This window comes from Pelodiscus sinensis, chromosome 24, assembly GCF_049634645.1.
Source record: "Pelodiscus sinensis isolate JC-2024 chromosome 24, ASM4963464v1, whole genome shotgun sequence".
Lineage (NCBI taxonomy): Eukaryota > Metazoa > Chordata > Testudines > Trionychidae > Pelodiscus > Pelodiscus sinensis.
Window position 1 is genome coordinate 3,657,777 of NC_134734.1, and position 69,384 is coordinate 3,727,160.

The 69,384-nt window shown below is 53.4% G+C and overlaps 1 protein-coding gene and 3 long non-coding RNA genes across 28 annotated transcripts in view; 1 reads left to right on the top strand and 3 right to left on the bottom strand.

Moving 5' to 3' along the window:
- Positions 1-305: 305 nt before the first annotated feature.
- Positions 306-32,391, bottom strand: DMKN (dermokine). Of its 25 annotated transcripts, XM_075907595.1 has the most exons (33): positions 30,844-31,473; positions 30,066-30,086; positions 28,197-28,253; positions 27,242-27,265; positions 26,888-26,944; positions 26,145-26,168; positions 24,708-24,764; positions 24,321-24,344; positions 23,812-23,868; positions 22,797-22,820; positions 22,076-22,132; positions 21,663-21,686; positions 21,155-21,211; positions 20,115-20,138; positions 19,490-19,546; positions 17,474-17,497; positions 16,526-16,582; positions 16,181-16,204; positions 15,694-15,750; positions 14,734-14,757; positions 14,189-14,245; positions 13,230-13,253; positions 12,748-12,804; positions 11,250-11,273; positions 10,752-10,808; positions 9,342-9,365; positions 8,835-8,891; positions 7,419-7,442; positions 5,796-5,852; positions 4,380-4,403; positions 3,436-3,492; positions 2,809-2,832; positions 306-506 (listed from the first exon to the last, which is right to left on the bottom strand). In XM_075907595.1, the coding sequence occupies exons 1-32, from the start codon at positions 30,913-30,915 to the stop codon at positions 2,815-2,817; spliced, it is 1,302 nt and encodes a 433-aa protein (XP_075763710.1). In that variant the 5' UTR covers positions 30,916-31,473; the 3' UTR covers positions 306-506; positions 2,809-2,814. The 25 variants fall into 25 exon arrangements, with proteins under 25 accessions (XP_075763710.1, XP_075763719.1, XP_075763718.1 ...); XM_075907604.1 differs by lacking the exons at positions 5,796-5,852; positions 7,419-7,442 and having other exon boundaries at positions 30,844-32,389; XM_075907603.1 differs by lacking the exons at positions 7,419-7,442; positions 8,835-8,891 and having other exon boundaries at positions 30,844-31,482.
- A 15,425-nt stretch (positions 32,392-47,816) lies between these two features.
- LOC112547084 (uncharacterized) lies at positions 47,817-49,122 on the bottom strand. Its single transcript, XR_003090833.2, has 3 exons — positions 48,801-49,122; positions 48,650-48,700; positions 47,817-48,226 (listed from the first exon to the last, which is right to left on the bottom strand). It is a non-coding gene; the product is annotated as an uncharacterized LOC112547084 (long non-coding RNA).
- A 9,714-nt stretch (positions 49,123-58,836) lies between these two features.
- LOC142819487 (uncharacterized) lies at positions 58,837-60,794 on the top strand. Its single transcript, XR_012897406.1, has 4 exons — positions 58,837-58,851; positions 59,270-59,454; positions 59,883-59,942; positions 60,494-60,794. It is a non-coding gene; the product is annotated as an uncharacterized LOC142819487 (long non-coding RNA).
- Positions 60,795-67,426: 6,632 nt separating this feature from the next.
- Positions 67,427-69,384, bottom strand: part of LOC142819492 (uncharacterized) — a 4,472-nt gene continuing 2,514 nt past the window's right edge. Inside the window, exons 3-4 of the long non-coding RNA XR_012897413.1 lie at positions 69,011-69,076; positions 67,427-67,615 (exon numbers count right to left, since the gene is read on the bottom strand). This is a non-coding gene — a long non-coding RNA (uncharacterized LOC142819492). The remainder of the gene's footprint in view (positions 67,616-69,010; positions 69,077-69,384) is intronic.

Genomic DNA, 69,384 nt, shown 5'->3' on the forward strand with positions numbered 1-69,384 from the left:
CGAGGCTGTGGTCGCAGGTCGGGGACATTTCATTGTGCTGCCATGCGGGTGGGGGGCAGTGTTCCCCGTAAACACAGCACTGGGTTAGCCCCCCGGGAAAGATGCAAATGCTGCCCAGCTGACTAGCAGAGAGCCCACCGCCAGCAGCACTTGTTTCTAGCGGTGGTGCACATGGCGGGTGCACATCACAATGTTTATTCTGCACAATGATGGAAAAATTAGGGGGAACTTTGGTGGAGAGGAGTCCATTTTCCAAAGTTTGGGAAAATTCCACTGAAAAGCACTTACGACACCAGATGGGGGGGTCGAGTGGAAATAGATTTATTTGCCTTATTGCAAAGACATGAGGAGGAGGGAAGGGTCAGAGCTGCACCCGACAGTCAAATCACTGAGCTGGCAAAAGTCAATTTCACAGGAGAGTGCTGTGTTACTCATCTTCAGGCTGACCCGCAGGAGAGCACAGGGCAGAAAGCATCAGGGCAGCTGTGGTGGCGCGTTTCTGGGGGCTTAATAAAAGAAAGAAAAGGAGCAGCCATTAGGATCAAAATACAGCGTGACACCCATCAATCATCCTAAAGCCAAAAGAGACCAAGATGAACATCTGGTCTGACCTTCTGCAACACAGGCCAGAGAACCTGACCCAAGAATTTCTGTATTAAGCCTTTCTCTTCTGTGTGAGCTAGAGCATGGATTGGGGAAAGATATCCAGCCTTGGTTTAAGGGCTTCAATCTGCCCTTTATCTACAGAAGTTGTTCCAATAACTAATTTCCCTCACTATTAAAAATGCTCCTTATTTCTACTCTGAATGTATCTTGCTTCAGCTTGCAGCTATTTAGAACATGAGAATGGCTAGACTGGGTCAGACCAAAGGTCCATCTCGCCCAAAATCCTCTCCTCCGAAAGTGGCCAATGTCGGTACTCCAGATGGAATGAACAGAAGAAGTAATCATCAAGCAATCTCCTGTCGCCGAGTCCCAGGTACTGACAAACAGAGACTAGGGGCATCCTCCCTGCTCGTCCTGGCTAATAGGACCTATCCTCCATGAATTTATCTAGCTCTTTTTTAACCCTGTTTATAGTCTCGGACTTCACCACATCCTCTGGCAAGGAGTTCCACAGGTTGACTGTGCACTGCATGAAGAAAAACAACCTATTGTTTGTTTTAAAACTGCTGCCTATTAATTTCTTATTTGACTTCTATTTCTTATTTAATGGGAAGGAGTAAGTAACTCTTCTTTTTTTACTTTCTCCACCCCAGTCATGATTTTATAGACCTCTATCGTATTCCCCCTTTAGTCATCTCTTTGCCAAGCTGAAAAGTCCTAGGACTTGTTATTCCTCTGCTAGATTAAAGAGCTATCTACTCTCACAAATCTCTTTCCCAGTATAAGTGATGATACACCAGGATCAAGTAATCTCGTAACCATCTCTTGGATAAGATAAATCAAGAACCTTGAGATCCTTTTCTCCAGGCCTTGAATCCAACCTAGTGCTCTTTTCCAAATCTTCTGCAATTACCCTAACATCCTTTGTAAGTATGAACATCAAGATTGGTCATATTGGCGCCAGTTCTTTTCTGACATAACTTCAGGTAACTTTAATGGATAGTGTGGTCCAGTATTCCATCGCTGGCCTCATCAGCCTTAGCTCCCTGATACTATAACATTGCAATTGCTAGGCTCTGGTGAGAGAACCTCAGAGCAAAGGTAGTTACTGATTTAAAAAAGTACATATGTTATTCCCACTCGGATGACTTGCCGCATATTTAATATAACAACGAAGGAGTTAGCTGAAGCACGCTTCATAGGAAACCATTTACCCCGACTTCCTCGGACAGTGAGTGATTTTAGAAGAGATTTCATGGGGGCCCAAAATTATGGGCCACTTTCAATGCCTATCCAGTGAGCGTGCGGAGAAGAGGACATTCTCCAGTAAGGCTGAAGGAAATTGTCAGTGGATTAAGTATTCGTAGAATTCCTGGGGCATCTCCCTGCTGCAATCAATTTCAGGTGATTTCAGAGGAACTTTTTGTGAGATGTTCCATAGGAGAGAAGGAAGCTCTAACAATATCCACCTCCCATTGGCCCCAGCAATCTCCCATAACCTCCCTGGAGCTACTGTGTGTTTACTAGGAGACTGTTCACAGTAGCTTTCAGCAGCAATGCCTTCTGGGTGGTACAGAAAGCTTCTTGTGCTGTGTATCAGGGACACACAACGGAGTTCTGGGAGAGGAGTCCCACCTGCTATAAGTTCTATGGCTCATCTGGTGCCTTTGCAACATCGGAAAACACAGCCAATGCTCCTTACTTGGCAAACGTTAGTAGACAACAAACCGGAGAAAACATGGCCAAGTCCCCTGATCTGTGTGAAGATAAATGATCACCTTTGCTACTAACACTATTTTCATGAAAGCTTTGATGTCACCTCCAGCATCACTGTTCAAACTGCCAGAGTTCAGCAAATTGCAGAATATTTCTTTTCTGTATGTTCTGTATTATGGTGAAACCGCAGGGTCTCCCGCTGAGATTCTAATGATCTAGTGAAGCTATGGAATATTTAAACCAGCTGGCCCCCACAAATATTTAAATATTTGGCCCCCACATCATTCTCATGCACTACTGGAGAAAGTGTATACATCCAAAGTCTGCATGAATTGTTTCACAATGTCCAGTTGATGAGATACAGGGGGACAAATGTTGACTACAGAGTTGGCCACCAAAAGGCTGGGCTGCTGGTGAGCAGGGATGCTGGATGCTTTTGAGGCAAAATACGATAGTCTGAAAGCAAAGAGGGCTGCAGATACTCACCGATAACTAGAACTGGTTGTTTTGCTGCAACAGAAAGAGAAGTTAGGAATGCATTACGTTCAATGCCTCGCCAGTGTAGCAGAGATTGGAGAATTTACTAACTACAAATTACCCCCAGGACCTGGGGGACACTTCATGGCTGTCCAATGGATTTGTAGGAGAAGCCCTCCCCCCGTGAGGATATGGGAAATTTTCATGAGGCCCCCAATGGGAATATCTGCCAGGTGAAATGCATTGTGGGTGATTGTCCAAGTCCCTCTGAAAAGCTATTTCAAGGGTGCAACAAAGGAATCGTGATGACACTGCCCCACCAGTCCTGCCAATCTCATATAAGCCTCCCAAACGTGTACATCGGGGGACCCGCTCAGGGAGCTCCCAGCAGAAATGCCTTCAGTGTGACATTGACCAGCCTTGTCTGGCAGGCCTCATGGCTGCCTTGCAGGCTGTGGGAGAGGAGGTTGACCTGCCATAGGACTCTGGGGATTTTCATTATCTCTGTAGAGTTGAAGGAATTTCCATGCTGCCTTCGCAGGGAAACGTGACCAGACATAAAACTAGCTAAACAGGGCCCATTCCCCTGATCTGTGTGCAGCTACACGGCACCGAGAGGAAATCTTTGGGACTCACATTGTTGTCGTCAAAGCTGCCGTCACCCACGTTGCCGGTCTTTACACTACCGGAGTCCTGCAAGAGGGGAAATATTTATCACATGCAGTGTGGAAACAGCTGGAGGGTTCCAGCAGATCTTCTGTTGACCAAATGGCACCATAAACCAAGCGGTACCATAGGGATGTCGCATATTGATTCTGGTGGATCTCTGGACAATTTACACCAGTGGGAGCCTGGCCCTTTTGATTCCAATTAATCTAGAGCAAATTTACATTATTTGCGTATCTGGCCCAACACCATTCTCATCCACTGCTGGAAACCAAGGCTGTGTCCAGACTCCATGCCTCCGTCGACGGAGGCATGTAGATTAGCCAGCTCGGAAGAGGGAAATGAAGCCGCGATTAAAATAATCGCGGCTTCATTTAAATTTAAATGGCTGCCCCGATCTGCCGATCAGCTGTTTGTCGGCAGATCGGGAGAGTCTGGACGCGATGCCCCGACAAAGAAGCCTTTCTTCATCGACACAGGTAAGCCTCGTGAAACCAGGTTTACCTGTGTCGATGAAGAAAGGCTTCTTTGTCGGGGCATCGCGTCCAGACTCTCCCGATCTGCCGACAAACAGCTGATCGGCAGATCGGGGCAGCCATTTAAATTTAAATGAAGCCGCGATTATTTTAATCGCGGCTTCATTTCCCTCTTCCGAGCTGGCTAATCTACATGCCTCCGTCGACGGAGGCATGGAGTCTGGACACAGCCCAAGAGATAATCCTCAGTGAAGCACCAGCATCCCAATTCTGCACATTTATTATACTGAACCCGACTGACAGGTTAAAAAGTTTCAGCGTAGCAGGGGTGTAGAGGACTTTGCCAGCAAAGGGTTGGGTCCTTAGTGAGCAGCGAGACAGAACGGCAGTGAGGCAAACCGTGAGAGTCCGACAGCAAAGGGAACGGCGGATACTCACCACTGACCAGAACTGGTTGTTTTGCTGGAACAGAAAGAGAAGTTAGGAACGCATCCCGCTCAGCTCCCCAGCAGAGAAGCAGAGACCTCAACTCCAGAATAGCCACATCTGAACTGACCAACAGACCCGTCTAGTCTAATGTCCCTCCCTAGGCTGGAACAAAAGAATGGCTCCCCAATCACGTATCCTAAAAGGGCCATTTTAATGACCCCTCAGGCTCATGACTAAGCCACAAAATCTCATGACTCACATTTTCATGGCTCAGAATTTTCATGACAGAGCAAAAAAAATCATGACTCAGCTGGCCTCATCGCTGCCATAGACCAGAGATTCTCAAACCGGGGGTCATGAGACTGCTGGGGGTTGCAAGCTTATTATGTGAGGGAGTCCAAGAGGCAACAGCTTCCACTCACATGTTCTACTTCGCCTCCAGATTTATAGTAACGTTAAATAGATAAAAATGTGCTTTTCTAAGGGGTGTCACTCCTGGATTTTCTACATGAGCGGGGTGACCAACACAAAATTTTGAAAACTACGGGTCAAATGAACCACTGAGAACGATAGGTAGTAAGTCCTCAGTGCGACTCTCCCACATTAGAACGGATGCTCTGCTGAGATCCTCCCCTAGCTAAACACTTTCCTTATTTATAGGTATCCAGGTCACTTCTCATAGTCTCTAGGCCACGTGTTGTTCCCCGTCAGATGCCATGATACGGGATTAATCTAATAGGAGAGGAGTCAGCCTAGGGGTTAGCTAAGCTCCTCGCACTGGTCCCAAGAGCACTGCATTCCCTGTGCTTTTGGAAGGGTCCCTGGTGAGGATTTTAGGTGGTGTCCGAAGGACCTGTGGGACACTTCATGCCTCTCCAGTGCACTTGCAGGAGAAGGGATTATCCTCCCATGAGCCAATGGGGGAGCTCATGAGGCCCCAGTGGGGATGGGGATGTATCCCCGAGCCCTTGGGATATCTCCCACGTGCAATGCATTGTGGGTGATTGTCTGCGTCCCTCTTGCAAGATGTTTCCTGGCTTCCCAAAGGAATTGTGGAGGTAACACCAATCCATCAGTCCTGGCAATCCCATATCAGCCTCCCAAACACGTGTTTGTCTGGGGGCCCACCGAGGGGATGCCCAGCAAAGGTGCCTCCTGTAGGACATTTAGCAGCATTTTCTGGGCCTTTTCTCATTGCTACCCCAGGGACTGGGAGAGGGGAGCTTGACCTGCTCTAAGGCTCTGGAGCTTTTCAGAAGCCGTGTAGAGCGAGAGGATTTCAATCAGCGCTGTCGCAACATGGGAATGTGCAGCCAACGCTCCTCACAGGCAAACTGTGACCAGACATCAAACAAGCTGAAACAGGCCCATTCCCCTGGTGCGTGTGCAGCTACACGGCACGGAGAGGAAATCTCTGGGACTTACATTGTTGTCGTCAAAGCTGCCGGCACCCACGTTGCCGGTGTCTACGCTACCGGAGCCCTGCAAGAAGAAGCATTTCTTATGGGTATTGCAGTGACATACAGAGCTCCAATGAATATTCTATTGACCAAGCAGAGGCGTGGACAATGTACAGCATCTGGGGAGGTGGGGTGTTGATTCCAGTGCTTCTCTGGACAATTTACACCAGTGGCAACCTGGCCCCATTGCCTGTAATGAAGCTACAGCAAATTGACATGAACTCAGGATATGGCTCCAACAGCTTTCTCTGTTGGAAACCAGGAGATGTTTCCTGGTAAAGCTGCAATATCTAAATCCTATAAATATGTTAAAGCCAGCGTGAGTGACGGGATAAAAGGGTGCCAGGTGCTAGTTTGCCTAGAGCCATGTTTCTTAAACTGTGTTCTGCGGACAACTCTCAGGTGCGCCGTGGCTGTTTGAAGAAAAAAAAACAGCTGCTAGAGCTGATGAGATGCAGTGGGTGGTGCAAACAGGTGAGCGAGTGGTGACGTGGCAGGAACCGGTCTGCGCCCGGCATGCAACCGCCTGGGAAAGCTCCGTGCCTTGGTTATGCCCCTTGTTAGAGGGGAGGAGCATTGCAGGGCCAGCAATAGGGCCGGCTCTGATTGGCTGTCTCTGCTGCTAGTCTGAGGATCCTGCCTGCCAGGGGAGAGAACTGACCTAAAGCTGCCACCCCAACCGGGTATTTGCACCGCTGCCTTTAGCCCTCGCTTGTAACCCAGGACAGCTGAGGGGGGCCAGCACCTTCCACCCTCTTGCACAGACAAGGCCCTTCCCTTCAGTATTCTGTGTCAAAAATAACGGAGCCAGGGGCTAGAACTATCGAAGGACAAACATTAAGCAGGAAGGGACCCACTATGAATTGGGGGACAGGGGTAAGGCCCTCAGTGCCCCTAATGTTCCTTCTTTGTTTGACAACTTTTTTTTATTGACAGGATAGCGATTGACAGGTCACGTGTGAGATTAGAAAAGATGCTCCACTTTTCAGAAGATAACTAAAAGACACAAATTATCATCGGCAGTGAGCAAATATTGTCGCTGGCAGTAAAAGTGTAAAAGTGTCATGTTGGGGGTTTTTTTTGTTTAAGAAACACTGGCCTAGGGGGTTTTACCACCAAAGGATTGGGCTGTAAGCAGGGCTGGATGAAGGCATGGGCAATTCAGGCAGCTGCCCAGGGCACCAACCGATGGGGGGCGCCTGATGGCAGCTGTAAGGAGCGCACAGTGTCCCTTACAGCTGCCATCAGGAGCCGCGCGCCCGGCTCCCGCAGCACTGGGCCTGCAGCGCCGGTCAGCAGCACCCTTCCTGCCACAGCTGCGGGGCCCTGCACAGCCCGGCGTCTGCGCCAGCAGTGCTCGGCAGACCAGGCCGGACAGCGCATGCGCCGTGCACCCCAGGGGTGGGCTGTGCACCAGTGGCCATGAACAGCCCGCGCATGTGCTCTGCGCCCGTAGTCGGCACCGCACGCCCGGGCCCAGGGTGCCGAAAGGGCTCGGGCCGGCCCTGGCTGTACGTGAGCAGCGAGAGGGAATAGCAGTGAGGCAAAGTGTGACAGTCTGACAGCAAAGAGAACTGCAGATACTCACCACTCTCCAGAACTGGTTGTTTTGCTGGAAGAGAAAGAGAAGTTAGGAACGTCTTCTTTGCTTGTTCCCATAATATAAGAACTAGGGGCCACCAAATGAAACTAATGGGCAGCAGGTTTAAAACAAATAAAAGGAAGTTTTTCTTCACACAGCGCATAGTCAACCTGTGGAACTCCTTGCCTCAGGAGGTTGTGAAGGCTAGGATTATAACACAGTTTAAAAGAGAACTAGATAAATTTATGGAGGTTAAGTCCATCAATGGCTATTAGCCAGTCTGGGTGAGGAATGGTGTCCCCAGCCTCTGTTTGTCAGAGGGTGGAGATGAACGGCAGGAAAGAGATCGCGTGATCATTATCTGATCAATCCACTCCCTCTGGGACACCTGCATTGGCCACTGTCGGCAGACAGGATACTGGGCTGGATGGACCTTGGGTCGGATTCAATATGGCCGTTCTTATGTTCTTATGAAGGCATCCTGCTCAGATCCCCGCCAGGGGAGCAAAGGTCTGAACTTCAGAACAGCCACCTCCGAACTCACCAAGAGGCCGACCTCTCCCAGTGTTCCTCCCCCAGCTAGACCAGAGGAATCCTGTCTCCTAGAAAGCCCATCATTCCAGTGCTGGCTTCATTGATAGATGCAGGTATTGTCACCCCAGCACCATGCAAGCGCTTCAGCTCTTAGGCCAGGCTAAGATCCCCTCCCAGCTGTGTTCATCATTCATAGAATTATGACTCTGCTTGTATAGTCTGTGAGGCCGTGTGCACCCCCACTCAGGTGACAGGGTGGAAATTTAACCTAACGGCCGAGGATTCAGCCAAGGGATCCCTGAGAGGACCCAGTTGAGCCGGAGTTCCTAGCACTGGTGCCGGGAGCGGCGCATTCCCTGTGATTTTGGAAGGATCCCTCAGGAGTCATTCGGCAGGTGCCCGAAGGACCTGTGGGATGCCTGGCCACTCAGCTTGTAAGAGAAATCATCCCCCGCGAGGCCCTGGCAAATCCTCATGAGGCCCCATCGTGGGGATGGGGATATTTCCCACAACTCTGCAGAGATCTCCCATGTGCAGGGCACGGTGGGTGACTGTCAAAGTCCCTCTTTCAAGATAGAGGATGTGTGCCCAAAGGAAGTGTGGAGATGAGACCCTCCTGGGCCCTCTGCGTGGTATCACGCAGCCTCATCCACCACGTCTCAGGTGTGCCCCAGAGACGGGGCGAGCAGGTCAACCTGCCAGCAGCCTCAGCAGATTTTCATTAGTCATGTGGGGTGGGAGAATTTCCATGCTGCCTGAACACCACGGGAAAGGCAACATTGCTTCCAGCAGGCAAATGTTACCAGACTCCAGACTAGCTGAATTGGGGCCAGTCGCCGGGTGTGTGCACCGCTACACGTCACAGAGGGGAAAATCGCTGGTACTCACATTGTTGTCATCAAAGCTGCCATCGCCCACGTTGCCGGTCTTTACACTACCGGACTCCTGCAAGATGAGAAATATTCATTAGGTTTATTGTGGAAACATCTGTAAGGCTCCAGAGGCTAGTTCATTATCCCATTCGTGCCGTGGAGAATACATAGCATCTGGGGATGTGGCGTGTTGCTTCCAGCATTTCTCTGGACAATTTATGACAGTCAGATCATGGCCCCATTTACTTATATGAAGCTACAGTAAATTTTCATCAACTGGGGATCTGTCACCAACACCATCCTTATACACTGTCAGAAACCAAGAGATAATCCTTGGGAAAGCTCTGACATCAGAGATCTGCAGATTTTCCCCGCTGAACCTGACTGACGGAATAAAAAGATTCAGAAGGGCAGGTGCTAGGAGGGTTTTCCAACAAGGGTTGGTCTGTGAGTGAGCAGCGAGACAGAACAGCAGTGAGGCAAAGGAGACAGTCCGATAGCAAAGGGAACGGCTGATACTCACCACTGACCAGAACTGGTTGTTTTGCTGGAAGAGAAAGAGAAATTAGGAACGCATCCTGCTCAGGGCCCCACCAGGTAGCACAGGCTGTACCTCCAGAATAGACACGTTAGATCTGAACAATAGCGCAGTCTAGTCTGATCTCTCTCCCTGGGCTGGAACAGGGGAATGGGCCCCCCAAGCTTGTCTCCATTTTCATGACTAAGCCACAAAATCTCATGACTCACATTTTATTGGCTCAGAGTTTTAATGACAGAGCAAAGCAATCATGACTCAGCCGGCCTCATCACTATCATGGACCAGAGATTCTCAAACTGGGGGTCATGAGCCCTGAGGGGGTTGCAAGGTTATTATGTGGGGGAGTCCAAGAGACAGCAGCCTCCATCAGCTTGCTCGGCTTTTCCTCCAGATTTTAGAATAATGTTAAATAGATAAAAATGTGCTTTTCCTTTCTAAGGAGGTATCACTCATGGGTTTTCTGCGTGAATGGGAACATCAGCACAAAAGTTTAAAACCACTGGTCAAAGGAACTACTGAGAGCCACGGGTAATAAGTCCTCAGTGCGACTCTCCCACTTTGGAACTGATGCTCTGTTGAGATCTCCTCATAACTAAATACTTCTCTTATTTGTAGGTATCTGGATCACTTCTCATAGTCTCTAGGCCATGTGTTGTTCCCCACCAGATGACGTGATGCGGGTTTAATCAAACAGGAGAGGCGTCAGCCCAGGTGTTCTTGAAGGACCCCATTTACCAAAGATCCTAGCACTGGTCCCAAGAGCACTGCATTCCCTGTGCTTTTGGAAGGATCCCTGATGAGAGTTTTTGGTGCTGTCCAAAGGACCTGTGGGACACTTCATGCCTATGCAGTGCACTTGCGGAAGAAGGGATCATCCTCGCATGAGCGAGTGGGGGAGCGCATGAGGCCCTGGTGGGAATGGGGACGTATCCCCAAGCCCTTGGCATATCTCCCAGGAGCAATGCATTGTGGGTGATTGTCAGAGAGATTCTTACAAGATGTTTCCCGGTTTCCCAAAGGAATTGTGGCCATAACTCCATCCCATCGGCCCTGGCAATCCCATATCAGCCCCAAACATGTGTTCGCTGGGGGTCCTCCGAGGGGACTCCCAGGAGACGTGTCTCCTGCAGGACATTAAAGAGCCTTTTCTGGCCATGTCTCATTGCCACCCCAGGGACTGAGAGAGAAGAGCTTGACCGGCCCTAAGGCTCTGCAGACTTTCATAAGCCATGTAGAGTGAGAGGATTTCAATCAGTGCTGTCACAACGCGGGAATGGGCAGCCAATGCTCCTCACAGGCAAACTGTGACCAGACATCAAACTAGCTGACACAGGCCCATTCCCCTGGTGTGTGTGTGCAGCTACACAGTGCGGAGAGGAAATCTCTGGGACTTACGTTGTTGTCATCAAAGCTGCCAGCACCCACGTTGCCGGTGTCTACTCTCCCGGAGCCCTGCAAGAGGGGGAATTTATGATGGGTATTGTAGTGACATACAGAGCGCCAATGAATATTCTATTGACCAAGCAAAGGCGTGGACAATTTATAGCATCTGAGAATGTGGGGTGTTGATTCCAGTGGTTCTTTGGACAATTTACACCAGTGGAAACCTGGCCCCTTGCCTCTAATGAAGCTACAGCAAATTGACATAAACTCAGAATATGGGTCCAACATCATTCTCATTCACTGCTGGAAACCAAGAGATGTTTCGTGCACAAGTTGCAACATCCGAGTCCTATAAATGTGTTACACCCAATGTCAGTGATGGGATAAAAGGTGGAAATTGGGGTAGAGAGTTTTCCCAGAAAAGGGTTGGGCTGTTAGTGAGCAGTGAGAGAGAACAGCCGTGAGGCAAAGCGTGACAGTCTGACAGCAAAGAAATCTGCAGATACTCACCACTGACCAGAACTGGTTGTTTTGCTGGAAGAGAAAGAGGAGTTAGGAACGCATCCTGCTCAGCTACCCAGCAGGGGGGAGGAGTTTGTAACTTCTGAACAGCCACCTTCTGATCTCACCAAGAGGCCAATCTCTCCCAAAGCTCCTCCCCCAGACAGAACAAAGGAATCCTGTCTACTAAAACCCCATCTTTCCAGTGCTGGCTTCATCACTAGACAGAGGTATTATCACCCCAATGCCACCCGAGCGCTTCAGCTCTTAGGCCAGGCTCAGATCCCCTCCCAGCTGTGTTCATCATTCAGAGAATTGTGACTCTGTTTTTATAGTCCACAAGGCCGTGTGTACCCCCACTCAGGTGACAGAGTGGAAATGTAACCTAATGACTGAGGATTCAGCCAAGGGATCCTTGAGAGGACACAATCTATCCAGAGTTCCTAACACGGATGCCGGGAGCGGCGCATTCCCTGTGATTTCGGAAGGATCCCTCATGAGAGATTCAGCGGGTGCCCAAAGGACCTGTGGGATGCCTGTCCAGTGAGCTTGTAAAAGAAATGATCCTCCCAAGAGGCCCTGGCAAATCCTCATGAGGCCCCATCGTGGGGATGGGGATATTTCCCACAACTCTGCAGAGATCTCCCAGGTGCAGGGCACGGTGGGTGACTGTCAAAGTCCCGCTTCCAGGATAGAGGATGTGCGCCCAAAGGAAGTGTGGAGATGAGACCCTCCTGGGCCCTCTGCGTGGTATCACACAGCCTCATCCACCACGTCTCACGTCTGCCCAGAGACTGGGAGAGCAGGTCAACCTGCTATCAGCCTCAGCAGATTTTCATAAGTCGTGTGGGGTGGGAGGAATTTCCATACTGCCTGGATAACAAGGGCTGGTCCCAAGAGCGCTGCATTCCCTGTGCTTTTGGAAGGGTCCCTGGTGACAGTTTTAGGTGGTGTCCAATGGACCTGTGGGTGCACTTGTGGGAGAAGGGATCATCTTTGCATGAGCTAGTGGGGCAGCGCATGAGGACCCAGTGGGGAGGTATCCCCAAGCCCTTGGGATATCTCCCAGGAGCAATGCATTGTGTGAGATTGTCAGAGACCCTCTTGCAAGATGTTTCTTGGCTTCCCAAAGGGATTGTGGAGGTAACACCATCCCATCGGCACTGGCAATCCCATATCAGCCCCGACTATGTGCTCTCCTGGGGGCGCACCGAGGGGAATCCCAGCAGAGATGCCTCCTACAGGACTTTAAGGAGCCTTTTCTGGGCCTTTTCTCATTGCTACCCCAGGGACTGGGAGGGGGAGCTTGACCTGCTCTAAGGCTCTGGAGCTTTTCAGAAGCCGTGTAGAGCGAGAGGATTTCAATCAGCGCTGTCGCAACATAGGAATGGGCAGCCAACGCTCCTCACAGGCAAACTGTGACCAGACATCAAACAAGCTGAAACAGGCCCATTCCCGTGGTGCGTGTGCAGCTACACGGCACGGAGAGGAAATCTCTGGGACTTACATTGTTGTCGTCAAAGCTGCCAGCACCCACGTTGCCGGTGTCTACGCTACCGGAGCCCTGCAAGAAGAAGCATTTCTTATGGGTATTGCAGTGACATACAGAGCTCCAATGAATATTCTATTGACCGAGCAGAGGCGTGGACAATGTACAGCATCTGGGGAGGTGGGGTGTTGATTCCAGTGCTTCTCGGGACAATTTACACCAGTGGCAACCTGGCCCCATTGCCTGTAATGAAGCTACAGCAAATTGACATGAACTCAGGATATGGCTCCAACAGCTTTCTCATCCACTGCTGGAAACCAGGAGATGTTTCCTCGTAAAGCTGCAACATCCAAATCCTGTAAATGTGTTATACCCAAAGTCAGTGATGGGATAAAAGGGTTCCAGGTGCTACTTTGCCAAAGGGTTGGGCTGTTAGTGAGCAGCGGGAGAGAAGAGCAAAGTGTGACAGTCGGACAGCAAAAGGAACGGCTGATACTCACCACTGACCAGAACTGGTTGTTTTGCTGGAACAAAAAGAGAAGTTAGAAACGCATTCTGCTCAGCTCCCTAGCAGGGGCTTGTAACTTCAGAACAGCCACCTTTGATCTCACCAAGAGGCCAATCTCACCTAAGGCTCCTCCCCCAGACAGAACAGAGGAATCCTGTCTCCTAAAAAGTCCTAGACATAGGTCTTATTGACCCAGTGCCACGCTAGCACTTCGCTCTTATACCAGGCTAAGATCCCTGCCAGCTCAGGGGGTTCATCATTCATAGAATTCTGACTCTGCTTTTACACTCTGCAAGGCCGTGTGACCGCCACTCAGGGTGGAAATTTAACCTAATGGCCGAGGATTCAGCCAAGGGATCCTTGAGAGGACACAATTGAGCTGGAGTTCGTAGCACTGATGCCGGGAGCGGTGCATTCCCTGTGATTTCAGAAGGATCCCTCAGGAGTCATTCGGCGGGTGCCCGAAGGACCTGTGGGATGCCTGGCCACTCGGCTTGTAAGAGAAATCATCCCCCACGAGGCTCTGGCAAGTCCTCGTGAGGCCCCATCGTGGGGATGGGGATATTTCCCACAACTCTGCAGAGATCTCCCAGGTGTAGGGCACGGTGGGTGACTGTCAAAGTCCCGCTTCCAAGATAGAGGATGTGCGCCCAAAGGAAGTGTGGAGATGAGACCCTCCTGGGCCCTCTGCGTGGTATCACGCAGCCTCATCCACCACGTCTCAGGTGTGCCCCAGAGACGGGGAGAGCAGGTCAACCTGCCAGCAGCCTCAGCAGATTTTCATTAGTCATGTGGGGTGGGAGGAATTTCCATGCTGCCTGGATAACAAGGGGAAAGGCAGCACTGCTTCCAGCAGGCAAATGTTGCCAGACTTCAGAATAGCTGAATTGGGGCCATTTGCCGCATGTGTGCACCACTACACGGCACGGAGAGGAAATTGCTGGTACTCACATTGTTGTCATCAAAGCTGCCATCACCCACGTTGCCGGTCTTTACACTACCAGAGTCCTGCATGATGTGAAATATTTATTACATTTATTGTGGAAACACCTGTAAGGCTCCAATGGATAATTGATGGCATCTGGGCATGTGGTGTATTAATGCCAGTGCTTCTCTGGACAATTGATGCCAGTGGGAACATGGCCCCGTTTACTCCGCTGAAGCTACAGCAAATTTGCATCAACTGGGGATGTGGGCCCAACATCAAGAGATAATCCTGGGTAAAGCTGTGACATCAGAGAGCTGTGAATTTTCCCTGCTGACCCCGACTGATGGAATAAAAAGTTACAGAATTGGAGGAGGGGTAGCTCAGTGTTTTGAGCTAAACCCGGGGTTCTGAGTTCAATCCTCGAGGGGGCCATATAGGGATCTGGAGGAAAATATCAGTTGCAGAGAGGGTTTTGCCAACAAGGGTTGGGCTGTGAGTGAGCAGTGAGACAGAGAAGCAATGAGGCAAAGGAGACAGTCCGATAGCAAAGGGAACAGCTGATACTCACCACTGACCAGAACTGGTTGTTTTGCTGGAACAAAAAGAGAAGTTAGAAACGCATCCTGCTCTGCTCCCTAGCAGGAGCTTGTAACTTCAGAACAGCCACCTCTGATCCCACCAAGAGGCCAATCTCACCTAACGCTCCTCCCCCAGACAGAACAGAGGAATCCTGTCTCCTAAAAAGCCCCAGACATAGGTCTTATCGACCCAGCACCACACTAGCACTTTGCTCTTATGCCAGGCTAAGATCCCTGCCAGCTCAGGGGTTCATCATTCATAGAATTCTGACTCTGCTTTTACACTCTGCAAGGCTGTGTGTACCCCCACTCAGGTGACAGGGTGGAAATTTAACCTAATGGCCGAGGATTCAGCCAAGGGATCCTTGAGAGGACCCAATTGAGCCGGAGTTCCTAGCACTGGTGCAGGGATCTGTGCCTGTGATTTTGGAAGGATCCCTCATGAGTCATTCGGCGGGTGCCCGAAGGACCTGTGGGATGCCTGTCCACTCAGCTTGTAAGAGACATCATCCCCCAGGAGGCTCTGGCAAATCCTCGTGAGGCTCCATCGTGGGGATGGGGATATTTCCCACAACTCTGCAGAGATCTCCCAGGTGCAGGGCATGGTGGGTGACTGTCAAAGTCCCGCTTCCAAGATACAGGATTTGCACCCACAGGAAGTGTGGAGATGAGACCCTCCTGGGCCATCTGCGTGGTATCACGCAGCCTCATCCACCATGTCTCACGTCTGCCCAAAGACTTGGAGAGCAGGTCAACCTGCTATCAGCCTCAGCAGATTTTCATAAGTCATGTGGGGTGGGAGGAATTTCCATGCTGCCTGGATAACAAGGAGAAAGGCAGCACTGCTTCCAGCAGGCAAAATTTACCAGACTTCGGATTAGCTGAAGAGGGGCCATTCACCGGGTGTGTGCACCGCTACACGGCACGGAAAGGAAATCGCTGGTACTCACATTGTTGTCATCAAAGCTGCCATCACCCATGTTGCTGTTTTTTAAGCGAGCACAGTCCTGCAAGATGAGAAATATTAATTACGTTTATCGTGGAAACACTTGTAAGGCTCCAGTGGATATTCCATCAATCCATTTAGGCCATCGATAATATATAATATCTGGGGATGTGGCGTATTGGTTCCAGTGCTTCTCTGGACAATTGATGCTGGTAGGAACCTGGCCCCATGTACTTCTGTGAAGCTACAGCCAATTTACATCAACTGGGGATGTGGGCCCAACACCATCCTCATCCACTGCTGGAAACCAAGAGATAATCCTTGGTAAAGCTGATATCAGAGATCTGCAAATTTGCCCTATCGAAATCAACTGATGGCAGACACATAGAGATTTCTGCTGACACGGATTGGGCCCTTAGTGAGCAGCGAGAGAGAATAGCAGTGAGGCAAAGCGTGACAGTCAGATAGCAAAGAGAACTCCAGATACTCACCACTTTCCTGTAGCGATTGTTTTTCTAGAAGAGAAAGAGAAGTTAGGAATGCATCCTGTTCATCTCCCCACCAGGGTAGCAGAGGCCGTAACTCCAGAATAGCCATATCAGATTTGACCAATAGTCCAATCTAGTCTGATGTCCCTCTCTGGCCTGGAACAAAGGAATTGTCCCCCAAATCTTATCTCCCAATAAGCCCACTGTTCTAGTGCTATCGCAACTTGGCACAATGCAGCCAATGGTTCTTGCCGGCAAATATGACCAGACAGCACACAATATGAAAAGGAGCCATCCCCCGATGTGTGTGCAGCTACACGGCATGGAGAGGAAATATCTGGGACTCACGTCGTTGTCGTCAAAGCTGCCGTCACCCACGTTGCCGGTGTCTACGCTCCCAGAGCCCTACAAAATGGAGAATATTTATTACGCCTGTTGTGGTAACACCTGTAGGGATTCAAAGAATAGTCCATTGACCCAATGGCGCAACAGCCAGGCTACGTCTACACTGGCATGATTTTCCAGAAATGCTTTTAACGGAAAAGTATTCCGTTAAAAGCATTTTTGGAAAAGAGCGTCTAGATTGGCACGAACGCTTTTCCGCAAAAGCACTTTTTGTGGAAAAGCGTCCATGCCAATCTAGATGCGCTTTTGCGCAAAAAAGCCCCGATCACCATTTTAGCCATCGGAGCTTTTTTGCGCAAAACAGTACTGTCTACACTGTCTACACTGGCCCTCTTGCGCAAATGATTTGCGCAAGAGGGCTTTTGTCCGAACGGGAGCAGCACAGTATTTCCACAAGAACACTGACGATCTTACATGAGATCATCAGTGTTCTTGCGGAAATTCAAGCAGACAGTGTAGACAGCTGGCAAGTTTTTCTGCAAAAGCAGATGATTTTGCGGAAAAACTTGCCAGTCTAGACACAGCCACAATGTATAGTGTCTGAGGATGTGGCGTATTCCTTCCAGTGCGTCTCTGGACAATTTACACCACTGGGAGCCTGGCCCTGTTGATTCTAATGAAGCTACGGCAAATGTACATCAGCTGGGGACTGGGACCCAACCTCATTCTTATCCACGGCTGGAAACCAAGCGATAATCCTTGGTAAAGCTCTGACAGCCGAATACTGCATATTTTGTTGTGCCCAACCCAGCCGATGGGATCCAAGAGTTGAGCATGGCTGTTGTGTAGAGGATTTTGCCAGCAAAGGGTTGGGCTGTGAGTGAGCAGCGAGACACGATCGCAGAGGCAAAGCATGACAGTCCGACAGCAAGGAGAACGGCTGATACTCACCACTGACCAGAACTGGTTGTTTTGCTGGAACAGAAAGAGAAGTTAGGGATGCATTCTGCTCAGGCTCCCCAGCAGGGTAGCAGAGCTTGTACTGCCTAGTAACTTCAGAATGGATGGAGGAATTCAGACAGATAGGCCAGTCTACCTCACTGTCCCGCCCCGGGCTGTAACAGGGGAATGAGCCGCTCAGTCCTGTCTCCCAAAAGGCCCCTTATTCCAGTGCTGTCCACATCAAAGCCATAGACATAGGTAAAATCACCCCTACGCCACACCAGCACTTTAGCTCTTATACGCTGCTGGGGTCAGCTCCGTAGGTTACTTATTCATAGATATCTGGCTCTGCTTGTATAGTCTGCAAGCGACAGGCCATATGTTCTTCCCACTCAGATGGCATGATGGAAATTGAATCAGGTTGCAGAGGATTCAGCCAAGTTATCCTTAATAGGACACCGCTTAGCCTGTGTTCCTAGCTCTGGTGCCAGGAGCACCGCATTCCCTCTGATTTCAGGGAGATATTTATTGGAACCCTAAGGACCGGCGGGACACTTCATGCTGGCCCTGTGCACTCCTAGGAGAAGTCATCGTTCCATGAGGCCATGGCAAATTTTCATGAAACCCCCAGTGGGGAAGGGGAAATATCCCCAAACTATGCAGATATCTACCAGGTGCAGTGCATGGTGCGGGATTGCCAAAGACCCACTGCCAAATATTTCATCTGTGCTCAAAAGGATTGTGGAGATGACACTGTCCGGTCCACCATGGCAATCTCCCGCAAGTCTCCCGCAGATGTGTTCACCTGTGGACTCGCCAAGGTAGCTCCAAAAACCTCTTTTGGGCTGCCTCACTGCTACTCACATCTGGAGTATTGCGTCCAGTTCTGGGCCCCTCACTATAGTAAGGGTGTGGACGCATTGGAGAGGGTCCAGCGGAGGGAAACCAAAATGATTAGGGGGCTGAAGCACATGATTTATGAGGAGAGGCTGAGGGAGTTGGGTCTGTTTAGTGTGAAGAAGCGAAGAGTGAGGGGGGATTTGGTATCAGCCTTCAACTTCCTGAAGGGAGGTTGCAAAGAGGCTGGAGAGAGGCTGTTCTCAGTGGTGGCAGGTGGCAGAACAAGGAGCAACGGGCTCTAGTTGCAGTGGGGGAGGTCTAGGTTGGATCTTAGGAGAAACTATTTCCCTAGGTGGGTGGTGAAGCGCTGGGCTGGGTTCTCTAGGGAGGGGGTGGAATTTCCATCCCTAGTGGGGTTTAAGTCTCGTCTTGACAAAGTCCTGGCTGGGATGATTGAGTTGGGACTGGCCCTGCTTTGGGCAGGGGGCTGGACTTGATGACTCCTGAGGTCTCCTGGGATTCTATGATTCTACCGTGTAGGAGAGGAGATCAACCCTCTGTAAGTCCTTGGAGATGGTCATGAGTCATGCGGGGTAGGGATTTCAGAATGTAGCCGTGTAAGCCCTGAAAATCCTCGGGTGACACCGTTACACGTGCCGCAGGCTCTGCCGTGTAAAGCTTAAAGGCGCTTTATGCTGCGGAGACTGCAGGTGCCGGGCCCATTCCTGGGGAGGGGGTTCCGCTGCGGACTCTGTAGCTGGGAATGGCGACCCCTGCCAGCCCGGCCTCTGGGGAGCCAGCATGGGTGGGACGCTGCAACAGGGTTGGGCCGGGCCTGCCAGGGACAGGGGCTGCTCTGCTGTCCTGCTGGAGTAGCCCCTGCCTGCCGTGAGCCCCGTGGGATGGGAGCAGTGCCCTGCCTAGGGCAGGCGTGGAGCTGCTCCAACCCCTACAGGTTAACCGCGACTGGTAAGCCTCACCTGTTAAGAGTGAGACTTCCCGGTTAACCATTTACATCCTACTGTGGAGTGGGAGGAATTTCCATGCTGCCTTTGTAACACAGGAAAATACAGCAAATGCTCCTTACAGAGAACTGTGACCAGACCTCAAACTAGCTGAAGCAGGGCCCATTCCCCTGGTGTGTGAGAAGCTACACGGCACGGAGAGGAAATCTCTGGGACTCACGTTGTTGTCGTCAAAGCTGCCGGCACCCACGTTGCCAGTGTCTACGCTCCCAGAGCCCTGCAAGAAGGGGAATATTTATTATGCCTGTTGTGGTAACACCTGTAGGGCGCTGATGGATAGTCCATGGAACCAATGGAGCAATGGTCATTTTGTTGCATCTGGGGATGTGGGTACCAAGTCCCCTGCCTCTCTGGAAAACGTACCGAAGTGGGAGCCTAGCATAAATGATTCTAATGAAGCTACGGATAATTTATATCAGTTGGGGATCAGGCCCCAGAACCATCCTCATTCACTGCTGGAAACCAAGCGATAAGCCTTGGTAAAGTTCCGACATCCCAATTCTGCACGTTTGTTCTACTGAACGTGACTGACGGGATCAAAGGGAGAAACTTACAAACAACAAATAGTCCTGTAGCACCTTAAAGACTAACCAAACCTGTAGATGGGACCATGAGCTTTCATGGGCACAGCCCACTTCTTCAGATAAAGGGGATAACGGGGTTAGGATGGCTGCTGCATAGGGGGCTTTGCCAACACAGGGTGGGGTCCTTAGTGAGCAACGAGACAGAACAGCAGTGAGGCAAAGCGTGACAGTCCAATGGCAAAGGGAACGGCTGATACTCACCACTGACCAGAACTGGTTGTTTTGCTGGAAGAGAAAGAGAAGTTAGGAACGCATCCTGCTCAGCTCCCAGCAGGGAAGCAGAGTGTGCAACTCTAGAATAGCCACATCAGATCTGACCAATAGACCAGTCTAGTCTGATGTCCCTACCCAGGCTGGAGCACGGGGATGAGTCCCACAATCCTGTCTCCTAAAAAGCCCGTCATTCCAGTGCTGGTTTCATCAGTGCCACAGCCATATGTAACATCTCCTCAGTGCTGGTGTGGCTTTCTAGCTCTTAGGCTATGCTGAGATCCCCTGACAGCTCGGGAGGGTTCTTACTCATAGGCATCTAGGCCTGCTTTTATACTCCGCAAGAAACGGGCCCAGTGTTATTCCCACTCACATGATGTGATGTACAATTAATCTGATAGCAGAAGAATTAGCCAAGGTGTCCTAGCACTGCGTTCCTAGCACTGGTGCCAAGAGCAGTGTGACTTCGGAAGGATCCCTTTCCCTGGGGGACATGTCATGCCTGTCCAGAGCACTTATAGGAGAAAAGATCATCCTCCCATGAGGCCACGGGAAACTCAAGGGGGATGGCGATATATCTTGGGATATCTCCCAGGTTCAGTGCATTGTGAGTGACTGCCAAAGGCCTTCTGGGAAAATGTTTCATTGGTGCCTAAAGGAATTGTGGGAATGACACTGTCCCATCAGCCCGGACAATCCCATATCAGCCTCCCAAATCTGCGTCGCCTGGGGATGCTTGGAGGTAGCTCCCGGCAGACATGCCTTCTGAGTGACATGAAACAACTTTGGCCCAATGTCCCATTGCTGCCCCTGGGCTAAGGGGGAAGAAACCGACCCTATGTTGGCTTCTGGTGATTTTCATCAGTGCTGTGGAGTTGCGGGACGTTCCATGCGGCCTTTGCCACATGGGTAAACAGAGCCAACGCTCCTTCCAGGCAAATGTTACCAGGGATCAATCTAGCTGAAACAGGGACCATTCGCCTGATGTGTGTGCAGCTAACCAGCAGGGAAAGGGAATCTCTGGGACTTACGTTGTTGTCGTCAAAGCTGCCATCACCCACGTTGCCGGTCTTCACGCTACCGGAGTCCTGCAAGATGGGAAACATTTATGAAGTGTATAATGGTAACACCTATAGGGCTCCAGGAGATAGTCCATCAATCCAGTGGGGCCATGGGAAATTTATATCATCTGGGGATATGGACTATTGAATTCTGTGTTTCTCTGGACAAGGTACACCCTTCGGAATCAGGCCCTGTTGATTGGAACGCAGCAACAGCAAATTTATATCAACTAGGGATCTGTCCCCAACATCATTCCCATCCACGCTGGAAACCAAGCGGTAATCCTTGGTAAAGCAACGACATCCCGATTCTGCACATTTGATATAACAAATCTGACTGACAGAATCAAAGGGGTCAGGATGGTTGTTGCATAGAGGGTATGGCGACAACGGGTTGAGCTGTTAGTGAGCAGTGATAGAGAATAGCAGTGAGGCAAAGCATGACAGTCCAATGGCAAAGAGACCTGCGGATACTCACCACTGACCAGAACTGGTTGTTTTGCTGGAACAGAAAGAGAAGTTAGGGATGCATTCTGCTCAGGCTCCCCAGCAGGGTAGCAGAGCTTCTACTGCCTAGTAACTTCAGAATGGACGGAGGAAATCAGACAGATAGGCCAGTCTACCTCACTGTCCCGCCCCGGGCTGTAACAGGGGAATGAGCTGCTCAGTCCTGTCTCCCAAGAGGCCCCTTATTCCAGTGCTGTCCACCATCAATGCCATAGACATAGGTAAAATCACCCCCATGCTACACCAGCACTTTAGCTCTTATGCTCTGCTGAGATCCGCCCACAGCTCAGGAGGTTACGTATTCATCAAAGCAGCGGAAACAAGATCCATTCACCAGCTGTGTGTGCAGCTGGACGTCATGGAGAGGAAATCTCTGGGACTTACGTTGTTGTCGTCAAAGCTGCCGGCACCCACGTTGCCGGTGTCTACACTCCCAGAGCCCTGGAAGATGGGGAATATTTATTACGCCTGTTGTAGGGCTTCAAAGAATAGTCCAATGGTGCAACAGACAATGTATAGAGTCTGGGGATGTGGCGTATTCCTTCCAGTGCGTCTCTGGACAATTTACACCACTAGGAGCCTGGCCCTGTTGATTCTAATGAAGCTATGGCAAGTGTACATCATGAACTGGGCCCCAACATCATTCTCATCCATCATGCAAGATGGGAAATATTTGTTGTGTGTGTGATGGTAACAGCTGTCGGGCTCCAGCAGATATTCCATTGGCCCAGTGGGGCCACGGGCAATTTATATCATTGGGGAGGTGGGGTGTTGAATCCCGTGTTTCTCTGGATGATTTAGATTATTGGGAATCGGGCGCTGTTAAATGGAATGCAGCTACGGCAAATTTATACCAGCTAGGGATCTGGCCCCCACGTCATTCTCATCCAGGGCTGGAAACCGAGATATAATCCTTGGTAAAGCGCCGACATCCCAATTCTGCACATTTTCTATACCAAACCCGACTGACAGGATCAAAGGGGTCGGGATGGCTGTTGCATAGGGGGATTTGCCAACAAATGTTTGGTCTGTTAGTGAGTAGCGCGAGAATAGCCATGAGGCAAAGCGTGACAGTCCGACAGCAAAGAGACCTGCTGATACTCACCACTCTCCAGAACTGGTTGTTTTGCTGGAACAGAAAGAGAAGTTAGGAACGCAGGCTAGTAACCAGCTAGTAACTTCAGAATGGACGAAGGAAATCAGAGCCATAGGCCAATTTGCCTCCCCAGGCTGTAACAGGGGAATGGTCCCATTGTGTGACAGGCCCATTATTCCAGTGCTGTCCACATCAGTGCCATAGACATAGGTAAAATCACCCCCATGCCAGGCCAGCACTTTAGCTCCTATGCTCTGTTGAGCTACCCTCACAGGTTACTCATTCATAGATATCTGGCTCTGCTTGTGTAGTCTGCAAGACACAGGCCATGGGGTCTTCCTCAGAACTCAGCGGATATGATGGAAATTTAATCTGATAGAAAAAGGATCCAGCCTAGTTACCCTTGATGGGACACATTTCACCGTGAGTTCCTAGCACTAGCTTTCCCTGTGATTTTAGATGGGTCCCTTGTGAGAGATTCGGTGGTGGCCAAAGAACCTGCAGGACACTTCATGCCTGTCCATGCACTCACAGGAGGAGAAATCATCCTCCCGTGAAGCCATGGTAAATTCCCATGAGGGTTGGGGATGTGGCCCAAAACTCTGCTGATAGCTTGCAGCTGCCACGCTTTGTGGGCAATTGCCAAAGACCCACTTGCAAACATTCATCGGTGGTCAAAGGAATTGTAGAGATGACACCATGCCAGCAGCCAGGGCAATCCTGCCCAGGCCTCCCACGTATGTGTTCAAGAGGGGACCCACTGAGATACCTCCTAGCTTATACTGTGATGCCTTATTGCTGCCCCAGAGACTGCGGGAGAGAACGTCAACCTGTTATAAACCTCTGGAGACTTTCATAAGCCCTGTGGAATGGGAGGAATTTCCATGCTGCCTGAACAACATGGGAAAACTTACTCAATGCTGCTTGTGGGGAAATGTTAACAGACATCCAACTAGCTGAAGCAAGATCCATTCACCAGCTGTATGCAGCTGGATGCCATGGAAAGAAAATCCCTGGTACTTACGTTGTTGTCGTCAAAGCTGCCGTCACCCACGTTGCCTGTGTCTACGCTACCAGAGCCCTGCAAGAAGGGGAATATTTATTAAGTATGTAATGGTAACACTTATACAGTTCCAGCAGATATTCCACGAACCCAGTGGGGCCATGGGAAATTTATATCATCTGGGGATATGGGGTATTGAATTCTGTGTTTTTCCAGACAAAGAACACCTTTGGGAATCAGGCCCTGTTGATTGGAACACAGCAACAGCAAATTTATACCAACTAGGGATCTGTCCCCAACATCATTCTCATCCTCGCTGGAAACCAAGCGGTAATCCTTGGTAAAGCACCGACATCCTGATTCTGCATATTTGTTATAACAAATCTAACTGGCAGAATCAAAGGGGTCAGGATGGTTGTTGCATAGGAGGAATGCCAAACAACAGGTTGGTCTGTGAGTGAGCAGTGAGACAGAACAGCAGTGAGGCAAAGCGTGACAGTCCGACAGCAAAGGGAGCGACTGATACTCACCACTGACCAGAACTGGTTGTTTTGCTGGAACAGAAAGAAAAGTTAGAAACGCATCCTGCTCAGGCTCCCCAACAGGGTAGCAGAGCTTGTAGTGCCTAGTAACTTCAGAATGGACAGATAGGACAGTCTACCCCGCTGTAACTCCCCGGGCTGTAACAAGGGAATGAGATGCTCAGTCCTATCTCCCAAGAGGCCCCTTATTCCAGTCCGGACCTCAAAGACATAAGTAAAATCACCCCCACGCCACGCCAGCACTTTCGCTCTTATGCTCTGCTGAGTTCCGCTCACAGCTCAGTAGGTTACTCAATCACCAATCCAGCTGAAACAAGATCCATTCACCGGCTGTGTGCAGCTGGACGTCATGGAGAGGAAATCTCTGGTACTTACGTTGTTGTCATCAAAGCTGCCGTCACCCACGTTGCCAGTCTTTACGCTACCGGAGTCCTGCAAGATGGAGAATGTTTGTCATGTGTTATGGTAACATTTGTAGGGTTCCAGCAGATATTCCATCGACCCAGGGGACCCATGGGCAATTTATATCATCTGGGGATGTGGCATATTGATTCCTGTGTTCCTCCGGACAAGTTACACAATTAGGAATCAGGCCCTGTTGATTGGAATGCAGCCATGGCAAATTTATATCACCTAGGGTCTTGTCCCCAACATCATTCTCATCCATGACTGGAAACCAAGAGATAATCCTGGGTAAAGCACCAACATCCCAATTCTGCCCATTTGCAGCACGAAAACGACTGACAGGATGAAAAGTTTCAGGATGGCAGGTTTGAAGAGGGTTTTGCCAGGAAAGGGTTGGACCATAAGGCTATGTCTACACTGCTGAGCTATTTCAGGATATCAGAAGTATCCTGAAATAGCAATTCTGCATCTTTACACGCACCCGTTATTTCGAAATATCTTTCAAAATAACGGGCGTGCTATTCTGGCATCTCTGTAACCCTCGTTCATGAGGTTTAAGGGATTTGTCAAAATAGCACTTTATTTCAAAATTACATCGAAATAAGCTACACAATTTGCATAGCACAAATTGCGTAGTTTATTTCAAGGTAAGGGTGCTGTGTAGATGCACCCTTGGGGTATGTCTAGACTACAGGCTTTTGTCGACAGAAGTTTTGTCAACGGTATCTGTCAACAAGGCTTCTGTCGACAAAGAGCGTCTAGACTACATCCAGTTCTGTCAACAAAGCAAGCTGCTTTGTCGACATGACAGTGTAGACGCAAAGGACAGTGTAGATGCAGAACTCTGTCGACAAAAGGCGTTATTCCTTGTAAAATGAGGTTTACTGCCGTCAACAAAACTGCTGAGTTCTATCGACGTTATGTCGACAGAACGCAGCGGCAGTGTAGACCCAGGTATAGTTTTGTCGACAAAAGTCCACTTTTGTCGACAAAACCCTGTAGTCTAGACACACCCTTAGGATACATCTACACAACAGGGCTAAAATCAGAATAAACTATGCAACTTCAGCTATGTCAGTTACGTAGCTGAAGTCAAAAGAGCTGAATTAGGCTTTAGGCACTGTATACATGGCAGGAAGTTGAAGGAAGAACATTCTTCCTTCGACTTCCTGCACTCCTCATGAAATGAGGGCTACAGGTGTTGGCATAAGAAGCTCTCCAGCTCGACATTATTTTGAAATAATGGCTTGTAGTGTCGACACGTTATTTCAGAATAACGTCAGTTATACTATACTATTATATTATAACAACACTGCTGTGTAGATGTACCCTTAGTGAGCAGTGATAGAGGATAGCACCAAGGCAAAGCACCATAGTCCAATGGCAAAGAGAATGGCGGATACTCACCACTGACCAGAACTGGTTGTTTTGCTAGAACAGAAAGAGAAGTTAGGAATGTCAAGGTTTCCCTGAGAGGACAGTTTTCTAGGACAGAGGACAAAGGTGAGGACAGAGTTCCTAGCACTGGTGCCAGGAGTAGTGTATTCCCTGTGCTTTCGGAAGGATCCCTTGTGAGAGATTTAGTGGCTATCCAAAGGTATGGGTTAGGGGACACTTCATGCCTGCCCAGTACACTTGCCAGAGGAGAAGTCATCCTTCCAAAAGGCCATGGGAAATTCTTATTAAGCCCCAAGTGGGTATGGGGATGAACCCCAAAACTCTGCAGATATCTCCCTGGTGCAAAGCATGTGGCGAATTGTCAAAGATGTTCTTGCAAGAGATTTCTTTGGGGTCTGAAGGAATTGTGGAGGTGACACCGTTCCATCAGCCCTGGCAATCCCATCTCAGCCTCCCAAAACGTGTTCTCCTGGGACCCACTGAGGTCACTCCCAGAAGAAGTGCTTTCTGCGTGATATCAGAAAGGCTCGGTTGGCAGGTCTCACTGCTACCCAGGGCTGAAAGGGAGGAAGTCGACCTGATCTGAGCCACTGCAGGTTTTTATCAGCGCTGTGGATCAGCAGGACTTTCCATGCTGCCTGCGCAGCCTTGGAAAAGGCAGCCAGTGCTGCTTGCAGGCAAATGTTACAGACAACAAACTAGCTGGTGCGTGTGCAGCTACACGGCACAGAGAGGAAATTTCTGGTACTTACGTTGTTGTCATCAAAGCTGCCATCACCCACGTTGCCAGTCTCTACGCTACCGGAGTTCTGCAAGAAGGGGAATATTGATTACACCAGTTGTGGTGACACCTGTGGGTCTCCAGTAGATGTTCCATCCATCCAGTGGAGCTATGGACCATTTATATCATCTGGGGATGTGGTACATTGAATCCTGTGTTTCTCTGGACAAGTTATACAGGTGGGGAGCTGTCTCTGTTGGTTGGCATGCAGCTATGGCAAATTTACATCAGAGGGGATCAGTCCCTAGCATTCACATCCATCAATGGAGGCACCATTGAGACAAAGCGTGACAGTCCGATAGCAAAGAGAATGGCTGATACTCACCACTGACCAGAACTGGTTGTTTTGCTGGAAGAGAAAGAGAAGTTAGGAACGCATCCCGCTCAGGTCCCCACCTGGGTAGCAAAGGTTTGAACTGCAGAACAGTCACCTCACTCTGGTCTGATGTCCCTTCCCAGGCTGGAACAGGGAATGGGCCCCCCAATCCTGTCTCCTAAAAGGTCTGTCATTCCAGGACTGCCCTCATTAATGCCAACGCCATAGGCAATGTCTCCTCATGCCACTCCAGCCCTTTAGCTCTTATGCTTTGCTGAGATCCCTGCAAGGGTAACTAGTTTTCCTATTGATCGTCATCATGTTCTTCTGTTCCAGTCTGCAGGAAACAGGCCACGTGCTATTCCCACTCTCAGGACATGATGCAGGTTCAATCTAATTAGCACAGGAGTCAGCCAAGGGATCCTTGAGAGGGCAGAATTTATGCTGACTTCCTGGCACTGGTGCCAGGAGCAACACATTCCCTGAGCTTTGGCGAGAGCCAAGTGATCTGTGGGACACTTCACGGCTGTCCAGGAGAAATGTGTAGGAGAAATTTCCACGAGGCCTCCAGTGGGGAAAAGGATTTATCCCCAAGTGCTTGGAATAGCTCCCAGGTGCAATGCATTGTGGGGGATTGTCAAAGACCTTGCAAGATGTTTCAAGGGTGCCCAAAGAAATTGCAGCGTTGACACCGCCCCATCAGCCCTGGCCATTCCAGATCAGCCTCTCAGACATGCGCTCATCTGGGGACCCACTGATGAATCTCCCAGCAGACGTGCCCTCAGCATCTTGATCTAAGCCTTGTGAAGTGGGAGGAATTTCCAGGCTGCCTTCGCAGCATGGAAAACGCAGCCAACGCTCCTGATAGGCAAACTGTGACCAGACCTCAAACTAGCTGAAACAGGCGCATTCCCCTGGTGCGTGTGTAGCTACACGGCACAGAAAGGAAATCTCTGGGACTTACGTTGTTGTCGTCAAAGCTCCCGTCACCCACGTTGCCGGTGTCTACGCTACCGGAGCCCTGCAAGAAGGGGAATATTTATTACCCATATTGTAGGATTCCAGTGGATAATCCATTCACCCAATGGGGCAACGGACAATCTGTAGCCTTTGTGGTTGTGAAGTTTTCATTCCAGTGTTTCTCTGGGAAGTTTACAGCAGTGGGAACCTGGCCCAGGTGATTCCAATGAAGCTACTGCCCATGTACATGAACTAGACTTCTGGCCCCAGAGTTACTCTCGTCCACTGCTGGAGACCAGTAGATAAATCTCAGAAAAGCTCCCATTTCCCTAGGCTGCATAATTTGTTACCCCCTCCTGACTGATGGAGGATAGGTGGGCAGGAGAGCAGTTCCCCAGGTAGTTTTGCTAGCAAAGGAGTCAGCTGCCAGGATGCTTTCGAGGCAAATCAGAGTAGTCCAACAGCAAAGATAAGTGCTGTCTATCACCGCTGCCCAGAATAGACGGTTCTGCAGCATCAGAAGGAAAAGTTAGCCCTGAGTACTGTCCCGCTCCCCACCACGGTACCAGAGGTTTGTCACTGAGTAACTAAAGTGCCACACCCGATCAGAACCCTAGGTCAGTCTACCCGGATATCTCTCCCTAATCTGGGGCAATCTAGCCTTGCTTCTAGCAATGTGTGATTACAGAACCCACCCCACCCCTTTGAGAGATATCTTGGGTGCCTAAGGGAACTGTGAATTATCAGCATCCCATAAGCCCCTGGAAATCTCCCATAAGCCTCCTCTGTGTTCACAGGGGACGGGGATCTTCTAAAGTAGCTCTCAGAGCAGTGCCTTCTGGGAGCTAATGGAAATCTGCTTTATTGGCTATGCAGGAGAATTGCAGGAGATGTGCTCAACCTGCCATAAGCTTGTGCCAGTGTTGTCTTCAAGTCGTCATTGTCAAGTCCAAGTTGAGTCTCAAGTCCCTACAGTTCCAGTCTCGAGTCTCAAGTCCCTTTCAAGTCAAATCCCAAGTCGAGTCTCAAGTCTTAGTTTAAAAAATGTCAAGTCACTTTTGTAAAGCCATCAATATCGGCATTTTCGGACAATTTTTTCACCAAGTCAATTTAACACAATTAGCAAGTCTCAAGTTGAGTCTCAAGTCACAAACAATGAACCCGAGTCGAGTCTCAAGTCGAGTCACCTAGGCGACTTAAGTCGGACTTGAGTTCAAGTCGTGGGACTTGAGTCAACAACTCTAGCTTGTGCAGATTTTCGTAAACCTCCTGGAGCCGGTGGCATATCTGCATTGCTTTTGTACCATGGCTACACGCCAGGAAATGCTCCTTGCTTGGTAGCCTTTACCAGACCAGAAGCCAGGGGGAGCAGTTGATTGAGAGAAGCCACGTGACACGAGGAGAGAACCGCTGACAGTTTATGCTGTTGTCATTAAAGCTGCTTTCACCCACTTTTTTGTTACTGATGCTACCAGAGCCTTGGAAGATGAAGGGCGTTTACTGTGTGGATTACGGTAACTTCTAGAGCCCCCCTCCTGATTGTCCATTGACAACATGAGCTACAGACAATTTACATCATCAGGCGAGCTGTCCTCATTGACTCGAGTAGTGCCATAGGCCGTTCGCCACAGCCGTGGCCTCATCCTAACATCATCCCATCCATGCAAACCCTTCAATAGCCCTCAGAAAAAAACCCTGCACCCCAAGGCTGCGTAATTGGTTTCCCCCAGCCAGATGAATGGCTAAAGAAGCAGGGCAGGAGGACAGCCGCCTAGGGAGTTTTGCCGGCAAACAATTGTGCTGTTAGCGAGTGGCGAGGTCGGATGCTGCAAAGCATGGCAGTCTGCTCGCAAAGGGGGCGGCTGATACTCACCACTGACCACAACTGCTTCTTCTGCAACAAGAGAAGGAAAAGTGAGGACTGTCCGCTGTTCTCCCCCTCCCTCCCCCTGCACTACTAAAGGCCTGTCTTGCAGGAATAATTGCTGCTCCAGGTGAGTCCCTGATATCCCAGAGGACTGGGCGCCCTGCTATCCTGCCTCCCACAGCGGCTGCCTGGGCCCCCTGCTATCCTGCCTCCCACAGCGGCTGCCTGGGCCCCCTGCTATCCTGCCTCCCCCAGCGGCTGCCTGGGCGCCCTGCTATCCTGCCTCCCCCAGCGGCTGCCTGGGCCCCCTGCTATCCTGCCTCCCACAGCAGCTGCCTGGGCCCCCGCTATCCTGCCTCCCCCAGCGGCTGCCTGGGCGCCCTGCTATCCTGCCTCCCACAGCAGCTGCCTGGGCCCCCGCTATCCTGCCTCCCCCAGCGGCTGCCTGGGCGCCCTGCTATCCTGCCTCCCACAGCGGCTGCCTGGGCGCCCTGCTATCCTGCCTCCCCCAGCGGCTGCCTGGGCGCCCTGCTATCCTGCCTCCCACAGCAGCTGCCTTCACTGTGTGTCTGTGCAGCACCCGGCCTCCAGAGCCCAGATTCCAACGGGGTCCAGGTCCCTCCCTAGTTGTGTGTCTCTTGAACACCCGGCACAATGAATCCTCCCCAGGGTGCGGGCAGGGACTGTCTCTTCTGGGTCGGGGCGGCGCCCGCACCTGGGGTCCTGGCTTCACGGGGGCCCTCTAAGGCTACTGCAATACAAATCCTGAAGCACTTGATCTCACCAGCGGAGCTGCTCTGGTGCTCTGCAGGGAGAGGAGCCCCACGAGGAAAGCGGCCACACACGGCACCTTCATTGTCGCTTCTCTCCTGTCTCGGGAGCCGCGTTGTTTCTAGTCCGGCACCCGCAGTGGACACTGGTGAGGCGGAGCCCTGTATTTATACTGTACACGGTGTTCGGCACGGCCCACTTCATAGTGCCAAACTCTGATAATGCCACTACAGCGAGAGCCAATATCTCCCTTCTCCTCTGGGCTCTCCCATTCACCCTCTCCCGCTCACACCTGCACTCCCTGTTAATCTTTCCTCCACCACACCCTCCAGCCTAGACTTTCACACTCCCTTTAGCATTCTGCAGCAATCCCAGGCGTTCTAGAGGATGAGCAAGGTCAGGCCGTAGAAAACAGCTCACCAGCGGTCATGGGGTTGGAGCGCACATTTGAAAACGGGAATTAGGTTCCTCAGTCACCTGGGCACTTTGTGTTGCCATCACTGAAGTGGCACCACGCCCCTCCCGGCATTGCTCATGGCCACATGGAGAGATCCATCTACTCTACCGCCTGCGTGGGCAAAACTTAGGTCACTCAAGGGTGTGAATATTCCACCCACATCCCAGGTACGTGGGTGCGAAAGCTTCTGCCGACAGAGCTTATGCTGCTGAGGGGGAAGCCTGGCTTTTTTATACCGACATAAAATAGAACCTTATCGATAGAACCTTATCGATAGAACTATTGGTGCTTCATTTTCTGAGTGGCTGGACGCCAGCTGAACAGGAAGTGTTTCACGCATCCCTAGAACGTAAACCCAGACGGCTCTGTTCTGAGCATCCAGTCCAGGGCTACTCAACATGTGGCCCGTGGCCTGTTTGTTTGTGGCCCGCGATGCGGTTTGGCTTTACATGGGGCTCAACACGCTGCCCGCGGGTGGGATCCTTTGAACGTGGCCTCCACTGGGAACACGCTCCACAACGGTGAGGCATCTCCCGGGCAGGGTGAGCACTGAAAGATGCAAGCGGACGGGCTGGCTGGAACAGACGGGTACACAGTGTCGGCCTTTCTAGCTGCAGGGAGGAGATGCCGAGAGCGCGAGGGCATTGTGTGAAAGAAGCTATTTGCATATATTTGCATATACATTTGCATGTATGTGCAACCACACACAAGTTGCGGCCCTCGGCATGTGCTGGGAGAATCATTGTGGCCCCCGGGGCTTCCAAAGCTGAGCAGCCCTGGTCTAGGCGGAGTTCCCACAAATCTCAAATTCCAGAGAAACTCCTCCAGTGAGTTCTTCTTCGAGGCCGTACCTTCTTTGTGAGCTGTGGCCTCTCGCTGCGAACAGCATCCCGTCTTCACTCACTGGGCTCCGAAGCGTTGCAGCACCGAGGCAGAAAGGGCCAATATGATCCCCAGGGGTATGCAAAAGGGACCGTCAGCCGGGCAGAGGGTGGGAGAAGACCGTGTCCCTGTGTAGGGTGTCGCTCAGACCACTACTTAAATGCGGTGTCCACTTCTGGCGGCTTCACTTGAGGAGAGATGGGGAAACACTGGAGAGAGTTCCCAGAAGGGCTGCACAGCAATTCAATGGCTAGAAAACCAGGCTTGCCTGAGCAGACCCTTGATCACTGAATGTAGCTGCTGCTGCCTGGAAAAGACATCTGCTAGCAGGGCGCTTTCCCGTCTTGCTGGTAAAGGCCCTACAGGTTTGACCTCTCTGGTCCAGATTTCCATAGTCCAGCCCCATCTGTGGTCCCGCATCCCCTGGGCGCTCCCAAGCTGGAGCCATCACTGGGAAAAGCTGGGCCCCACACTCAGCAACTCCTCCCTGCCCTCCCAGAACTTCCAAAGGGAGGGAGTTTCCCAGGGAGGCGGAGGGTGGATGAGGGGACCCCTGGGGAAAGAGGCCGGGTGACTGTGAAGCCCTGCAGCCAAAAGCTCAGACCTGAGGCCGAGTGGAGGGGGCTGGGAGAGCAGCTTGGAAGCCGTGGGGCTCAGTGAGCTCCCGTGGGGCTGTGCTCTGGCCCCAGGCTGTGAGTCTCCACATCCCCCCGCCTCTCCCCGCGAGCGCCCCCCAGGCCCTGGTTGGTCTATGCCCGCTGTCATGTTATTGGATTCTAAAGATCACTGTTGCACCCATGGGGAGGAGTGCCACCAAAAGTCTGTACAAAGGGGGCCATGTGAGCTTGGGTACGTCTAAACTACATGGCTCCATCGACGGAGCCATGTAGATTTGTTTGTTTGGCAAAGGGAAATGAAGCCGCGATTTAAATAATCGCCACTTCATTTAAATTTACATGGCTTCCGCGCTGAGCCGACAAACAGCTAATCAGCTGTTTGTCGGCTCAGCGCGCTAGTCTGGATGCTCCCCTGCCGACATGAAAGCCCTTTGTCGACCTCCCCGGTAAACCTCATCCTACGAGGCATAACAGGGAGGTCGATAAAGGGCTTTAACATCAGCGCGGGAGCGTCCAGACTAGCGCGCTGAGCCGACAAATAGCTGATCAGCTGTTTGTCGGCTCAGCGTGGCAGCCATGTAAATTTAAATGAAGCCGCGATTATTTAAATCGCGGCTTCATTTCCCTTTGCCTACAACCCTCACCTACATGGCTCCATCGATGGAGCGATGTAGTTTAGACACAGCCCTTATGTTCTACCGATTCTCTACATGCTATTCATGTATAATATCTGTATGCGGAGTTATAAATATGGACTCTGGGGAAATGGTGGAAAATTCTCTGCCTCAGGCAGAGCAATGGGCCAGGAATGTTCGTTCAATTAGCTATGCTAATTAGTGAGGCTCTATGGACAGTAGGTCTCCAAGTGCTAGAGACACACCTGAAGGAATGTGTCTGGTGACTTGCAAACCGGCCAGGGCATAATGGCTGCAAGCATGTGAAACAAGGATAGATCCCTGAACCATGTGACCTGTGCTGGGGAGGAAGATGCCAGGAGAGGTATATAAGTGCCATGTGGCAATCTCCATCTTACCTTGAGTTCCGCTCCTGATCCCAGATGCAGCCTTGCAGGGAACAATGAGCCGGGAAGAACCCATCCTGACATAGGATGTAGACCAGAGACTTTTAAGATAGTCGTTTGTAACATCTCTGCTAAGAGCCTGTATCGAGAACTGGGTGATTTGATGCATGTTGTTAAGGAGGATACATCACCTCACTCTCCTGCTTTTGTTTCTTTTAGTAACAAACCTTTAGATTGTAGATTCTAAAGTATCGGCCCAGCGTGATCTTGTGGGTAAGATCCAGAGTGTAAATTGGCTAGGAACTGTGGCTGGTTTCTTGGGACCGGAAGAACCTGTTTCAGGGTAGGAGAGATTGGGTTGTTTAACCCCTCACCTGTGTGCAGGCCTGGGGCTGATTGGGGCACAGGGAGAGCTGGGGGGGGGGTCAGAGGGGTTTTGCTCATGAGGCTTCTGGCTGGCCAGATAGGCAGCTGAAGCGCTCGGTGCGACTGGTTTGTGGCCTATTTGGGAAGGTCTCCAGTCCGGGGCTGTAAGGAGCCCTGAGTTTGAGCAATTCGCCCTAAGCAGACGTCCTCAGTGGTGCCCAGACGGTGCCCGGTCTGTCACACCCACCCTTCTGCTGCTGCCACAGAAATGATGGCAATAGCTGGGAGGTGCTGGGAGGCAGGGAGAGAAGGATGGGGGGTGCTGGGTGGGGGAGCCAGCTGCCGGTGGTTGCTGGAAGGCTCTCCTATGCAGCGCAAACATGCCCTTAGTGCAGTGTTTCCCAATTTTATTTGGCCATGGAATCCTTTTCACTGCGAAAGGACCCCTAATAACAGTCTTAGGGTTTGTCTACACTGCCACCCTAGTTCAAACTAGGGTGGTTAATGTAGGCATTCGAACTTGCAAATGAAGCCTGAGATTTAAATATCCCGGGCTTCATTTGCATGTTCCCAGGCGGGAGCCATTTTTAAATGCCCCATAGTTCGAACTACCTGCCTGCGGCTACATGCGGTACGACTAGGTAGTTTGAATTAAAGCTCCTAATTCGAACTACTGTTATTCCTTCTGCAAGGGTTAAGGTTTTTCTTTTTTTTTTTTTTTTTTTTTGCTCAATAACTTTCCCCCAGGATTTTTTTTCCCCTCAACAAAAAATCCTGGGTGTTCTACATAGAAAAAATATATTGTTTGGTGTTCCTCGGTCTTAAAAAGTTTAAGAAACACGGCTTTACAATAGTGATAGAGATGCAGCCTCACTGCATATCCTGTCTTTTGTTACTGCTTTACAGTATCTTTTGCACGTGGTTTTATGAGTGATTCCTCAGTTGAACTGTGTGCACTTCTCTGGTGAGCGATACGCGATAGCTAACTTTGTAAGACGCCTCTGTTGCATTTTCATTCTCTGTTTTGGCAATTTTTAACATGAAGAGTTTGCTTTTTTCAAGTGATTCAAGCTTCCGCTTAAAAAAACTAAGGTCTTTATCTTTGTATTCTGAGTAATTTGTTTCTAAATGTCTTTGCAATTTAGCAGGTACCAAAGATCTAGTAGATAATATTTTGTTGCACAGTACATACTGGGCATCCGGAGCATCTTTACTTCCATTGCTTGTGAATCCAAATGACAAATCGTCCTCGACATACTTGAATTTTTCATTACGTGGCTGTAATTCTTCATAATTAGTTTGAATTGCCTCGGTATCTTCCTTGCTGGTTTCAGCAACAACAGGAGTGTTTCAAGTACTCGCTTTTTTCTTTAAAGTTCCTTCTTTTAGCCAATGATCCATGAGGATTTTGGTAGCAATCATTTAAATTCTATGTGCAGATACTATTAGAGTCCCGATTATCCCACCTAAACCGGACCGATAGGTGGTCAGATTAAGGAAAATGTCGGATAATCCGGAGTACAGAATTACCCATAGTTGATTCGGGTGGCCTGGCCCCTTCCCTCCCTGCAGCCCCCGGGCGCGGGCCAGAAGAATGGCCCCGCTCGCTGCCCTGTCACTCCGGGCACTGCTGCTGCTGCTCCTGCCAGCACCGCTTGGTCCCCATTCTTGCCTGGCCCCGTCCCTCCCTGCAGTGCCCGGAGCGAAGTGGCAGCGAGCTGGGCCATTCTCCTGGCTCACGCCTGGGGGCTGCAGGGAGAGAAGAGGCCAGGCAGGAAGGGGGACCAGCAGGAGTCTCCGACCCGTGGACTGGACTCTCAATCGCCCGCCGTGCGCTGCAATTCAAGGGACGTCAGCAGCTGGAGAAGGAGAAACGGGCCAGGTCACATGGCAGGCGGCTGGGGGCAGCGGGGGGTTTTAGTTTTGCTTTCAGGGGCTGCAGCTGGAGCATCTTCAGCCAGGGAGGCTGCATGCGGCACGGCACCCCAGGGTGTATCCGGCTCTGTCGTGTAAGCGGAATGTCGGATTAGCGAAGGTCGGATAATCCGGACTCTACTGTAACTTGTCGTATTGTTAAAGTCATCCACATGATCCACGCTCCCTGAGAGTGAGTATGGGGATTTACGGTGGCATATAACAAGCGATCCCACAACTGGACTGCACACACAGCGCTGAATGTTCTCGCTGAATCCCGGGGTTCCGCCTTCGTGTCTTTAAGACAAAATGTAGGTGTCTTTCTAAAGGATACACTCTCATCCAGCTTCGGGCAGAAATTTGGTGGCCTGTTAATATGAGGGTCGGGCTGAAAGGTCACAGCGGTCACTTCTGACCAATGCTCCCTCTATTTTTTCCATCCATGTGCAGAATACATTTTGTTGTGTGCACCATGGTATGTGAAGATGGGCACCACCAATAGAAACATAGGCTGCTTGCTGGGGGGAGTTGTGGGTGCTCTGCTAATCAGCTGAGTGCCACTTGACTCTCTCCCGGGTGGCTGCCCCAGGCACAGCTTACAAGGATCGCCACCTCTGGCCGTGAAATTGGTGAATGTTTAAATCTCCCCGGTTCTCCTCTTCCTGCATGGGCCTTGCAGACAGGACTGCCCAACATGTCCATAACACTTGTCGCTCTGCACGTCTGTCATAGTCTCATGCGTCAGGGCGACAGCCAGTCTCCTGCAGGGGTCAGGAAAGATGTTTTTCCTGGATGCAAAATTGTAACTTTCCTCTGATGCATCAGAAGAGGGAAAATTCTAACGGCTGGGTGTGAAATGAACCTTTTTGATACGTCAAAGTGTAAGTTTTCATTCTCGCGGCATATTTCGAAAGAAAATGAAATTTTGATTCAGACATGAAACTGTTGATTGGAAATTATATTTTGGTGTGCTGTAATCCCCTCCCCCCCACACACACACACATGACAATATCGCTTGACATTAATCTTCGCCCACAGAAAAGTCTGAGGTAGATGAAATCAGGTTTTCCATCAGGAAATTTTTTAGTGCAGAATTTTTAACTACCCCAACCGGGGCTGGCTGGATGCCTGCATTCCCACCGCCTCCCTCGCTGAGCATGGGACAGGAGCACCCCTTACTCTGACACAACACACAGGCCTGAACAGTGCCCTCGCTGGGTGTGATCCACAAATCCCAGGGAAGCCTCTGGTGCTGACTCAGAGCTGCCGGGCAAGGTGCCCCGCTAAATATTTGCACTAAATGTTTATCTTTGATAAGCTGAAATTGCTGTTTGCAGATGGAGGGTTGCGGGAAGGAGATTCTCATGCAGATACCAGGCCGGGTCTCCCATAACTTGCCCTGAAGTTGCAGCACCAGATCACAGCAAAGCTGTGCTGAGGCAATAGGGCCAGATTTCAGATGGCATAAATCAGCATCAACCTGTTAGAGTCAGTAGCCCAGATTTCATCTGGTGGCATTTGACTCTAGCACCTTTAAAGTAAATAGGTCAGATAGCAGGGTCAATCAGCTGTTGCTGGGGGTGGGGAGGAGGCAGGGGACAGAAATCCCAGCTGATGCAAATCAGCTGTAGCCCCACTGGAGCATGGGAGAGCTCCCAGCTGGTGCAAATCGGCCATTGATGGCAGTGCCAGTTCACACTGGCGGAGGATCTGGTCAGTAGGTTTTATGGGTGCTGCAGGCTGGATCAGGCCTGTCTTCAGTGGCACGGGAACATTTCTAAAAGAGGGAGGAAGGGGGGCAGGCCCTCTTACCCTTGTGTAAGCAGGGGAATGGTCCCGCTATTGTGGGGAACTTTCCTGGCTTCTATACCACCCCGGTGAAATGGACCAGCGAAAGGATCTGAGTCCCCGCTCCCACTTCCTTTACCCCACGGCTTCCCTGATCCTGAGGGCTCCCCCTCCACTCTCCTGAGTAGCAGAGTCCTCGAAACTCCAACAAGGCTGGGCCCAGGTTTCCTGGGGCTTAATCCCCGACCTTGTAGTCACTAGGGGCAGGAGTTAGGGTGTCCCCACTCCAAGGTGCTCTCTTCACACCGCAGGCTTTCTTGGCCCCAGTGATCATTTCATAAGGTTCAAAGCAAATACAACTTATTAAACATCAACCGATTAAAGAGAAAAGAATAAGAAAAAATGAGAATGGTTAAATGAGAACACACAGCCCTGCTCTGTAGCACAGGGTCATCAAAACAGCAGCCTGCAGAGTGTAAGGTCAGTTCACAGTCTCTTCCTTATAGGCCCTTTAGAAGCCCTGGATGTGCTGCAGGGGGGCTGCAGGCTGGACACGCTTGCTCTGGCAGTGACCACACAGCCTCAAGCTCTAAATGGCCAGACCCCTCTCCCAGTCTGGCCTGCTGGGCCTCTTGGCTGGTGATATCTCCCTGCCCAGAGCCTCTCCCCGCACTTTGCTGGTCCCAGCTGCTCACCACACCCAGCTGCAGGCTGTGCTGCTTGGCCAGTCTCCAGCTCCTTGCGTTGCTTCTCTGTTCCTTTTGGCTCTCTGAGAACTGCCAGTCTGCTGCTCAACACAGGGTCTGCGCTCCTTGGGCTGTGTGTGCCTGGCTCTGTCGCTGCAGGACTGCCCCTCAGCACAGCTTGCACTCCTTGGGCTGCGCGTGCCTGGCTCTGTTGCTGCAGGACTGCTTCTCCACACAGCTTGCTCCTCTTAGCTGTCTCTCAGCTCTCTCCTTGCTCAGAGAGGCCCAGAACAATCCCAGCTCACAGGGAGGACAGGGCCTGGCCTCTCACTTTCCTCACTGGCCTGTCCAACCTGTCAATCAGGCCAAGCTGGAGTGTTGGCTGCTTTCCATTGTCTCTGGGGTCTGTCAGTCTCATGGACCCTCCCCCTTTTGATACTGGGAGCTGGCGAACCAAAAACTCCCACAGAGTTTTAGTAAGGGGCTAACAGTCCCCTTACACTTGTCTACCTCCCCCCTCCAGCTGAGGCTGGGAGCAAAGCCCCTGCACACGGAGCTGGCAGCAGGACCCCAGGTGCATGGAGCCAGCAGCTGGGACCCTGAGTGTGGGGCCAGGAGGCTGGGGGTGCTACAGTCTCTCCTGCACCCTTACTTCCCACACCTTTGCCCAACAGATTTTAAAGATGGTGGCAACTGCTGGCGGTGAGGGAAGTGGAGCTGTGCGGAGGGAAAGCCAAGCTCCGCCGGGCACTTCTCCTGAGGAGTCAGCCCCACAGCTCGTAGATAGCTGGGGCCGGATGGCGTTCGTGCTTTGATAAAGCGTCTCACGAGAAGCTGGCTAACGTCAGCTGGTGGCATCAGGGCCACGCTTCTCAGCTCCTGCTGTGAGTTATGGTAGCCCCACAGATGTCGGGGGAGGGCCTGGCCGCTCAGTTTCTGTGGTAGGTTGGAACCGGGGCCCCAAAGCCATTGAGTGGAAAGAAACCAATTGGGGCCAGCCCCCCGACAGACACCTTGGCACGGCTCCATTCCCTTGCCTGCTGAGGCATGTGTGGGCTTTCTTCCAAGAGCTCCAGCCCTGGAGAATGTGCAGGCCCAGAAGTCACGGCAGCCAGAGGGGAGGGTGGACCGAGAAGGGCTGGAGAGGGGAAGTAACTTCTTGCTTATCCCGTGCAAAGTGCGTGGGATGTAAGTCTCCCGCACGCTCTCTCGCCTGGCCCTGAGCGGCCGGGGGGACCTGCTGCCCTGCCCCCTCTCCCGATGGAAATAGCAGGGTGTCCCGGGGTCCCCTGAGCACAGAAGCAGGCCCGGCGTGGCCGTGCCGCTGTCGGTTTGTCCGCTGGCTCGCCAGGCACTCTGTGTGGGGACAGACCAGGGCATGGGCCAGGAGTCGAACACGCCGCTCCAGGCCGATGGCTCGTTGACCAGACCAGCGGGGCTCACACTTGAGCAACCCGAGGGCCCCCAGTTTGGTTTAAAATGTTCACGGACCGCCGCCCCCCCCTCCCCTCCGATGGTTTCTGATCTTCCCTGGGTGTGCTCCACCCTCCAGGGCTTTATCGCAGGGGTGGTGAGAGCCCAAACAAACGGTATCTGCTGGGCTTCTCCCTTTCACACCTGCCACCTCCCTTGGAAAGGTCTAGCAGGGCGGGGTGGCTCCCAACTTGGCATCTGCCCCAGTCAAGGCTCTAGGCCCACAATAGCCTCGAGGGCTCCTTATCGGATAATGCTTCCCTTAATAAATATGAGCTGCCTCTGCTACTCTGCACTGTCAACAGTAACAGCTTATCACCCCAAGCCCGCCCTGGGAGTACTCTGAGCCTTGGTTCTATGTCAGTGGAACAGGCCCTGCCCAGACCCAGCTAGAGACAGGCCCTGCCCAGCTGGGATCAGGGCCCCGTTAGGCCAGGCACTGCCCAGACCCATCCAGAGACAGGCCCTGCCCAGTTGGGATCAGGGCCCCGTTAGGCCAGGCACTGCCCAGACCCATCCAGAGACAGGCCCTGCCCAGTTGGGATCAGGGCCCTGTTGGGCCAGGCGCTGCTCAGACCCAGCTAGAGACAGGCCCTGCCCAGCTGGGTAACTGCCCCTCCCAGGTGGGATACAGGAGAGAGGCAGCCGCATACCAGTAGGGAGAGGGGAGATTTTTGGGGAGCAAAATCTGCACCAGCATCTGTGCAGCCCAAGACATTTCGTAGCACATCCAGCATCCAGAGTTCGCTGCTTTCCAGCCAATGACGGGCTCATTAGCCTCGGTACACACACCAACTGCTACACAGGGATAAAGGGACAAACAGTTAGACATAAATCCGTGTAAACTCATTTATGGCTTTCTCCTAGGTGAATTCTGCTGGCTGGATTAGCAGCGATTTGGGAGTAGCATGGGTGGGGCCCACTCCAGGTTCAGGGCCCATGCACAGAACGGCCTCTGCCCCAAAGATCTTACCATTTAAGGTCTTTTCTACACTGGGAAGTTTTCCCACTCTAAGCTGACGTGTGAACTTAAACCGATCTACTTACACTGATATAAACCCGGGGCGGGGCGGGGGGGGATGCTCTTGTTCCAGAATAAATACAGAGCAGCACTTGTACTGCCCCTGCGCAGGTATCAGCAAGATCCAACCTGGGGACAGCTGAGTCTTGAGCAGGAAGGTCTACTCTCTCATGCAGGAGACCCGCATCCATTAACTGAGCCTGTTGCAGGCTGGTCCGCCTCTCTGTGCTGGCTGGGTAGCACTCCATTCTGAATATGTCGCCCACCAGGGCTCGACGATTGTGGCAAAAACTACTCGCAAGCCCTGCACTGTGCATGCGCAAACCGCCAGTGGACGGGGGCGACTGGCTGAAATCCACTCGCCATGGGCAAGTAGATAAGCAGATTTGTCAAGCCCTGTGATAACCGCTAATAGTGAGGTTTATGGTTAAGCTCTTTTTTTTTCAACTTTTACTGAATTTCTGGAAAGATGAAAAATAATTTTTAATGGCAGTAGAAACTGGGTTGAGTAGAGCTTTCTCGGCCAAAACGTGCCCAGTTAGGAGCCTTAAATCAAGCTCTGAGTTCTCTCACTTTGCCTAGCAGTGAATTTCAGTTATGTCGGTGGTTAGAGCTAGTTTGCATCACTTTGCGTGAGTGTGAAATTGACGTTTAGGGGTAAAGGCCTGGGGGGGGAGAGGGAATGGAGTGTAACCCACACACCAAGCAGGTGTGCTTCGTTGTCCCATGCAGTGGCACTTAGACCACTTACAGCAAGAGATAAGAACAAGGGAGCTCTCCGACCCAGACTGCAAGCCAGCTAGCTTTATAGCTCAAGCTGTAGAGGCTCCTCCCCGAAGCTCCTGAGGTCCCTGGTTCAAATCTGCCCCGTGGTGGTTACAAGCGGTGCTTGAAAGGGCAGTCGGTGTGTGGGTTACATGAGTATCATGCTGCCAAGCCTGGTTATGCTTGCAGGTTTATGGGCTTCCTTCCTAGCATGCAGCTGCAGCGGGAACAGGATCTACAGCAGCCCAAGGCAAACAGCGCTCCTGAGTGTGAGTAGGACGACACGGAACCTGGTGCTGCTGGGTGTCATTACCATGGTGACAGTGACTGTGTCTGCTTTGAGAACAGCTTCCTCTGGTGCTGGCCTGGAGGAGTGTGGCTGTAGGTACTGCAAAGGTTGCTGGGACAGGTGCCAGTGGGGGTGCTGCTGGTACCATGGTTGGTGCTGAAGTTGATTTCGGTGCTGCTGGTACAACCTGCAGTTGCGCAGTATCTTCAGGCTGGGGGGGGGCAGAGCCCTGAGGTTGATTGTATCAGATGCAGAGGGGAGATCTACGTCCTCAATACCTTTCTGGCATCTGAGTCCATCAGCATCAGACTTGACAAAGGTCTCTGTGGAGCCAGACTGTCAGCTGTGGACTGGCAAGGCCCCATGTAGAACACATCTCCCTGGAGCCTGGGGTGGACCTGGTTGTCTTCTTTCTCCTGTGCAATGCCAGGGATTGGGGCTGGTATCCTGCCTTCCAGTGCAGCATCCAGTCCCCTTGGAAGAGTCCTTCTTGGACACCAAGGGACCTGCACCCAGGCCAATGTTCTGGAAGTGCAGCGAGCCATCACCATCAGGAGGCATTAGGAGGCGTTTAAGGCCAGAGTCCCTTTTCTGTCCTGGGGACGGGACATCCACCAGACAGGACACGTGTCTGTTTGATGCTCTTCCCCTGAGTGCTTCAAACAGGATCCACGTGGATTGCCTCAGGCGTTGGCTTCCCGCTGCTCATGCAGGCTTTAAACCCCGGCGGCCACGGCACACCCCATTCTGGGGATGAAACGTGGGGGAACCCTCCATATCCAAATTACCAACCATCTAACTAAGCTCTGACTGACTACACCCAAACAGGAGCAAGAACGGTCCGTGGCGAGGAGCATAGCTCCAGCGACCGATGTGTCAGCAAGAAGGACCTGAACAGGCGGTGGGTGGGCAGTGGCGTGTCTAGACCGCCGGACCGGCGTCACTCCAAGGGGTTCCTCAGCGCCCCGACACACACTGCTAGGGAAAACGTGACTGACGATTGCACACACGCGGTGCACACGCCCCTATCAGAAGGGACACGACCGGCACCTCTCAAAGGACGAGAGCCACAATAGTCGGGAACTGTTTCTTTCTCAGAGATCTGGCCCTTCATCACTTGCTCACTGGATCCAACACCACCAGCCTTGCGGCCTCTTCGGCCACCTTGCCGGGAAGGACAGAGGCACCCGCGCAACGCTCTCTCCAGCTCTCCATTGACGTGGGAAGAGGCCAGGGACTCAGGATTCACAGGACTGAGCCAGATCCGGAAACTTCACTGCCTGACACATGGCTGCCAGCCGCGGGCATTCGTCTGGCGCAGCGTCCTCGGGAGACGAAGTGTGTGCGAGGAGGGAGCTTCTCAGACGGGGCTGTGGCAGCTCTCCCCGGCCACCACAAGGGGATCCCTAGAGGTTTCCAGGCCTTCCGGCTGGTCGCTGCCCTCTTGGTTCAAGTCTCCCGTCAGGCGGAGGATCCAGCAAGGGTCCTGTGTCAGTTCCGGCTGCCCCTTTATACAGGCTGGGCCAGGAGCCGTTTCAAAGGGTGGGATCAGCCAAACCAGCAGTGGGAGAGAGCCACTCGGATGCCAGTTTCCACAGGAAACCCACAGGGAGCCAGGAACACACAGCTACCAAGAACACACCCTGACACAAAAGGCTATCAACATCCCAAGGACCCAGAGCGTCCAGCACATCTTAACGCTCAGTGCTTCCAAGATCTCCCCTCCGCCAGAAGGACCCCGCCGTGATGGGCTCTACGCAAACGTGGTACGTCAGGAGTCACCAGGTGGCGCCGTTACACAGTCATCCGAGTCCTGTTTCTTAGCCATCCTGCGTGGTCCTTCCTTGGGTGATGGGGTTCACTGAGAGAGTCTGTCCCCTGCCTTAAGAACATAAGAACGGCCAGACTGGGTCAGACCAAAGGTCCATCTAGTCCAGTATCCCATCTGCTGACAGGCCAATACCAGATGCCCCAGAGGGAGGGAACAGAACAGGTAATCCTCACATGATCCCTCCCTTGTCACCCATTTCCTGATCAGACACCATCCCTACCCATCCTGGCTAATAGCCATTGATGGACCTAACCTCCATGAATCTAGCTAGGTAGCTCTTTTTTGAACCCTATGAAAGTTCTAGCCTTCACCGCACGCTCTGGCAAGGAGTTCCACAAGTTGACTGTGCACTGAGTAAAGAAAATCTTCCTTTTGTTTGTTTTAAACCTGCTGCCTATTAATTTCATTTGGTGACCCGTAGTACTTATTTTGTGTGCCTTAACCGAACTCTGCTCCTGGGAAACTGAGCAATAGTAGACAGGCTGGGATTGCTGAGAGGCGGCGCCTGCCTGCAAGTGGTGACACCCCTGTTCCCAGGCTAGCATATATATTGCCAATGCGGCTCTCCTTTTCCTGATTTTATTTTATTTGAAATTCCCGGGGAATATATCAGTGGTTATTATAAAATTTTTAAAAAAGTCAAAATCAGTGCCAAACATTAACTTTGCAAATATTTGGGCAAATATCAGGGTTAGTGTTGGGGAAGGGGAGGATGGGAAAAAGTGACAAACAGAGAAAAGGTTTCTGGAAAAGCAGTTTCATGTTGTGCTTTATTTAACCACCTGGACCTTACTAGTAAGTCCACATACGCACAGGCACACGTGTATTTTCTATTACATTGCTTGACTGTAACGCACACCCACGCACGGCCACTTCACCTAACTCCCTATTAACATCAACACATCTCCGGAACAGAACGTATTGGACTTGCTGAGCATAATCGGCACTTTCTTGGACTGGAGTGGTCCCAACGTCAGGTGAATCTCAGCAAACACATAACAACAGCTTTTGGGGAACCCAGGATTTTTCAGTAAAAATCTGCCCAAACTGAAAACAAAGAGCCACGAGTGCAACTAAACCACTGACCCCAACTAACAGCAGATTGAGTTCTTCTCTCCTGGGGAATTCATGGGCCAGGCAGAGGGGAGATGATCTAGTAAACAGCAGCTTTTGCCCTGAAGAACTTACAGATGCAAAACACCCGTCAGTGTTGAGTGGACGGGATCACGATACAGGCCAGGGGAGGAACGGAGGAGGCCAGGCGGTAGTTAGCACATCTCCACCCTCTGCCCAGCTGTTCTGAGGTGGCAGCTTCCTCAGCGTGTTATGGGAGAACTGGGCTTTGAGGCGGGAATTGAAGCTGTTAAATGAAAAACTTTCAATTCCACCCAGGGGCCTGGTCAGGTTGTTGGCTCCCCTGATCAGTCACAACACGATGTCATCAAAGACCAGGACGTTGGAACGGCAGACATGACTTTGCTGGGCTAGTGCAGCCGGGCTACCAATAGCCATGTACCATTCTGGCTTGGGCTGGAGCTCCAGCTCTGAAACCTAGCAGGGCCCTGAAATAGGTGTGAACTCTTTGTGCTGGGGTCAGTGGGCTGTAGCTCCACCGGAGTCAATGGGCCAAGTCCCAGCTGGGGGTTAAAGGGCCATGGATTCTTCCGAGTCAATGGGACAGATCCTAGTTGGGATCAGTGGATTGTAGATCTATTGGGGTAAGTGGAGGGCATATCCCAGCTGAGGTCCATGACCTGTAGCCCCACTGGAGTCAAAGGGGCAGATCCCAGCTGAGTCAATAGGCTGTAGCTCCATTGAAGTCAATGGGGGAGGTCCGAGCTGAGTCAATGGGCTGTAGCTCCATTGAAGTCAATGGGGCCAGATCCCAATTGGGGTCAATGGGCCATAGCTCCCTTGGAATTTATTTTTATTAATTGTCTTACCGTAGCCTCCTGGAGCCTAGCCATGGACCAGAGGCCCAACGTGCAAATCAGCCTGGTGTAGTCATTGTGTTTCCCACTGGCTTGGGGCCTGGCCATAAATCTCCTGTCTTGTCATTGTGTTCACTAACAGTGCAGGAAGTTTGTCAGAGATTAAACTCCCCTTGCAGAGAGGTAGCACCGGCTAGTCCATTCAGAGTGTTCCAGGGAACTGACAGTGGAGGAAGGCAACTGTTGGATTAACCCTCTGTGAATAACACTTCCCTGGTACCATGTGTGTCAGTTTTTCATGTTGCATGAGAGGGAAACTGAGGCACAAAGCAGGGAAGTGTCCATACCCAAGGTCACAATGTAGATCAGTGACAAAGCTGAGGCCAGACCCCAGAAATGCCTGGATCCCAACCCCCCTGGGAGAGCTGCGGGTCCCCTAGCAGCCGGCTGAACGCGCCCTCCTTGAACGGGTAACAGAGCTCAGCATGCAGCAGAGCGGAACTGAACTGCACTTGGGAATGAAACAAGCAGGAGGAGATTTGCAGCATCCTCCCACCCCAGCTGTCCTGAGACCGGGCGCCTCTGTTCTTACACCAGACGTTCTCCCCTGTTCTGACAGTCGCTGCCCATGATTCAACCTTAAATCTGAGCATTAGAAAGTGCCACCCGGGTTCTCAGTCCCTGACCCCTGAGTCAGCCAGTCCCACACCTGGGGCCCAGATGGGGCCAGCGCCCCCAGAGGGGAAGGGGCCCATGTCACATTTCCCCTGCCCCTCCCCCGAGTCAGCCAATCCCACCCCCTGGGGCCTAGATGGGGCCAGCGCCCCCTAGAGGGAAAGGGGCCAGTGTCACATTTCCCTCCCCCCCACCCCCAAGTCAGCCAGTGGCTTGCTGTCATGGCTCCTTCCCCACTCTGGCACAATAAATGCAGAAGTGGGGGCCAGCAAAAGAACCCCAAAACCCTATCTGCCAGGCTTTGTTTGGTATAAAACTTCCCCCCCAAAATCTTAAAACCCTAGATTTGGGGATCAAATCCCGCTGCCACCCCCCAAGTATTGATAAGAAAATCACGTGGGAAATCTCACCCCTAAAGTACAAACCAGGACACAAAAAATAACCAGTGCCAGGGTAAGAAAAGAAAAGAGAAAGAACTTTTATTATCAGTACAATATTCCTGTTGCAAGCATAATGACTAGGTGGAAAAGTAACAACATAATATACTCATGGAGGAGAAACCCACCATGGCCAGGAGCTTAGTTACAAAAGAGAGCAAACAAGCATTTTTAAATGCACAGACATCAGCTCCCTTTTCACAAACCATAAAACAATAAAACCTAACGGATGTATCTAAACTTTACCATACTTACAGAAGAATGAAGAGTCTATTCTTGGATGGAGACATTCTGTCCGACTCCCTCAGCAGATGGAGAGAAACTGCCCAGGACAAAGGAGAGGGAAAAACCCAAAATTCCTTTGTCCCAGTTTGAAATTCCTACCTACATTTCTATTGGCTGAATGTACCTGACTTAGGTAAGGTTAACCCCTTAGGGTACGTCTACACTAGCCCCCTAGTTTGAACTAGGGAGGCTAATGTAGGCATTCGAAGTTGTAAATGAAGCCCAGGATTTAAATATCCCAGGCTTTATTTGCATCTTCCTGTCCGGGCGCCATTTTTAAATCCCCCTAGTCTGAACTAACTGCCCGCGACTACACGCGGCAGTCAAACGTTAACGCGAACTAAGTTCTTAGTTTGAGTTAACTGTTATACCTCATTCCACGAGACGTAACAGTTAACTCGAACTAAGGACTTAGTTCACATTAACGTTTGACTGCCGCGTGTAGCCGCGGGCAGTTAATTCAGACTAGGGGGATTTAAAAATGGTGCCTGGACAGGAAGATGCAAATAAAGCCTGGGATATTTAAATCCCAGACTTCATTTGCAACTTCGAATGCCTACATTAGCCTCCCTAGTTCAAACTAGGGGGCTAGTGTACACAGACCCTTAGTTCCCAGACTGCTGGCTAACCCTCATGGTCATGACTCTTGCACATAAGGGAGAGTTAAGCACGAAGCATTTATTGGAACTGGTCGCAGACATCGCCTCCCCCCCTCTCCCCGCCCTCCCACTTCCAACATTGGAGCAGGCGGCAGCCTGGGCCGTCTCCGGCCGTCTGCTCCCATTCGGGTGGTGCTACAATGGCACCCGCCCCCCTAGGTGGCCGGGGGCGCAGGCCAGATCCCAGCAGCTCTCTTCGGCTGGCAGCAGACTCCGCAGCCCCACATGTGGATCTTGCAGCAGAAGCAGCAGAAGCGGCAGAACTTGAGGAACTCCCCCGCCTGCCAGGCCGAAGGAACCTGCGTGGAACATGCCAGGTTGAGGCAGCCAGTGTGTGTAATGAACGCACCTGCCCGCTAGCGGACAGTACCATGTGACTCGGATCTAGGGGCCCTCCCCAGAGTTGGGCAGGGAACACAGGAGTCCTGGCTCCCAACCCTCCCAACCCACTAAGCCCCGCTGCCCTCACAGGGGTGGGGCCCAGAGCCCTGCCTCCCTGCCCCAACACACACAAGAGCAGATCTGATTCTATCCAGATGGGGGGCAAATCTCAGCAGCAGAAGCCCCACTCCCATTGACCAGGAAGGCCCCAGCCCAACCCAGCTGTCAGCAGCCCTGCGCTGTTCTGGAGATCTGCCCCCTCACAGCTCGAGTCTTGGCCCCCCCCGGAGGTGCCAGTGCAGCCAACACCCGGCCCTGTGGCGGCGAAATCTGGGACTCACCGGCGCACTTTGCAGTTCACTGCTGGCACCAAAGTGCAGCTCGTCAGAGACCTGGAAGAGAAAGACTCTGGCTAGAATCTGTCACTCGCCTCCAGCCCCTGCCTCATCACAGATTTCAACCCCCCCATAGGCCTAGCCCACCCACACGCACCTCCACCCCTCCAGCTAGGGGAGCAGCTTCACTAGCCGGCAGCGATAGTAGGTTTTTTTCTTCATTGCTCAGCACCAGGCGCAGCTCTGAAGGCTCTACCATGGCTAGCGATGGTCGCTGGCTGCCCTGGGCATGAAGGAGGAGCAGCAGAAAAGCCAAGATGATTAGCTTCATGACCCCGCTGGGAGCTTGGGTGGAGCAGTTCCCCTGGAGCCTCTGGCCAGAGGCTGGGGCCTCAGCAGCCTGTATTTATACCCTGTCGGAGATGGGTGGGAGACCCCGCGGCCCAGCCAGGGGCACTGCTTTGCGCCTTATCTCGGCCCATCAGCGCAGTGTCCCGGGGAGAGAACACACCGTCCCAACGGCCAGGCCCGGCAGAGAACAGGCTGGCCCCGGGGCCTGTGCGCTGGCTGACTGCGGAGGAGGGGTGAGCTGAGGGGCACGGGCTGGAAAGCATCTTGTCTGATGCTTGTTACGCGCGTGTGGGTGCACGAGGGGGAGTGCACGTGCACATGGGGGGAGGGGTGTGCAAGCTGGTGCTTCAAAGGGGCACCGGGCTCCCAGCTGCCGCAGTGGCTGGAGTAGTGACAGCCGAGCCGGAGCCCGTTCCCTCAGGTCTGGAGTGCCCCGTGGCACGCTTCAGGGCTGGGGGGGGGCTGCAAGGTGCGCTGTGGGCCGCGCTGAGGGCCATCGGCCCCAGCCCCTCTCCTTCCGCCCAAAGCCACGCCCCTTCTGGGAGCATGGAGCCCCCCCCCCCCCCCCCCATGCCTTGTGGCCTGGTGAGTCCCCCTCGGGTGCAGGTACGAAGATATATATTGTCTGAAACTGCAATGGGGCACATGGGGGGGGGGGGCAGGATCTGGCAGTTCAGTTCTGGGTCCCCATCTCACTGCACCCTAAGCCTCGTGCCCCAACCGTCTTTTCATTGCCCCAGTACAGAGAGCGGGCGTGGGCCAGTCACGTAGGGGCTGGCGCCAGGCTGCACGGAGCGGCTGGGCTGCAGGACCACATTGTCGAGGCAGAGGATCGGGACGAGGTCAGCATGCTAGGAGGGACTAGGAAGAACTTTTGCTCTCAGTCAGACGCAGCAGAGGGGGCGGAGGACCTGGGGGTACTGGCCTCTGGCCACCGGGTCAAGGGAGCCACACAAACAGCTACGTGCAAGGGATTTCCAGCAGTGACAGAGACGTGCTAGTACCACCCTGCCCAACACTGGTGAGACCCCAGGAAGATGAATTCAAGCTGGCCCAGGTGCCGAGAGGGGATACCAGGGTGATCAGAGGAATGAAAAACCTACCTGATGGCAGGAGACTCAAAGAGCTTGTTCAGCCGAACCAACAAATGGCTGAGGGCAGGTGTGATACAAACACCTCAGAGCTGCCACAGGGAAAGCTCCAGCCACAGGAAGCCTACGGGCCCATCTACCCCGGCCTCCCGCCTGCACCTCCCTCACTGGTACAGAGCCACAGGCCCCTCTTGCCCAGTTCCCTCTGTCCCTACAGCTCTGACCCCGCCCCCCTTCCAGCGCAGACCCCTGGGCACACAGAGGCCCTGGCTTGCACCCTGGCTGGAGCAGCCCCTCTCCTCGAGACAGACAGCCTGGTCCTTGCCTCGGCCCAGTAGCAAGGCGGCAAGGTGTGTGACTTCCAGTCCAGCTCCCCAGGGCTGCCGCTGGCGCGCCCAGCACAGAACCTCCCACGCGTTGGAGGGGTGACTGCCAGGGAGGGAGAGAAGTGATTTTGCTAAGGCCCCCAGGCACAGAAACTGGCCTGCAGCGAATTCAGGCCTGAAATTCCATGATGGTTTCTAACAAGCCGAGGCGCGTGGTGCTCGAACGGCCAGCCCAGCGGAGTCGGGGGGCTGTCACGTTACTGGATTTTAAGGGGATCAGACAGGGCACTGCTGCACCCAAGGGTGGAGGTTGCCCCAAAGTCTGTACAAAGGGGGCCATGTGAGATGTCAAATGAAAGCTGATGTTGTACTGCTTTTATGTATGTTACTCGTGATATCTGTATGTGGAGTTATAAATATGGGCTCTGTGATGATGCTGGAAGATTCTCTGTCTGAGACAGAGCAATGGGCCAGCAATCGGTCAGTGACTGTGCTAATTAGCCAGACTCCAGGGACAAGACTCTCAAGGTGCCCAATACACACCTGAGGAACGTGTCTGGGACCTGCAAACCAGCCAGTGTCATGGCTGCTGACATGGGGCACAGGGATAGGTCACTGGGCCATGTGACCTGCTCCAGCTTGGATGATACCAGGGACGGATGTAACATGCCATGAGGCAGACTCCATCTGGCCTTCAATTCTGCTACTGATTCCAGATGCAGCCTTGCGAGGGACAGCGAGCCGGGAAGAATCGTTGGCCCATCCTGACATAGGATGAGCACCAGAGACTTTTAAGCGATTAGTTCTAACATCTCTGCTGAGAGCCTGCATTGAGAACCTGGTGATTCGATGCATGTAACGTATTCTCCTTCACAACCTCACTCGCCTGCTTTTCTTTCTTTTATTAATAAACCTTTAGATTTTAGATTCTAAAGGACTGGCCCAGCGTGATCTTGTGGGTAAGGTCCAAAGTGTAACTTGCCCTGGGAACTGTGGCTGGTTCTTTGGGACCGGAAAGACCCGTTTGGGGTAGGTGGGATTGGGTTGTTTAACCCCTCACCTGTGTTAGGCCCGGGGCTGATTGTGGCACAGAGAGAGCTGGGGTATCTGAGGGGTTTTGCTTGTGAGGCTTCCTGCTGGCCGGAGTGGCAGCTCAAGCGCTTGTTGTGACTGGTTTGTGGCCTGTTTGCGAAGGTCTCCAGTTTGGGGCTGTAAGGAGCCCTGGTTTTGAGCAATTCGCCCTGAGCGGATGCCCTAAGCTGTTCCCAGACCCGGCCCGGTCTGTCACAGGGGCCAACCCTCTGGAGCTCCCTTTGAGACATGGCCGGTGGGATGGGAACCCGGGGCTGCCTGCCAAGGCTTGTGGCTGCTCTCTGCCTGCTAGCTGTGGGGGCTTAGGGAATGGGTGTAGTAAGTCGGCAGGGCAAAGGTGGAGCAGGGGTGAGAAGAGGCCGCGCCTGGGGCAGATTCAGGGGTTGTCCAGGGCCTGGCACCCATCTGGAGGTGGCCATGCCTCTATGCTGCCAGGAGTCCGGTTTTAAACTGGACAGTCCAATATTTGAGGATTCTGTCCGGGAAACAAATTGAGAAAATACCGGACATATAAAATGTCGAGTATTTTCTAATTAGGACACTTTTAATATTATTAGGAGTATCAATACCTAGTTGGGAACTGCCTGGCTGGTCGACACGCTCCTGCTGAGTGAGCATATCTACCAGCCAGGCGATATGCAACTACGTGAGGGGGGCGGGGCTTGGGGCAGGACTTGCTTGTGCTTCACCAGGACAGTGCGCGGGATGGGCAGCGCCCTGGTGCACCCGAGTCAGTCCCACTCCCCACCGGCTGATTCTTTTGCCCAGCTCCCCCTGGCCCCCTCCTGGTCAGCCTTGCTTTCCGCCAGCCAGTCCCTCCCCAACCCCTCACCCCTAGGATCCCCCCCCCCCAGCCAGCCCTGTTTCCTGCCAGCCAGTTCCCCTCCCACCCATCTGAGATCACGTGTGTCCGGTATTTTTTCTGAGCCATCTGGTAACCCTACACCCCACCCCTGCTCCCACCCCGCACTAAGGGCTGCTGTGCTCCAAAGCTCTCCCCTGGCAGTCCGGGGTGCCCCACGCCGCACTAGGAGGCGCTGTGCTGCAAGGGCGGGGCAGCCCCCAAGCACACGGCATATGAGAAAAAGAGGCAAAGGGCAGGTCTAGGCAGACACTTTATTGGGCTGCGTTCGTGTCCCCCGCCCCCCTGAACCCATCACTCGGTGCTGGGTGATTGCAGCCCCGGCTGCCCAGGATCCGCGATGGGCAAAGGGGATCAGAAAGGGCAGCAGACCCCACAGCCCATCATCCCGGGACAACAGTTGCAGCAGAAGCGACACCTCCGAGGCTCCTGGAAGGGATGGAGAGACCAGAGTGAGGCCCGTCACCGCGACCCCGATTCCTTCGCCCAGGCCCCTCACCCTCCGCTCTAACCACCAGACCCCACTTCCCTCCCACAACTAACGGGAACAGCCAGACCTGCTGGCTCCCAGCCCGGCTCCCACATCCCTGCCAGGACATTTCCTTGCGGCGTTATTCCCAGGAGTGGCACCTCATGGATCTTTGTAGGTAGCCAGGGGCTGGCTCCACCCCTGGAAGAGGCGGGGCCAGGGGCAGAAGGGGCGGGGCTGGGGAGGAGACTTCCGCCACAGCTGTCTGGGGCTGGAGGCTTTGAATTAAAAACCCAGCAAAGGCCTTGCCGTTCCCAGCCCCCTACTGCTGCGTTGCCTGGCCGCCGCCCGGGGCAGCTGCAGCTGTTTACAGGGCTCGCGGCTCTGGTCCCCCCGGGGGTAGCGCGGCGACCCAGAGCTGGGAGCCATTTCAATAGGATCTGGCTGAGCTACTGCTTGGAAATTCGGGGGCACGGGCAGCAGGCTACAAATAGAAGCTGCCAGATGCAGTCCACAGGCCGGACCCAAGTGTTAGGGGCCGGCATCTCGCCCAGCCCTGCCTGAAAGGGCTATGACCACTGACCACCACTGCCCTCTGCTGGCCAGGAGAGCAGTTTGTTGATGAGATCCTGCCCTGAGCTATTGTTGGGGCTAAGCCATGGGATAGTGGTGGTTTGGATTTGTGGAACTCATTGCCACAGGGTGTGTTAGGGTGTGTCCAAAGGGACCCCTCCCGCAGGATTTCCCAGGGTTAGCCTGTGGGACTCCCTGCCATGGGATATTAATGCTTCGATTCTGTGGGATATTTCAACCGTTAATCTCCTGAACCACCTGCCACGGAAAGTTTCTGGATTGCCCCTGGCTCACACCGTGCCCCTCCCTTTCCCCACCAGTCCCAGCACAAGCCAAGCCCCTGCCTGCCACTCACCGCTTCTCTCTTCACCATCCCCTTCGACTCGCCTCGTCCTTCCTCCACAAGCTGGGACTCCGGGTCCTGGCATGGCAGGAGAGCAGGGGTCACTGGTGCCCTACGGTGTCTTTGCCCTGCAGCCCCTGCTCGGGAGGGGTTGCGGGGAACATAACGCCCATCTCCAAAGCATGTCCGGAGCGCACAGCTGGGCTCTGTCCCCAGCTCTGGCAGGGAAGTGGGGGCTAGTGATCAGCGCAGGGTTGTATCCCTGGCTCTGGGAGGGGAGGGAAGCCCACAGTGTGAGAGCAATGGGGGTGGAAGAGGGGCTGAGAGGCAGGAGGGCTCAATTCCATTCTCAGCTGTGCTGCCGACCTGCTGTGAGTCCCCCAGGGAGTGCCTCAGTTTCCCTTTTACTGCATGGGAAGCCCTTGGGGCAGGTTCTCACTGCCCCCACCTGACACACCGGGACTGGACCCGGCTCCCCACTCACCCCATCCAAGGACGCTCCGCGGGCTCCCTCGGCACAAAGCAGGGCCACGCACAGGAGCAGGGCAGCCAGCATCTGGACTCGCATCTTCTCTCGGCGTTGGATCTCCTCCGGGAGCAGGTGAATGGGGCCGGGAGCCACAGGGGCCTGGATTTATACCCTAGTCTGGTGCCCTCGTGCCAGGGGAGCTAGGGAGGGGAAGGGAGGGGGGTTCCAGTAGGGCAGGGGCTGGTGCAATCGTTGTTTACCTACTGGCTGCTTTCGGGAAAGACTTCTGGAGTTACACAACATGGGACGTTTTACCAAAACCTCCTGCGCGTAACCAGGTGACAACACTCGTCCCCCGCCAGTCCTGGCTCTCAGCCCCTGCTCTGCCCCTCTGCCCCACAGGAGCCCCCAGAGTGGGGTGGAAATTCCAGGGGTATCTGTTTCCTATAGGTTACATCACATGCCTGAATCGTTCGTTAATTCTTAATCTTCAGTTCCTGGAGACATCCCGGAGGGAGGCAGCCAGAACAGATTAACTCTGCGGGAGGCCCGGGGCTGATGGAGGTTGTGGGGTGCCCTAGGCTCTGGGATGCATCCAAAAATGAGGGTTAAGTGTGCGAGAGGTGGCTGGGGGTTGAAGCAAGAGGGTGGGCATGGGACAGGGTGAGGGCTGCGTCTGGGGGTGCAGGATCTGGGGGGCTGGGGATGAGGACTTTGGAGATCAGGGGAGCTTTGGGTTGGGGTAGGGTGACCATATGTCCTGATTTAAAGGAACTTTCCTCCTCATGCCTCCTGCAGGTGTCCCAACTTTTTCTAATAAACAGGTCCATTGTCCCGTATTTTTTACCCCCCTCCCCATCACAAGTTAGGTTTCTGGGGATGCCACTGACAGGATCAACTCAGGGCAAATTGCTTACAGCAGTGTTTCTTAAACTTTTTAAGACTGAGGGACACGAAATAATAAATTTTTTTAATGAGGAACACCAAGGATTCTTTTGTTGACGAAAAAAAAAGGTCAGAAGGGCAGTTATTGAGTAAAAAAGGGGGCAGCCATTTTGAACTCTGTTGTTCTCCACCTCTGACTGCTTCGTGGCACACAGTTTAAGAACCACTGGCTTAGAGCCAGGGCTACTTACAGCCCAGTGCTGGGGGTTCTCCAAACCAGCCCCACAGAGCACTTGTGAATGAAGCCCGGGATATTTAAAAGCTGGGCTTCATTTCCAACTCCGCTTGCCCTCATTATCCTACCTAGCTCGAACTAAGGAGCTAGTGTAGACAAGCAACCCCTCAGACACCCCAGCTTTATCTGCACCAGCACCAGCATCGCTCCTTACACAGGTGAGAGGTCCCAAAAACCAATCCTGGAAGCCCAGGGTGGGCAGAGACCTCAGATGTTGAATCCAGCCCCCTTCCCAAGGCAAGACCAACCCAACTCAATCATCCCAGCCAGGGCTTTGTCCAGCTGGGACTGAAACACCTCTAGGGATGGAGATTCCACCCCCTCCCTAGGGAACCCAGCCCAGGGCTTCCCCACCCGCCTAGGGAAACAGTTTTTCCTAATATGCAACCTAGACCTTCCCCACTGTAACTGGAGACCATTGTGCCTTGTTCTGCCACCTGCCCCCACTGAGAACAGCCTCTCTCCAGCCTCTTAGGAACCCCCCTTCAAGGAGTCGCAGGCTGCTCTCAAATCCCCCCTCACTCTTCTGCAGATTAAACAAACCCAGATTTCACAATCTCACCACCTCCGAACAGGTCTTTCCCCATCCCAAAGAGCAGCCAAAGTCCCGATCGTACCCCACAGAGCTCGCTGGCCTGATCCTTTAGCATCTAAAACCTAAAGGCTTATTTGTAAGAGACAGAAATAAACGGTGAGAGTAAAGTTGTGCAAGGAATCCACTGACACACACCGATTGCAAAGCTCTTGGGGCAGGCTTGGAGCAGAGATGGTACAATCCGCTCTTTTATCAGACTGGCATAGGTCTCTTGTCCGCTGGGTCACCCGTCTTTTTGGGCTCGGTTCTTGGCAAAGATGCTTCAGAAGTGATGAGCTTGAATGAAGGCAAAACTAGAGGAACCTCCCGGGACCCTTCTATGCCCTTGCACAGATGATACCAAACTGCTCCACATAGTTAAGCCCAAAGCAGACAGTGAAGAGCTTCAAAAAGATCTCACCAAACTGAGTGGGCAACAAAATGGCAAATGAAATTTACTGTTGATCAATGTAAAGTAATGCCCGTTGGAAAACATAATCCCAACTATGCATACAATTTAATGGGGACTAATTTAGCTATAACCACTCAAGAGAGAGATCTTGGAGTCCTTGTGGATAGTTCTCTGAAAACATCTACTCCGTGTGCAGTGGCAGTCAGAAAAGCAAGTAGAATGTTAGTCATTTAAAAAGAGCTAGGGAATAAGACAGAGAATATCTTATTGCCTCTATATAAAACCATTGGACTCCCACATGTCGAACACTGTGTACCGATGTGGTCGCCTCATCTCAAAAAAGATCTATTGGCATTGGAAAAGGTTCAGAAAAGGGCAACAAAAATGATGAGGGGTTTGGAACGAGTCCCATAAGAAGAGAGATTAAAAAGACTTGGACTTTTCAGCTTAGAAAACAGGAGACTAAGGGAGGATATGATACAGGTCTCTAAAATCATGACTGATGTGGAAAAAGTGAATAAGGAAAAGTTTTTTACTTATTCCCACAAGATAAGAACCAGAGGTCACCAAATCAAATTAATAGGCAGCAGGTTTAAAACAAACAAAAAGAAGTTGTTTTTCATTCAATCCGCAGTCAACCTGTGGAACTCCTTGCCAGAGGATGTGGTGAAGGCTAGGATTGTAACAGGGTTTAAAAAAGAGCTATCTAGATTCATGGAGGTTAGGCCCATCAATGGCTATGAGCCAGGATGGATAGGAATGGTGTTTGTAGCCTCTGTTTGTCTGGAAATGGGTGACAAGGGAGGGATCACGTGAGGATTCCCTGTTGTGTTCCCTCCCTCTGGGGCAGCTGGCATTGGCCACTGTCGGCAGACGGGACACTGGGTGGGATGGATCTCTGGTCTGACCCAATCTGGCCGTTCTGATGTTCTTAGGAGGGAATCTCCTTGCTCTCGCCATGTGAAAGTCTGTCCCAAGATGGAGTTTGTCACATGGGCAAGTCACCTGAGCAGGCAGGACTCGGTCCCTTTTAGGCAGCAGCCCTGGCTCCCGTGCTGCTCTGAGCGTTCCCAGCGACGCTCCTCTGCCGCGGCGTGGCACACCGGCCGTGCGCTGTCCGTGAAGTGGCAGCCCTTTCACAACAGGCCGCCCAAGACCATTGGCAATTTCCCAGAAGCAAACTCTGGAAATACCAGTCCTAAGCCAATTCCCCTGACTCCGAACCCACTGCGGCTCAGTGCAAACAGACTCTGCGACTCCTCCGCCTTCGAGAGAGCCTGGCTCAGCCCCCTTCGGACACGACCCGGTGCCCACAGAGAACAGCCGAGTCTACGGTGTTTGGCACGTTCACATCAGAAGCCAGTAATCCCGCTGCGCATCCCCTGAGTGGGGCTGGGGGGCTGCTGATGAGGGTGAGGGTGTACGGCGGGGGGTGGGGAAACCGGCCAGGGGAGCAGGGCCCTGCTGTCAGGCAGGGGGGCTGCACTGATGGACCAACGGGGGGAGCAGGAGCCCAAGGAGGCTGGGGAGGGAGGCTGGACTAGCCCCAGCTCGGGTAGGGGAGTGGGATCGAGCTGGGAGTCAGGACTCCGGACCCCTGGCCTAGGAGCGGGACCAGCCCCACTCGTGGCGGGACCCGGAGGCTCAGAGTGGGACTGGCAGTGTCTGGAGGAGCCGCAGAGCTGGGGGCTGCACGTCCCCTCTGAGGCCGGACCCCGGTGTGCGCGGCCGAGCCCTGCGCCCCCTGCCCTGCTGCTCCTGCTGGCGGGGGCAGGCACTGGGGCCTGTTCTCACACTAGAATCCAACCCGGCCCAGGGTGAGAGCCGGTTTCACCCCACTTGGAGCGGGGGGGCTGGTCTGGAGCCGCCTCAGGTCTCCTCCAACCCTCCTCCCCTGCCCTGCCCTGACTGGGTACGGGCACCTGGCGCAGCCTCTGAACAGGAGAGGTTTGCCCAGAGCCTGCAGAACAGAGCTGGAGCAATTGGGGTCTCTGTGGCACAACAAGCCCCCCAGCCAGGCCCGCTGACAGGTCGGGGAGGAGGGCAAAGGGGCAGTGTCCCCAGGGCCTGGCGTTTCCAAGGGGCCTGCACCTCCTGGACACCACTGCTGTTACTGTGGAGACCTGGCCCCCCTTGAATTGCCTCCGGAGCACCCTCCGTGCGGCTTTGAGGGGTGGGGGGAAGGGCCCAGCTCTGTGCTCCAGGCGGCACTAAGGGCCAACGGCCATAAGCCCTGACCCGTCTGCCTGAGGCCTGGCCCCTTCTGGGGGCACAGAGCTGCCCCCCCCCACACACACACACACCTTCCCATGAGGTGCCCGTGTCCACAGCACTGCGAGCTGGCTGGGAAGCGCCTCTGGGAACCTTTCCAAGCTCACCCAGCTGCACCTGGACTCAGTCGAAATCTGTGGGCAAAGTCTGAACACACTGGCCTGCGTCCTCCAAAGCTGAGCCCAGACTGGAGAGGTGGGAAAGGGCGTTAACGGGAATCAGAGTCAGGGCCCTGGGTTCCAGCACAGCGCTGGGCGAGGAGGGAGGGTAACAGGTCAGAGCCGGGCTGGGAGCCAGGACTCCTGGGTTCTCTGGGCTCCCAGCCTGCCAGGATGCCTCCAGGAAGGGGGAACTGAAGATTCCAGGAATACATCCAGGCGAAATTGGCAATCTGGGAACTTCTAGCCCACTTTGGGGGCTCCTGTGGGGCAGAGCAGGGGCTGGGAGCCAGGACTGGCCGGGGGATGGGTGTTGTCACCTGGTTACGGGCAGGAGGGTTTGGTAAAAAGGTCCCATGTTGCGTAACCCCAGGAGACTTTCCCATAAGGACTCAAAGTTGAACGATTGCTCCAGCTTCTGCCTTACTGGAACCCCCCTCCCTTCCCGTCAACAGCTCCCCTGGCATGAGGGCACCGGGAGAGGGCATAAATCCAGGCCCCTGTGGCTCCCAGCCCCATTCACCTGCTCCCAGAGGAGACCCAACGCTGAGAGAAGATGCGAGTCCAGACGCTGGCTGCCCTGCTCCTGGGCATGGCCCTGCTTTGTGCCGAGGGAGCCCATGGAGCGTCCCTGGCGGGGGTGAGTGGGGAACCGGGTCTAGTCCGCATGTGTCAGGTGCTGCCCCCACACGCAGAGAGAGCCTGACCCAGCCCCAAAGGGCTTCCATGGAGTAAAGGCTGGAAGGGGAAACTGAGGCACTGCCCAGGCAACCCACAGCAAGTCAGCAGCAGAGCTGTGATTGGAATTGAGCCCATGCTGCCTCTCACCCCTCCCCAACCCCACTGCTCTAATGCTGAGGGCTTCCTTCCCCTCCCAGATTTAGGGTTACAACCCTGCTCTGACCACTAGCCCCCGCAGCTCTGCAAGCACTGGGGACAGAGCCCAGCTGTGCACTCAGGATGCACTTTGGAGACGGGCATTATGTTCCCTGGGACCCCTCCGGAGCAGGGGCTGCTGGGCAAACACACCGAGGGGCATTAGTGACCCCTGCTCTCTCCCTCTGCCAGGCGTCCCACCACGAGGAGGAAGGACGAGGCGCGTCCAAGGGGCTGGTGAAGAGGGAAGCGGTGAGTGGCAGGCCGGGCCTCCGCTTGTGTCTCTTCTGGGATGGCTGGGGGAGGGGAGGGTGTGGTGTGAGCTGGGGGCTAAACCAGTAACTTGCTGTGGCTGCTGGTTCAGCAGATTAAGGTCTATAGTGGGGGATCTATGGACTGCGTTAACATCCAGAACCAGCTGCTCCAAGACACAGTCCTTTAAGGCATCAAGACATGTTCTCTCTTCATCTCTCCAGGGGCAGGGAGTCCCACAGGCTCATGCCCGGAAACCCTGCGGGCGGGAATCCTGTGAGTGCACCTCACCATTTCCTGTGGCCATGAGTTCCACAGTTCAAGACTAACACTACGGCATGGGTTAAAGACATCAGTATCTCAGGGCAGGGTGCTACCTAGAAGCATCATTCCTGTCCAGCAGGGGGCAGCAGTGGCCAATCTGTGCGAACATAACCCGGCCCCCTTTTCTCCACACAGTGATCTCACCACTTGAAACCACTACCCCTTCCCCCCTCCACTCGGGGTTCGGTGACGGGCAGGCCTCACTCTGGTCTCTCCATCCCTTCCAGGAGCCTCCGGGTTTCGTTTGTCGCTTCTGCTATAACTGCTGCCCTGGGAACCGCGGATTTGGCTTCTGCTGCACGATGTGACCCCTTTGGCCTTCACCCTGCGGCCCCACGAGGCTCCGCAGCCCGTCCTGCGAGCGGATCCCAGCCAGCCGGGACCGAAATCGCCTGGCACCGAGCGAGAGTTTGGGAGGCCGACAGAACCCTCCTACTCAGCCCAATAAACTGTCTGCACACATCTGACAAAGCGGGTCTTTGCCCACGAAAGCTTATGCGCCAATAAATCTGTTGGTCTATAAGATGCCACAGGACTCCTCGTCTCTTTTGCAGATCCAGACTAACACGGCAACCCCTCTGATACTTGCCTGTCCCTTATCTCTGTACCTTTCAACTTGTGTTTAACTAGCCTCCTCCTTTTTGTCTAGTTCCCCTTTCTGAAATTAAATGCCACAGTCTCGGGCTGGCGAGATGTTTTTCCCACCAGAGGGAGGGGATATTTTATGACCTTATGGTCGCTGCTTCCAAGCGGTCCAGCTGTATTTATCTCTTGGACCAGATCCTGCCTTCCAGTTAGGACACAATCCAGGGACCGTCCACAACATTTTTGCACCTGAGGCAGGGAGCTCAATAGGCCCCCACCATGCTCCTTTGCTTGGGCCAAAACTTTGAAAGGTCTCGATTCTGCCTTCTTCCTGTTTCACTCCTCTCCTGGAACTGCTCTGCTCCCTCCGCAGGCATCAGCAGCAGAACCATTTTCTACCCTCTGGGTCCTAGTGGCGCCCCCCCACAGTCAAGCACCTGTGGCAACCGTCTCAGTTCACCTCTTGGTAGGGGCCTGACAAAATCAAGACCAGCCCCTCACCTTGTGAGTTCCAGAACCAGCTGCTCCAAGACGCAGTCCTTTAAGGCATCAAGACATGTTCTCTCTTCATCCCGTCCCGAGGTGTCGTGGACCCAGTCACTATGGGCACAGTTGAAATCCCCAGGATTAATGAGTTTTTATGTGTATGGCCTCTCTCATCTCCCTGAGCCTTTCATAGTCACTATCACTGCCCTGGTCAGGTGTGGATAATATCTCCCTACTGCGATCCTAGTTCTAGGAGCATGGGATGACTACCCATAGAGATTCTATGGAACCGTTTGGTTCATTTAAGATTTTTACTTCGATTCCACAGTTTCTTTCATGCAGAGTGTCCCTGCCCCACCAGCATGACCTGTTCTGTCCCTCTGTGCTATTTTGGACCCTGGTATGACCGTGTCCCATTGATTGTCCTTCTTCCATGAAGTTTCCATGATGCCTAGTATGTCAATAGCCTCCCTTAAAACGAGGCACTCTAGTTCACCCATCTTGTTCTTTAGACTTGAGGCGTTTGTGTTAAGCAATTCGAAAATTTGTCTCCATTCATGTTTGCCAATTCCTGACGTGTGAGATTCTTTTCCACATGAATGTTTCTGACCCATACTTCCACCCTCTCCTTCCGACTAGAACATAGAGCATCTCTATGAATAGAACCTCCCCTAAGAGATGCCTCTGTCTGATCCCAGTGCTTTTCTGCACCCATCAGCTTTCCCTCAGCTCCATGGTCACCAGCCAGGAGATCGCGATCTACCGGTCGATCGCAGGGGCTCTATGAGACAAACTTCAGCTCCCTCTGAGCTGCGTGTCTGTGCGCTAATTTTCAATTGGTGCACTCAATTTGCAGAGAAGCTACTCATGGAGCAGCAGCACAGGTGAGTAGCTGGGAGGCATAGTGGGATCTGCTGGGTTGGGAAGGCTGAAACACCCTGGCCAGCTGGCTGTAGCATTCAGCCGGAGGAGGCTGCGCCGCGTTCCAGCTGATCAGGCGGCTTTCCCTCCGCTCCAGCTCGCGTGGAGCGTGGTGCACCCTGGCTGAGCACCATGGCCAGCTGGCCGGGCAGCCGCTCCTCTTTGCTCCAACCCAGCTGCCCTGAGCTCAGCCCAGGGAGGCTGCGCCGTGCTCCTGCTGTCGGGAAGCCCTTCTTCTTTGCTCCATCCTAGCTGGAGCCAGGTGCAGCCTCCCCGGGCTGAGCGCGGTGCAGCTGGGCTGAAGCAAAGAGGAGCAGCTGACCGGACAGCTGGCCATGGCATTCAACCCAGGTGCACCCTTCTCTGCGGGAAGGAGGAGTCAGCCCTGGAGGAGGCGTGACGTGGGGCTTGCCTGCTCCGCGGGGTGAGGGAGGGAGAGAGACGGAGTCCTGGGAGGAGGCGAGTGTAGGGGACTCCCTGCTCCCGCTGGCACCCTGTCCCCTGCTGCAGAACCCTGTCCCCTGTCCTCCCACTCCCTGTCCCCTCTTGCCCACTGGCATCCTGCCCTCACCCCAGAACCCTATCCCCTGCCTGCATTGCCATGCTGTCCTCTGCCCCAGCACCCACTAGCACCCTTCCCCAGCACTATGTCCCCTGCCCCCACCAGCACAGCTGGGGCCACATTAAAACAGGTTCCCTGCCCTTCTCAGAAATAAAGACAATGCAGAAACATGTTGTGTTTGACATAGTCTTTTATTTAAAAATGAAGTCTAGCCAACAAACCCCCAATTGGGGCCAAGCCCCCATCTGGCTGCAGCATTTTAACACTCTTGCACCCCCACCCAGGCCCTAGATCTGAGCCTATCAGACATTGGACCCCCCTTCCCATAGCCCCTCACATACCCCAACCCAAATTCCTGCACCCTCAAATCCATCTAACCCCAACACTCTGCAGCCTGGAGCCCCCTCCCTGAGCCAGGGTCCCCTTCTCCACCTCCTCCTGCATCCAAATTTCCTCCCAGAGTTTCCCCTGTTCCTCTCACCCCTTCCCACACCCAAATCCCTCATTCCCACCCCAGAGCCCACACATCCTGTCACAGCCCAGTGAGGGTACGGCTAGACTGCAGGAGTTTTTTAGGGTTCCAGAAAAACTCTTCTGCATCCAGGGATGAATTTGTTCTCCTGATTTTTTGGTGGAAGAGCGAACATGCTCTTTCGGTAACCCTGTATTCCTCGTTCCACGAGGGATAAGGGGGCTTCCAAAAGAAGGGGTTTTCTGACATTTGGTTCAGTCTAGACAGGCCAAATGTTGGGAAAACCTCTTCCTGCAGAAGAATTGAACAAAAAAAGCGGCAGTATAAGGGTTGGGGATAGCAAGTGATGGAGAGGAGGAGAATAAAGAGGGCCGGAGGGGGGAGGAAGGGTTCAAGGAAGGGGTGGGGTCTTGGGGGAAGGACAGGGTGGTAGACCTAGGCTCATTCTGTCATTTAAAAAGTGATCTTGGGTGTAAAAGAGTTGGAGACCATTGCCCCAGACCCTCGTTTAAAAACTGCTCCACAACCATTTTAACGTTAAGTGCCAAAAGTCTGGTTCCATTTTGGATTAGGTGGAGCCCATCCTTCCTCTACAGGCTCCCCCTTTCCAGATGTTTCCCCAGTTCCTAATACATCTAAACCCCTCCTGTCTGCACCATCGTCTCATCCACGCATGGAGACGCTGAAGCTCTGCCTGCCTACCTGGCCCTGCGTGTGGAACTGGAAGCGTTACAGAGAACACTACCATAGCGGTCCTGGATTTAATCTTTCCTAGCAGCCTAAATTTGGCCTCCAGAACCTCTCTCCTACCCTTCCCTACGTCATTGGTACCTACATGAGCCACCTCCCCAGCACTACACACTAGATGTCTCGACAGATCCGCAACCTTCGCACAAGACAGGCAAGTCACCACACGGTTCTCCCGGTCACCAGACACCCAGCTGGCACTGCTGGGGCCATGTGAGATGTCAAATGAAAGCTGATGTTCTACTGATTCTATGTATGTTGTTCAAGTAGTTGTGTGATATCTGTATGTGGGGTTATACATATGGACTCTGTGTTGCTGCTGGAAGATTCTCTGTCTGAGACCGAGCAATGGGCAAAGACTGTTCAGTCAGTGACGATGCTAATTAGCGAGGCTCCAGGGACCAGGCTCTCAAGGTGCCCAATAAACACCTGAGGCATGTGTCTGGATTCAGCAAGTATCATGGCTGCTGACGTGGGGCACAGGGATAGGTCACTGGGCCATGTGACCTGCTCCAGCTTGGATGATACCAGGGACGGATGTAACATGCCATGAGGCAGACTCCATCTGGCCTTCAATTCCGCTCCTGATTCCAGATGCAGCCTTGTGAGGAACAGCGAGCCGGGAAGAATCGTTGGCCCATCCTGACGTAGGATGTACCCCAGAGACTTTTAAGATAACAGATTCTAACATCTCTGCTGAGAGCCTGCATTGAGAACCTGGTGATTGGTGCATGTGATGTATTCTCCTTCACAACCTCACTCTCCTGCTTTTCTTTCTTTTAGTAACAAACCTTTAGATTGTAGATCTAAAGGATCGGCCCAGCGTGATCTTGTGGGTAAGGTCCAGAGTGTAAATTGACTGGGAACTGTGGCTGGTTTCTTGGGACCGGAAAGACCTGTTTGGGTAGGTGGGATTGGGTTGTTTAACCCCTCACCTGTGTTAGGCCCGGGGCTGATTGTGGCACAGGGAGAGCTGGGGTATATGAGGGGTTTTGCTCGTGATGCTTCCTACCGGCCAGACTGGCAGCTGAAGAGCTCGGTGAGACCGATTTGTGGCCTGTTTGCGAAGGTCTCCAGTTTGGGGCTGTAAGGAGCCCTGGTTTTGAGCAATTCACCCTAAGCGGATGCCCTAAGCTGTTCCCAGACCCGGCCTGGTCCGTCACAGGGGCCAACCCTCTGGAGCTCCCCTTGAGACGTGGCCGGTGAGATGGGAGCCCGGGGCTGCCTGCCAAGACTTGTGGCTGCTCTCTGCCTGCTAGCTGTGGGGGCTTAGGGAAGGGGCGTAGTAGGCGGCAGGGCACAGGAGGAGCAGGGGTGGGAAGAGGCCGCTCCTGAGGCAGATTCAGGGGTTGTCCAGGGCCTGGCACCCATCTGGAGGTGGCCCTGCCCCTATGCAGCCCCCTCCCTCAGGGTTGCCAGGAGTCCGGTTTTAAACTGGACTGTCCGGTATTTGAGGATTCTGTCCGGGAAACAAATTGAGAAAATACCGGACATATAAAATGTCGGGTATTTTCTAATTAGGACACTTTTAATATTATTAGGAGTATCAGTACCTAGTTGGGAACTGCCTGGCTGGTCGACACGCTCCTGCTGAGTGAGCATATCTACCAGCCAGGCGATATGCAACTACGTGAGGGGGGCGGGGCTTGGGGTTGGACTTGCTTGTGCTTCACCAGGACAGTGCGCGGGATGGGCAGCGCCCTGGTGCACCCGAGTCAGTCCCACTCCCCGCCGGCTGATTCTTTTGCCCAGCTCCCCCTGGCCCCCTCCTGGTCAGCCTTGCTTTCCGCCAGCCAGTCCCTCCCCAAACCCAACCCACCCCCCGAGCCAGCCCTGTTTCCCGCCGGCCAGTTCCCCTCCCCCCCCATCTGAGATCAAGTGTGTCCAGTATTTTTTCTGAGCCATCTGGTAACCCTACACCCCACCCCTGCTCTCCGGGACAGCCCTGGAAGCAGAAGAGAAGGTTACTCCCACACTGGAAGAAGCCGAGCACAGGGCAGCGACCCCTCCGCTCCGGTCGATTCGGTGTGGAATTGCTCGGGAGCGAGGCGGAAGGAGGATCCGCTCGCTGGCAGCGGCTGTGACCTGCCTGCGTGTCTAGGCCCGATTTGTAAGGGCGCATGTTTAAGTGAGGGCCTGAAATCATGGGGGGCTGGAGCACACGACCTGCGTGGGGTGGCTGAGGGATCTGGGCTTGTTCAGTCTGCAGAAGAGAAGAGGGAGGGGGATTTGGGAGCAGCCTGCAACTCCCTGAAGGGGGGTTCCATGCAGAGAGGCTGTTCTCAGTGGGGGCAGGTGGCAGAACAAGGAGCAATGGGCTCAAGTGACAGCAGAGGTCAAGGTTGGAGATTAGGAACAGCTATGTCCCCCTCCCTAGCAGGGTGGGAAGCACTGGGCTGGGTTCCCTAGGGAGGGGGTGGAATCTCCATCCCTAGAGGTGTGTAAGCCCCGGCTGGACCAAGCCCAGGCTGGGATGATGGAGTTGGGGTTGGTCCTGCTTTGGGCAGGAGGCTGGACTCCACTGATGAGGTCTCTGCCCGCCCTATGAATCTATGAAGTGAGGTGAAACTGGGGGTGCGTGAGACCAATCAGCCTCCTGAGGGGGGCAGCGGCCTAGGGGGGCTGAGCAGCGCGACTCTGTCCTGTTCCTCACTCCCCTTGGACGAGGCAGAACCCAACGGGAACTTTCGTGGAATTCTGCGAGTTCAACTCGGGGCGTGACAAGGCAGCGCTGAGATTCTTGGCCAGCAGGGGGCGTTGTGGTCCCAAGGGCAGCTGGGAAGCCCAGGGCTGCGGTGCTGTGAACTGGTCAGACTGGGAGGCAAGAGTGACTGACCATTGCAGTGAGTCGGCGTGGCAAGGGAGCCAGGCTTTGTGCTCAATAAGAACTTTTAGTGGGAAAGGGGGCGGGGTTGCTGTGTTTGAAAAGGGGGCAGGCTTTAGGAAGCCTCGGTTTTACCCCAGCTGGGGAGGAGAGTGGGGTCTAGTGGTTAGAATAAGATCGGGACTGGGAGTCAAGACTCCAAGGTTCTGTCCCCAGTGTTGGGAGGAGAGGGCTCTACGGCGGGTGACTGGGACGCCCATCGAGGGGCGTTGTCTCAGGCAAAGGCCCTTAGCTCCTTCGAGTTCAGTCAGCGGCCCAGTGAGAGGAGCACTTGCTTTGAAGTCTGGATTGGCCTCAATATCCCAGGGCGGCGCTAGGGGGCGCTGTGCTGCGAGCTCTCCCCAGGCAGTCCGGGGTGCCCCACGCCGCACTAGGGGGCGCTGTGCTCCAAAGCTCTCCCCAGACAGTCCGGGATGCCCCACGCCGCACTAGGGGGCGCTGTGCTGCAGGGGTAGGGCAGCCCCCAAGCACACGGCATATGAAAAAAAGAGGCAAAGGGCAGGTCTAGGCAGACACTTTATTGGGCTGCGTTCGTGTCCCCCGCCCCCCTGAACCCATCACTTGGAGCCGGGTGATTTCGGCCCCGGCTGGTCGGGATCCGCGATGGGCAAAGGGGATCAGAAAGGGCAGCAGATCCCACAGTAATTCATCCCGGGACAACACTGGCAGCAGAAGCGACACCTCCGAGGCCCCTGGAAGGGATGGAGAGACCAGAGTGAGGCCCGTCACCGCGCCCCCGATTCCTTCGCCCAGGCCCCTTTCCCCTCCCGGAGCCGGGGGCAGATCGCAGAGTCCTGCCCTCACCCTCCGCTCTAACCACCAGACCCCACTTCCCTCCCACAACTAACGGGAACAGCCAGCCCTGCTGGCTCCCAGCCCGGCTCCCACATCCCTGCCAGGACGTTTCCTTGCGGCGTTATTCCCAGGAGTGGCACCTCATGGATCTTTGTAGGTCAGTGGTCCCCAACGTTTTGGGGCTGCCGGGCGCCTGGGGGCGGCGCTGCTCACGTGCTGCGCATATGGGGGCGGGGCCGCTCACAGGCCACGTGAATGGGGGCGGGGCCAAGAATGTGCCGCACGCCCGAGGTCGGCACCGGCATGTGCTGCGATCCCGGACAGGGTCTGCCCAGGTTCCGCGCGGCGCCCCCGGGGGCGGGGCCAAGGCCAGCGCCAGGGCCGGCAAGGGCACGCGCGGGGGCCGGGGTCAGGGCCAGGGCACGCGCAGTGCACCTGGGGCCGGCCATGCGCCCGGGGCTGGCACCTGCTGCATGCCCGGGGCGGGGCCAGTCCAGATTGCTCCACGGGCGCATGTAAAGGGTTGGGGACCACGGCTTTAGGTAACCAGGGGCCGACTCTACCCCTGGAAGAGGCGGGGCCAGGGGCAGAAGGGGCGGGGCTGGGGAGGAGACTTCCGCCACAGCTGTCTGGGGCTGGAGGCTTTGAATTAAAAACCCAGCAAAGGCCTTGCCGTTCCCAGCCCCCTACTGCTGCGTTGCCTGGCCACCGCCCGGGGCAGCGGCAGCTGTTTACAGGGCTCGCGGCTCTGGCCCCCCCGGGGGTAGCGCGGCGACCCAGAGCTGGGAGCCATTTCAATAGGATCTGGCTGAGCTACTGCTTGGAAATTCGGGGGCACGGGCAGCAGGCTACAAAAAGAATCTGCCAGATGCAGTCCACAGGCCGGACCCAAGTGTTAGGGGCCGGCATCTCGCCCAGCCCTGCCTGAAAGGGCTATGACCACTGACCACCACTGCCCTCTGCTGGCCAGGAGAGCTGTTTGTTGATGAGATCCTGCCCTGAGCTATTGTTGGGGCTAAGCCATGGGATAGTGGTGGTTTGGATTTGTGGAACTCATTGCCACAGGGTGTGTTAGGGTGTGTCCAAAGGGATCCCTCCCACAGGATTTCCCAGGGTTAGCCTGTGGGACTCCCTGCCACTGGATATTAATGCTTCAATTCTTTGGGATATTTCAGGCATTAATCTCCTGAACCACCTGCCACCAAAAGTTACTGGATTACCCCTGGCTCACACCATGCCCCTCCCTTCCCCCACCAGTCCCAGCACAAGCCACGCCTCCGCCTGCCACTTACCACTTCTCTCATCATGATCTCCTTGTACTCGTCTCCTCCTTCCTCTATAAACTGGGACTCCAGGCCCTGGCAGAATGGCAGAGCAGGGGTCACTTGTGCCCCACGGTGTGTTTGCCCAGCACCCCTGCTCCAAAGCCCATCTCCAAAGAACGTCTTGAGCACACAGCTGGGCTCAGTCCCAAGTGCTGTTAGGATAGTGGGGGCTAGTGGTCAGAGCAGGGATGTGGCTCTGGAAGGGGAGGGAAGCCCACGGTGAGAGAGCAATGGGGATAGAAGAGGGGCTGAGAGGCAGGAGGGCTCAATTCCATTACCAGCTCTGCTGCTGACCTGCTGTGAGTCCCCTGGGCAGTGCCTCAGTTTCCCTTTTACTGCAT

Coding starts and splice junctions, on each gene's coding strand:
- DMKN (XM_075907595.1), bottom strand. CDS start 30,915: ATGAAGGTGCCGTGTGTGGCCGCTTTCCTCGTGGGGCTCCTCTCCCTG. Junction 16,205..16,525: donor GCAGCTTTGACGACAACGAC/GTGAGTCCCAGA, acceptor TTTCTCTTCTAG/AAAAACAATCGCTACAGGAA. Junction 14,246..14,733: donor ACAACCAGTTCTGGTCAGTG/GTGAGTATCAGC, acceptor CACATCATGCAG/GACTCTGGTAGTGTAAAGAC.